At 46.1% G+C, this 72,089-nt stretch overlaps 1 protein-coding gene across 1 annotated transcript; it reads right to left on the bottom strand.

Moving 5' to 3' along the window:
• Positions 1-14,346: 14,346 nt before the first annotated feature.
• LOC138638876 (uncharacterized) lies at positions 14,347-55,843 on the bottom strand. The gene is made up of 7 exons (XM_069728579.1): positions 55,656-55,843; positions 41,875-42,039; positions 32,078-32,227; positions 30,947-31,075; positions 25,907-26,056; positions 16,173-16,310; positions 14,347-14,593 (listed from the first exon to the last, which is right to left on the bottom strand). The coding sequence occupies exons 1-7, from the start codon at positions 55,780-55,782 to the stop codon at positions 14,442-14,444; spliced, it is 1,011 nt and encodes a 336-aa protein (XP_069584680.1). The 5' UTR covers positions 55,783-55,843; the 3' UTR covers positions 14,347-14,441.
• Positions 55,844-72,089: the final 16,246 nt, after the last annotated feature.

Consider the following 72,089-nt stretch of genomic DNA (forward strand, 5'->3'; position numbering starts at 1 on the left):
AGTGTAGGCCGAAGCCTGCAGTGGAGCAAGTTGAAAGGGAACCTTTAACCCCCCCCCCCAGGCATTTGTTGCTGAAAGAGCCATCTTGTACAGCAGTAATACTGCACATGGAAAATGGTGGCTCCGAAAATTATGCTCCTTGCAAACGCTGAAGTACACACTCATATAATGTGTCCCCTCACACCGTCAAACCATCCCGGAAGTGGGACTTTCCTTTGTAATGTGACACAGCACAGCCGTCATTCCAACCCCCTTGGTGCCGGGCACCACCTCCTCAACGTTGTTTGGTTCTGTCACGGAGCCCGCACTGTAATGTTATCCCTTGGCCATGCACAGTTAGCGGTGCCCGTCTTCTGACATCATGTAGGTGTCAGGCTGGCAGTGCCTGTGCGTCCAAGCTGCCCGAGATCCAACCTTGCAGTGTCATCTAATGTAGTCCCACTGCGGGCCAGGGATCCATGGGCATGCGCAGTGCATATCATCGCCTCTCACTCACCTCCTTCCTGCTTCTTCAGACTGTGCGGCGTCACGGCCGTGGCATGCTATTAGGGATCAGCTGACGCCGCCTAGTCTGAAGAAGCGTGAAGAAGGGGAGTGAGAGGCTAGTATATGCACTGCGCATGGCCATGGATACCAGGCCCACTGTGGGATCACATTAGACGACACTGCGAGGTGTGATTTCGGGCAGCGTGGACGCACAGGCGCAGCCAGGACGACAACAAATGATGTCAGAGGACGGGCAGCGCAAACTGTGCATGGCCAAGGGATAACATAACAGCGCAGGGTCCATGACGGAATCAAACAACGCTAAGGAGGCAGCGCACGGTGCCAAGGGGGTAGCAATGACGGCTGTGCTGTGTCACATTACAAAGGAAAGTCCCACCTCCGGGACGGTTGGACGGTGTGAGGGGACACATTACATGAGTGTGTAGTTCAGCGTTTGCAAGGAGCATAATTTCAAGAGCGACCTTTCCCTTGTGCAGTATTAGTGCTGCACATGGTGGCTCTTTCAGTAACAAACGCCTAGGGGGGGGGGGGGACAGGTCCCCTTACATTTTAGTTGTGCCAGCGTGGCGGTCGCATGACACGTTGCCGGATACACAGCTGGGGATCAGCTGACGTTACTGAACCCCAATAACAGAGGAGCGACTGTTGACTGTGCACACAGCACTTCCAGGCACCAACTGGCGGTGTTAGAGCCCAGGGACAGCAGGAGGAGCAGATTGGAGGTATTGCCGCACACACAGCTGGGGATCAGCTGACGTTACTGAACCCCAATAACAGAGGAGCGACTGTTGACTGTGCACACAGCACTTCCAGGCACCAACTGGCGGTGTTAGAGCCCAGGGACAGCAGGAGGAGCAGAGGAACAGAGTGTAGGCCGAAGCCTGATTGGAGCAAGTTGAAAGGAAACCTTTAACCCCCCCCCCCAAGACGTTTGTAGCTGAAAGAGCCATGTTGTGCAGCACTAAGGATGCAAAAGGAAAAGGTTGCTCTTTTAATTATGCTCCTTGCAAACACCGAAGTAAACACTAAAAATGTGTCCCTTTATACCGTTAAACCGTTCCGGAGGTGCGAATTTCCTTCGTAATGGGACACAGCACAGCTGTCATTCCTATCCCCTTGATGCCGTGCGCTGCCTCCTCAGCGTTGTTTTAAGCTGCCACGGAGCCTGCGCTGTTCTGTTAGCCCTTGGCCATGCCCAATTAGCGCTGCCTGTCTTCTGACATAATTTGGTGTCAGGCTGTCAGTGCCTGTGCGTCCACGCTGCTCCAGATCCCACCTCGCAGTCTCATCTAACGTAATCCCACTGCGGGCCTTGGAACCATGGGCATGCACAGTGCATAACCTCGACTCTCACTCCCCTCCTTCCCTCTTCTTCAGACTGTGCGGTGTCACGGCCGTGGCATGCTAGGGATCAGCTGACGGCGCACAGTCTAAAGAAGGCGGAGGGAAATGAGCGAGAGCCCGAGGGGAAGATATGCACTGCGCATGCCCATGGATCCCAGGCCCGCAGTGTGACTCAATCAGAAGACACTGCGAGGCGGGATCTCGGGCACCGCGGCCGCACAGGCGCAGCCAGCCTGACACCAAATTATGTCAGAAGACAGGCAGCGCAAATAGGGCATGCCCAAGGGATAACAGAACAGCGCAGGCTCCGTGACAGCTTAAAACAACGCTGAGGAGGCAGCGCATGGCACCAAGGGGGTAGGAATGACGGCTGTGCTGCGTCACATTACGAAGGAAAGTCCCAGCTCCGGGACGGTATAACGGTATCAGTGAACACATTTTATAAGTGTTAAGTTCTGCGTGTGCAAAGAGCTAAAAAAAAAGAGCTACCTTTTCCTTGTGCAGCATTACTGCTGCACAAGGTGGCTCTTTCAGTAACAAACGACGGGGGGGGGGGGGGGACAGGTTCCCTTACATTTAGGTTGTTGTGCCAGCGTGGCGGTCGCAGGACACATTGCCGGCTACACAGCTGGGGATCAGCTGACGTTACTGAAACCCAATAACACTGGGTCGTATGTTTTTACTGTGCAGCCTGCACTTCTGAGCCGCAACTGGCGGTGTTGGAGCCCAGGAATAGCAGTTCAGGTGGTAGAAAGATGAACACAGCAGGAGACCTGGATGACACCCAATTACTTAATCAGGCAGAGGAGTGGCAAATTCCTGCGAGATCCAGGCCTGGTTCATTTTCAGGAAAGTAAGCCGGTCAACGTTATCGGAGGATAGTCGCATGCGACGGTCTGTTAGTACACCACCTGCGGCACTAAAGACACGTTCCGATAAGACACTAGCCGCAGGGCAAGCCAGCACCTCCAATGCATACTGGCTTAGCTCTGGCCATGTATCCAGCTTAGAGACCCAAAACTTGAACGGGGAAGAGCCGTCTGGGAGTACAGTAAGAGGGCAAGCCATGTAGTCTGTCACCATCTGACGGAACCGTTGCCTCCTGCTGACTGGAGCCGCCGGTGATGGTGTAGACATTTGGGGCGGGCACACAAAAGTGTGCCAGAGTTGTGCCATACTGGGCTTGCCTTGGGCAGAGGCACTGCTTCTGCTCCCTCTTTGGGCAGAGCCTCCCCCACTGCCTCGACGCACTGAGCTGCTTTGTAAAGCACTAGCAGCACTCCTCTCAGTTGGACAGGAGAAGATGATGGAATTCACCAGTGTGTCGTGGTACTCCCGCAATTTACGCTCCCGGGTCAACGCAGGGATGAGGTTTTGGACGTTGTCCCGGTAGCGAGGATCGAGGAGGGTGAACACCCAATAATCAGGCATGTTGAGAATGTGGTCGATGCGGCGGTCGTTTCTCAGGCACTGCAGCATGAAATCCACCATGTGCTGCAGAGTGCCAACCGGCCCAGAAACGCTGTCCCCTGCTTGAGACATGATCTCTGCCCGCTCGTCATCACCCCACCCTCGCTGTACACACTGACCACTGGACAATTGTGTCGCTCCCTCCTCTGGACGGAGCTCTTCCTCCTCCATTGACTCCTCCTCATCCTCCTCACAAATTGGCCCCTGCGTACCCCTTTGTGAGGAACCACGTGGCGCTGACTCTCCAGAAGCTGATGGAAAAGGTGACTCCTCATCCTCCACCTCTTCCACCACATCATCCCTTAACCCTTGCAAAGTTTGCTGAAGCAGGCAGATAAGGGGGACAGTCATGCTGACTAGTGCATCATCTGCACTTGCCATCCGCGTGGAATAATCAAAAGGACGCAAAACCTGGCAGACGTCCTTCATAGTGGCCCACTCTGTGGTTGTGAAGTCTGATCGGCGCTGACTGCGACTTCTTTGCGCCTGATGCAGCTGGTACTCCATAACTGCTTGCTGCTGCTCACACAACCGCTCCAACATATGTAACGTGGAATTCCACCGGGTAGGTAGGTCACATATGATGCGGTGTTCCGGAAGGCGGAATCGGCGCTGCAGAGCAGCAATGCGGGATCTGGCCAAGCTGGAACGCCGCAAGTGAGCACACTCTAGGCGGACCTTGTGCAGCAGGGCATCAAGATCCGGATAGTCCCTCAGAAAACTCTGCACAACCAAATTGAGCACATGTGCCAGACATGGGATGTGAGTGAGGTTGCCAAGGGCCAAAGCTGCCACCAGATTTCGGCCATTGTCACACACTACCATGCCTGGCTGGAGATTCGCTGGCAGTAACCACACATCGCTCTCCTGCTTTATGGCATTCCAGAGCTCCTGCGCTGTGTGGCTTCGATGCCCCAATGAAACTAGTTTCAAGACGGCCTGCTGACGTTTGGCCACGGCTGTGCTCATGTCGGTCATAGGTAAACGTTCACGGGTCCATGTGGGGGTGGACTGTGACGGATCCTGCAGAGAGGAATCAGAGGAACTGGTGTAAGAGGAGGAGTCGATGCGTACAGACTGGATTCCTGCAATCCTTGGAGTGGGCAGGACACGTCCTGCGCCACTCGCACGATCTGTACCTGGCTCAACAACATTAACCCAATGGGCAGTGAGGGAAACATATCGCCCCTGTCCATGCTGACTGGTCCACGCATCGGTGGTGAGGTGGACCTTGCTACTGACGGCGTTCAGTAGCGCATGTTTTATGTTTGCCTCAACATGCCTGTGCAGGGCAGGGACAGCCTGCCTGCTGAAGTAAAAGCGGCTGGGCACCTTGTACTGTGGGACTGCCAATGCCATCAAGTCACGGAAGCTGTCAGTCTCCACCAGCCTGAACGAGAGCATTTCCAGGGACAACAGTTTGGCAATGCCTGCATTCAGAGCCTGTGCTCGGGGGTGGTTGGCCGAGAATGCCCGCCTTTTCTCCCATGCCTGTACTACCGATGGCTGTAGAGTAGACTGGGAGTGTGAGGATGACTGGGAAGGTGGTGCTGTGGGTGGAATTACACAAGGTCTCTGGGAGGAAGCCAAACCAGCTGTGCGTGAGCTGGAGGAAGAGGCAACACGAGCTGAAGAGGTGGTAGCTGCCGCTGTTGGTTGGCCTACATCTTCAGTGTGTTTCTGTAACTCCACCGCGTGCCTGGTCCGCACATGTTTCCACATATTTGTGGTATTGAGGTTGCTGACATTTTTCCCTCTTTTTACTTTATGATGACACAGCTTGCATTTGACAAAACAAATGTCATCTGCAACTGTGTCAAAAAAGGACCAGGCACTGCAAGTCTTGGGAGCGCCCTTTTTGGCTTTGGAAAGAGACAGGCTCCTAACGGGTGCCAAAGTGGAGGCTACAGGCTCCGCAGTCTTCCCCCTCCCTCTCCCTCTTTGGCCCGTAAGAGGAAGCTCTTCCTCTGAGCTGCTCCCACCACCTTCCTGTTCCTCACGCCACGATGGGTCAAGGACCTCATCATCTCCACTACCCTCTGCCACCAACTGCTCCTCCTGGGTAGTCTCAGCAGCACAGTACGCACGAGAAAGCGGCACCTGAGTTTCATCATCAGATGCGTACTGCGCTGTGGTCACCGGAGGCACTGGCCCACCTGCCTCTTCAGAGTCAGAGAGAAAAAGGTGTTGGGCATCACTGCACACTGCCTCTTCTTCCATTTCTCCAATGCTGCTTGGCTGGCCCCCTGTTTCCAAGCCAAGAGATTCAGAGAACAGAAGTAGAGACGGCTCCTGTCCTGGGCTCTCTGACTGCCTGGCCAATTTGGCAGGTGGTGAAGAGACAGATGGCTGCTCTCCAGTGCTCTGTGCCTGAGAGGATGTGGCACTAACTGAAGTCGATGCCGAGGCGTTAGCTGCCATCCACCCGACAACGGCTTCAATTTGGTCTTCACGCAGCAGCGGTGCACGGCGCTCTCCGACAAAGCTGCGCATGAAGGACTGTTCCCTGCTGAAACTGAGTGACGACGAGTCACCGGCGCCCGCAGCAGGCACAGAATCACCACGTCCTCTCCCTGCTCCTCTCCCTGCTCCGCGCCCACGCCCACGTGCCTTACTCCCTGCCCTCTTCATCTTGGTTGACAGATAAAGATAAGCAGAAAAGTACTAAGGCCTTAGTGTGCTTATTCCTGTAATGCTCCTCCTAACAGGTGTAAGAAACACTAATGTTGTAAATTGTGGACTAAACTTTATTATTTTTCAAATGTGGCCTACACAAGTGTAAGTTGTGTTTGGTGAACTTAACCTTTTTTTTGGTGCAGATCGGGCTACAGAGCTAGTTTAAATCACACGGAGACCGTGCAGACAGCCGTAAACGGCGCTGCAAGGCCAAGAAACCCTCCTCTAGGTTATCCTATATAGTGTTTTTCCACTATTTAGCTGGATACAAGTGGAAAGACACTAATAGGAATTTTTTTTTTCAAATTTTAAACTGGCTGCACTATTTGAAAAAAAGGAAATTGTTTTTCAAGGTATGAGGCAGTAACGCACCCTGAGCTGAATCCAACCGGCTATGGCTGCACACAGACTACAGGGCGAGCTGGGCTCACACGGAGACCGTGCAGACAGCCGTAAACGGCGCTGCAAGGCCAAAAAACCCTCCTCTAGGTTATCCTATATAGTGTTTTTCCACTATTTAGCTGGATACGAGTGGAAAGACACTAATAGGAATTTTTTTTTTCAAATTTTAAACAGGCTGCACTATTTGAAAAAAAGGAAAATTTTTCTCAAGGTATGAGCCAGTAACGAACCCTGAGCTGAATCCAACCGGCTATGGCTGCACACAGACTACAGGGCGAGCTGGGCTCACACGGAGACCGTGCAGACAGCCGTAAACGGCGCTGCAAGGCCAAAAAACCCTCCTCTAGGTTATCCTATATAGTGTTTTTCCACTATTTAGCTGGATACGAGTGGAAAGACACTAATAGGAATTTTTTTTTTCAAATTTTAAACAGGCTGCACTATTTGAAAAAAAGGAAAATTTTTCTCAAGGTATGAGCCAGTAACGAACCCTGAGCTGAATCCAACCGGCTATGGCTGCACACAGACTACAGGGCGAGCTGGGCTCACACGGAGACCGTGCAGACAGCCGTAAACGGCGCTGCAAGGCCAAAAAACCCTCCTCTAGGTTATCCTATATAGTGTTTTTCCACTATTTAGCTGGATACGAGTGGAAAGACACTAATAGGAATTTTTTTTTTCAAATTTTAAACAGGCTGCACTATTTGAAAAAAAGGAAAATTTTTCTCAAGGTATGAGCCAGTAACGAACCCTGAGCTGAATCCAACCGGCTATGGCTGCACACAGACTACAGGGCGAGCTGGGCTCACACGGAGACCGTGCAGACAGCCGTAAACGGCGCTGCAAGGCCAAAAAACCCTCCTCTAGGTTATCCTATATAGTGTTTTTCCACTATTTAGCTGGATACGAGTGGAAAGACACTAATAGGAATTTTTTTTTTCAAATTTTAAACAGGCTGCACTATTTGAAAAAAAGGAAAATTTTTCTCAAGGTATGAGCCAGTAACGAACCCTGAGCTGAATCCAACCGGCTATGGCTGCACACAGACTACAGGGCGAGCTGGGCTCACACGGAGACCGTGCAGACAGCCGTAAACGGCGCTGCAAGGCCCAAAAACCCCCCTCTAGGTTATCCTATGTAGTGTTTTTCCACAATAGAGCTGGAGACTGGTGGAAAAACACTAATAGGAAATTTGAGAAAAAATGTGCAGCAGGCTGCACTAAGAGCAAAAAAGAACAACTGTGTGAGGCAGTGTGAACCCCCCCTGAGCTGAATACAACCGGGTATATGGCTGCACACAGACTACAGAGTGAGCTGCACACACACACACACAGAGACCTTGCAGAACGCTGTTAAAACAGCGCTGCAAGGCAAGAGCAAGGTGAACAGTGAAGAACACACAGCGTTTTGCTAAATTAGCCTTTGGAAAGGAAAATAAAGCAATTAGCTAGCTCAACTGGCCCTCAGTTAGAACACAGCGTCCTGTCCCTAACTGAAATCACAGCAGAGTGAGCGCAAAATGGCGGCAGCGCTTTTTTATAGTGCAGAGTGACATCATTTCAGCAGCCAATCCAAGCCTTGCCAGTACTTACATGCCCACCATGCTAAACAGGATGTGCCCACACTTTCATTCATTCCTCATTGGCTGCTGCGTTCAATTTGAATTCTGGGAACTTCCGATTCCGGTATCCGATACGCGGGAAGTATCGGAATTCAGTATCGGAATTCCGATACCGCAAATATCGGCCGATACCCGATACTTGCGGTATCGGAATGCTCAACACTAATAATGACTCATAGAGCTTATCCGCATTATAGAACTAGTCCTAGATGTAACAAACAAGCGGAGGACAATACGACTTATCGTCAATGTTGTAAGCAACACACCCCAAAAGAACGCTACTCAAGTCAAAGTTAGTAGACAAAAATACAAAACCATTTTATTGATATAAAATACATAGACACTGTGAAATAGGAGTCAAGCAACATACCTAAAAAATGCTATGTGTGAAAACGCAGGGGGCACAAACCCTGGACAAATCCCATCCCATATAGAAAGACCATATGGCTACCATACTAAGTTAGAGGCATAATGCCACTGCACAGACCCATTATAGAGCCAATGCTCCAAAGAATACCTCCCACATACACACAAAGTGTTAGCATAATAATTACCAATGGCTGGTGCAGTAAGGATGTCCAAGGGATGTGCGCCCGCCCCAACGCACGTTTCGGTGAACCACCTTCGTCAGGGGCCCCCTGACGAAGGTGGTTCACCGAAACGTGCGTTGGGGCGGGCGCACATCCCTTGGACATCCTTACTGCACCAGCCATTGGTAATTATTATGCTAACACTTTGTGTGATAGATAGATAATAGATAGATAATAGATAGATAGATAGACAGATGATAGATAACAGATAGATAGATAGATAGATAATAGGTAGATAGATAGATAGATAGATAGATAGATAACAGATAGATAATAGATAGATAGATAGATAGATAGATAATAGATAGATAACAGATAGATAATAGATAGATAGATAACAGATAGATAATAGATAGATAGATAGATAATAGATAGATAATACATAGATAGATAGATGATAGATAGATAAATAGATAATAGATAGATAATAGATAGATAGATAGATAGATAGATAATAGATAGATAATACATAGATAGATAGATAATAGATAGATAATAGATAGATAGATCTTATTTATCTATTAATCTATTATCTATCTATTATCTATCTATGTATCGATATATCTATTCAGTGCTGGGTGTTAAGATCCGAGGCTCGTCCGAGTTTCTCGCATGTGTGATCCCGGCCTTAAATAAAGACACACACATGAAATCTGCGTTGGCCGGACTCTCGCACCCCAATACCCGGCACTGGGTCCGGAGCGCGCGGCTGCAGGTATTTCTGTGTAGCTGATCGCTCCGGTCCGAGTGCCGGGTATTGAGCTGCGAGACTCGGGCGAGTTTCTCACAAGTGTGACCCCAGCCTTAAATGCAATATGGAATGGAATATATTCAATGTGTGACTTTACAGGTGTTTATTGTTAATTATTCTAATTTACTGAGATAATGACTTTTGGGTTTTCATTGGCTGTAAGCCATAATCATCAACATTAACAGAAATAAACATGTGACACAGATCACTCTGTGTGTAATGACTCTATAGAATACGAGTTTTTGTGTTGAAGAACTGAAATAATTTAACTTTTTAATGATGTTCTAAGTTTGTGAGAAGCCTCTGTGTGTGTGTGTATATATATATATATATATATATATATATATATCCATTGTAGCAGAGTGAGGTAGGGTCTGCAGGGTTTGATTAGAGGCACCTGCATAGTTTTTATTTAGAACCAGGAGCTGGATTCTCGGGGTGTTCAGTGTGGGGAGCGGAGCAGTGTGAGGATTCGGCTAGGAGCTGCAGAGTCCTGGGTGGCTACATGGGTGGCAGACCGCCGTCTGTGACTGGTAGGAGAGCTCGTGGTGCTAGGCTTTCTGCCAGGACTCGAGAGACAGCCAGACATTTTTATGAATGGGTGACCGTCGTGTGAATGCTTCCTAGTGGCTACCAGAGAGAGTGAATCCCTACAATTGGTGGATGAAATGCGGGTGTGAAATCCCAGAGAGCAAAGGCGATTGCAGTGTGAAGATTGAATGTCCTGAGTAAGGACACCTACAGCGTTGTGAACACAGTCTGAAGTATGGAGGAACTTGCTTAGCACGTAGTTCAGGTACAGCAGCAGCAGCAAATGTCTTTCTTGGCAGAAACTGTCCGCGGCAGAGTGACTGCGCTTTCCTCCAGCCAAAGAGACATTATCTGTGTGATGTGCACAGTACAGGAGACCTTGCAGGAAATGACTCCGGAGGACAACATCGAGGCTTCCCGGACTGTCTTCGTGAGAATGGCAATGGGCAGAGGTTCTGTCTCCACACCTTACTAAGCAACGGCAGGAAGAGTACTTTGACCTGACACTGCATGATGCCAAAGAATATGGCAAGCTGAAGGTGAAGATTTTGTCATGTGTAGGCTTAACCCAGTCCCTCAGGTTGCAACGGGTGCACCTACCACAAGGACACGATGCCCCAATCCCGGATGATTGACCCTTTTACACGTGATCCAGAAATGTCTGCAGCCTGAGACCATTTCTACAGCTCAAATGGTGGAAAGAGTGGCAGTGGACAGATTTGTACCTTCACTTCCTTAAACCATACAAAAATTGGGTTGGCTAATGAGTCCCAGAATGCAGATGACCTTGTGAGCTCGGTGGAAAGATGCTTGGCTGCAGAGGTGGTTGTCAGAAGCTCCTGACTTTGGGCAGAGGGGGGACGATATGTTGCACAGCCAGGTAGGACAGGGTTAAATTCCAGCTCTGCAGGATTTGATTAGAGGCACCTGCATAACTTTTCACTAGAACCAGAAAATTGGCTTTTTGGGTGTTCAGTGTGTCGAGGAACAGAGTAGTGTGAGGATTCTGCTAGGAGTTGCGGAGTACGGTACTGGATTAATAGGCAGGTGAGAGACCGCCATCTGTGTCTGGTGTTGTGAATTCTGTGGCAGAGTTCACTCCTGTGGTCACAAGTGGTACTTCGGCTGATTCTCTCTGGGAGCTTCCGTTTGTGGAGGAAAGTTGTACTGCGGCTTCTGAGTTTCCTCCCTCAGGTGATCTTGTGAGCTCGTTAGGTGCTTCTCTACTTAACTCCACCTAATGCTTTTTGATTCATGCTTCCTGTCAATGTTCCAGTGTTGGACTTGTTTTTCCCTGGATCATTCCTGTGGCCTGCTGCTCTGCATAGCTAAGTTCTTCTTTGCTATTTGTTTGCTATTTTTTCTGTCCAGCTTGCCTATTTGTTTTGCTGGAAGCTCTGGGACGCAAGGGGTGTACCTCCGTGCCGTTAGTTCGGTACGGAGGGTCTTTTTGCCCCCTTTGCGTGGTTTTCTTTAGGGTTTTGTGTAGACCGCAAAGTTATCTTTCCTATCCTCGCTCTGTTAAGAAAGTCGGGCCTCACTTTGCTGAATCTATATCATCCCTACGTTTGTCTTTTCATCTTAACTCACAGTCATTATATGTGGGGGGCTGCCTTTTCCTTTGGGGTATTTCTCTGAGGCAAGGTAGGTTTTTTTTTCTATCTTCAGGCTAGTTAGTTTCTCAGGCTGTGCCGAGTTGCATAGGCAGAGTTAGGCGCAATCCACGGCTGCCTCTAGTGTTGTTTGGAGAGGATTAGGGATTGCGGTCTGCAGAGTTCCCACGTCTCAGAGCTCGATCTATTATTTTGGGTTATTGTCAGATCACTGTATGTGCTCTGACCGCTATGGCCATTGTGATACTGAATTGCCTATCATAACAGTCTGGTAGGAGAGCTGGAGACACCTCTTGGTGCTAGGCTCTCTGCCAGGACTTCAGAGACAGCTAGACGCTTTTCTAAACTGCGTGAGTGGCATGTGCCAGTGTAAATGCTACCTAATGCCCACCTGAGACAGTGAATGGCCTCTTATGGATATATAGATGTATATGTGCAGTGCCTTGTGAAAGTATTCGGCCCCCTGGAACTTTTCAACCTTTTCCCACATATCAAGCTTCAAACATAAAGATACCAAATGTAAATTTTTGGTGAAGAATCAGCAACAAGTGAAACACAATTGTGAAGTTGAATGAAATTTATTGGTTATTTTAAATTTTTTGTGGAAATTCAAAAACTGAAAAGTGGAGCGTGCAATATTATTCGGCCCCTTTACTTTCAGTGCAGAAGTTCATTGTGGATCTCTGAATGATCCAATGTCGTCCTAAATGCCTAATGATGATAAATATAATCCACCTGTGTGTCATCAAGTCTCCGTATAAATGCACCTGCTCTGTGATAGTCTCAGGGTTCTGTGTGAAGCACAGAGAGCATCATGAAGACCAAGGAACACAACAGGCAGGTCCGTGATACTGTTGTGGAGAAGTTTAAAGCCGGATTTGGATACAAAATGATTTCCAAAACTTTAAACATCCCAAGGAGCACTGTGCAAGCGATCATATTGAAATGGAAGGAGTATCATACCACTGCAAATCTACCAAGACCCGGCCATCCCTCTAAACTTTCATCCCAAACAAGGAGAAGACTGATCAGAGATGCAGCCAAGAGGCCCATGATCACTCTGGATGAACTGCAGAGATCTACAGCTGAGGTGGGACAGTCTGTCCATAGGACAACAATCAGTCGTACACTGCACAAATCTGGCCTTTATGGAAGAGTGGCAAGAAGAAAGCCATTTCTCAAAGATATCCATAAAAAGTGTTGTGTAAAGTTTGCAACAAGCCACCTGGGAGACACCAAACATGTGGAAGAAGGTGCTCTGGTCAGATGAAACCAAAATTGAACTTTTTGGCAACAATGCCAAACGATATGTATAAAGGCAACAAAGCTCATCACCCTGAACACACCATCCCCACTGTCAAACATGGTGGTGGCAGCATCATGGTTTGGGCCTGCTTTTCTTCAGCAGGGACAGGGAAGATGGTTAAAATTGATGGGAAGATGGATGGAGCCAAATACAGGACCATTCTTCGAGAAAACCTGTTGGAGTCTGCAAAAGACCTGAGACTGGGACGGAGATTTGTCTTCCAACAAGACAATGATCCCAAACATAAAGCAAAATCTACAATGGAATGGTTCACAAATAAACGTATCCAGGTGTTAGAATGGCCAAGTCACAGTCCAGACCTCAATCCAATGGAGAATCTGTGGAAAGAGCTGAAAATTGCTGTTCACAAACGATCTCCATCAAACCTCACTGAGCTCCAGCTGTTTGCCAAGGAAGAACGGGCAAGAATTTCAGTCTATCCATGTACAAAACTGATAGAGACAAACCCCAAGCGACTTGTAATCGCAGCAAAAGGCGGCGCAACAAAGTATTAAGTTACAGGGGCCGAATAATATTTACACGCCTCACGTTTCAGTTTTTGAATTTCCACAAAAATGTAAAATAACCAATAAATGTTGTTCTACTTCACAATTGTGTTCCACTTGTTGTTGATTCTTCACCCCCCCCCCCTCCCCGGAGACTATGTGTGCTGGTGGGTGGGGTCTGGTGTCCGTTGTGTAAAGTGTCAGATAAGGAAGAGAGAGCAGAGAAGAGACAAGCTTCGAGAAGAATCAACTATGTGAGAGACTTGTTTTTGTTGCTAACGTTTTCCTGGAAACAGTTAGTCTGTTATTTTGGAAGACTGAGACTTTACTGAAAGCCCAGTACGTACTTGAGAGTCTGTGGAGTCCATGTGCATTGAGTTGAGAAACAAGTTTGGACAGACTGCTGATATATAAAGACGGACGGATTGTTGTAAGAACATTTCTAGGAACTACAGGAGAAGAGACAACTTCTTTAGTCCACTAAACTAAGTCCCCGGCGTTTGGGCTCGGCATCGGCCGACAAGACTGAGAAGCGTGCTGTAATTTATTGGCGCCGAAGACTTGGACTGGCTGCAGCCTGTGTGGAATCCTGCCTGAGAGAGGCCTCATCTTAGGTTACGGTACCATAGTCATAGATACCCGGGTATCCCTTTGCAGAGTGTTTAATCGTTACTTTAGAGGTGTATCACATATTAGATGTGTGTAAGTTATACTCAGTGTGTCATTCCAGGGGCTCCTCTTGATAACACTACATTCAATTTACACTTGTTCTTGTATTGAGTTGTTCTGTGAGGTAAATTGATTACTAGCCTGTTGGAGTATACAGTTCTCAGGAGACCTTGGAGTGGCACAGTGATTTCAGCTGCTGCTGAATTAGTGTATTTTTGGGGTGCATCTGCCTGAGTATTCCTCATATTACCTTACTTATTTTGCCTTTGAGTAAACTACTGTTGGAGATTTCTGCCTTGGTCTTGGTTTGTGACTCACTGGATCTTATTCGGACCTCTGGTCATTACAACATGATACAGATTTATTGCGTCACCCGGCTCTGCAGGGACGTTTTGATCTTTATTTGTGAGGAAAATGCATTTACACATCATCTATTCCCAGTTCTCCAGGGGACTTTACACGTCCGTACAAGCCATTCTGCAGCCGACATCGCAGCACTTCTGTCCGGGCAGGCATTTTTTGTCCTCATCATCACATTCAGCTGGAGGGTAAGGTGGTTGACATTTGATAAGGGTGGCCACCACTGGGCATTGCTTCTCCGGGACTTCTGCAATGAAAGGAAGAAAGGTGAGAGCAGAAGTCCATGTACAGAATGTGGACTCTACTATTCATCATGCAGTTTTCCAGAAATCTGATGGAAAAACTGTTTAAAATACGGCAAACATTTTGCAAGTTTTGCGAATTTTGGAAACGTGCGGGACGACATCTTCAGAGTTTACTACTCAAGCGTGGCAGATTACCCCAGAGATGTCCGCCGAGATGAGCACCAGCCCCTGCCAGCAGTAGATTTCAGGCGGTTGAGAGACACTAAAAACTGGAAAAATTATCTCCTACTCACAGGACAGATAATAACTGTGAGACCTCTGGTAATAGGGCGCTTTTATCCCCATCACAATGGAGCAGGAGTGCGCACGCTCGTCTACTGCTCCATTCATTCTCTATGGGCTTGTTGAGCTCCACTGTATTTCTCTGGTAGCCCCATAAGTAATGAATGGAGTTGGGGATAAGCATGACCACTGATGTGCCACTCTAATGGTGGTGATAATAATACTGCCCCTTTCTGGTGATCGGTGGAGGTCCCAGAGGTCAGACTCCATTAATCTATAAGTTATCACATATCCTGTGGGAAGGTGTTGTTGTTGCGGGTGCTGTGTTGTTCAACGTCTTTATCAATGATTTACATGTAGGAATTGAGAGTAAACTGATTAAATGTTCTGATGACACAAAGCTAAAGGTACCTTCACACATAACGATATCGTTAACGATATCGTTGCTTTTTGTGACGTATCAACGATATCGTTAAGGAAATCGTTCTGTGTGACAGCGACCAACGATCAGGCCCCTGCTGGGAGATCGTTGGTCGCTGAGGAAAGTCCAGAACTTTATTTCGTCGCTGGACTCCCTGCAGACATCGCTGGATTGGCATGTGTGACAACGATCCAGCGATGTCTTCACTGGTAACCAGGGTAAACATCGGGTTACTAAGCGCAGGGCCGCGCTTAGTAACCCAATGTTTACCCTGGTTACCAGCGTAAAAGTAAAAAAAACAAACACTAGATACTTACCTACCGCTGTCTGTCCCCGGCGCTCTGCTTCTCTGCACTCCTCCTGCTCGAGTAACGGTTAAAGGATCTGGGAATGTTTAGCTTGAAAAAAGAAGACTGAGAGGAGACTTAATAGCTGTCTACAAATATCTGAAGGGCTGTCACAGGGTAGAGGGATCATCTTTATTCTCATTTGCACAAGGAAAGACTAGAAGCAATGGGATGAAGCTGAATGGGAGGAGACACAGATTAGATATTAGTAAAAACTTTTTGACAGTGAGGGTGATCAATGACTGGAAGAGGCGGCCACGAGAGGTGGTGAGTTCTCCTTCAATGGAAGTGTTCAAACAGAGGCTGGACAGACGTGTCTGAGATGGTTTAGTGACTCCTGCACTGAGCAGGGGGTTGGACAAGATGACCCTGGAGGTCCCTTCCAACTCTACGATTCTATGATTCTACGGTGATAAAGGAGCTGCCTAGATGGAACAAGTCATCTCTTACACATCTCTTGAGATTCACAAATCAGAACATTGTTACAGACTTTTTGCAGATTTACACACATAATAACTCATTTCCACTTACTAGGGTCCGTGCATTGCTGACGGCACCATGGGGTGCAGCACTTCTGCTGTCCAAGGCAGTCTCTGTCAGAGTTACATAGAGGTTCTTCAACAGGGGCCATGCACCGAGTGAGCGGAATGGGGCAGGATCCAGGTTTTTCTGTAATAGTATAAAATTAACGTAAGTCACATTTGATATTTCGCAGTCTCATTCTCAGGTAACGTTACTGTATGTCGAAGAATGAAGGATGTTCTCCTTCAGCTGATCACTACAAACTAACGTCTGGCCAGCGTTTCTCCCAGTCAAAAGCAGAAGGAAAGAAGGGGGGCTGTAATGGGCGCAGCTGGATGAAAGCCCCCACATGACTGCGTTGCCAAGAAGGGAGTTTTAGAGTTTTGAATAAAAAAAAGGGATCTTATAGGTGATTGGTGGAAATTTTTGAATAAGGGGTGGACCTAGTGGGGAAAGGAGGCAGGGGCTGGAGAAGTGCGGGAAGGATCACTTGTGAGGTGAATCATCAGGAGAGAAGAAGTGTGCAGCTACTCACCATGGCCTCCATAGACAGCCTCGTGGAGCAGCTGCGCAGGGAATCCAGGTCCAGGAGCGATGGATGGCTGGAAGAGCAGCTCACCAGGCTGCTGGGCGACTGCGGGAGCCGGGGCAGCAGGACCAGGAGAACCCGGCCCCCAGAAAGATTGTCCCCCGACATGTCACCGCGCGGCAGGCGCAGGCCGCGGAGCCCCTCCGGGGACCCTGCGGGGGCTGCGGGACGCGGCGCGACCATCCTGCCCGTCCCCCCCTCCGGCAGGAATCCACCCGGCGGCTCTGCCGGCGCGAGGCGGCGACGTGGAGCGGCGACCAGCCAGGCACGGCCCGATGCCAGGGCCGCAGCGGAAGCCAGGGCCGCAACGGAAGTGCGGCCTAGTCCGGGAGCGAGCAGCGGTGCGGCGCCCTCTAGCGGTGCCAGAAGCAGCCGGAGCACAGCGCGGGCAGCGGCGGCAGAGTCAGGAGGAGAAGGGAGCACAGCGACGTCAGCGGTGAGGGCCGCACAGGTAGTGCGGCCTAGTCCGGGATCGAGGGGAAGTGCGGCGCCCCCCAGCGGCGCCAGGAACAGCAGACTTACAGCACAGTCAGCGGCGGCGACAACAGGAGGAGCCAGGAGTCCAGCGACGGCAGCAGTGAGGGGGAGCTATGGAGCAGCGGTGACAGCGGCGGGCTCACCTCCCCTAGGTGGGCCTGGCAGCGGCACGAGACGACAGAGTAGGGCGACGGGCAGGCTGGCATCGGTGGTTCAGCTGGGCCCGGGACGCGTTGGTCGTGGGGCAGGTGCCGGTCGGGCAAGTAGGCCAGGAGGCCGAGGTGGATTGCAAACAGCCGTCAGGTCAAGATCCGCCAGGAGGTCCAGCGACAGGAGTGTATCGCCAGTCTCGGTCCCCCCTGGTGACGTGGAGGCCAGGGGCGCGGGCCTGGGGCAATTCAGCGGCAGCGACGACCCCGGATCTGAGAGCGAACATCCAGAAGATGGCGAACAGCGGGATTCCGGAGACACGGCTGGTGGGGACACAGCACCTGCGCAGCCTCGTGAGTACATGTCTATTCCTATTTCGGTGCCGGGTACGGTGGGGTTAGTGGAGGGGGTAGGGGATGCTGGTTCTGGGCTTCCTGGCGTTAGAGAGCTTTTGGCAGGTATGTCGCATATTTTGAGGCGATTGGACGCGGGGCCAGCAAGTAATATGGGAGGGTCACCTGCTGGGGCTTGGTTGGTGGATCCTGTTAGTACAGCCGGGGGAGGGGGCTCCGGTGAATTAGTGAGGTCTGGGGCGGCCGCGTCGGCCCAGGCAGCTGGGGTGTCAGTGTCGGTTCAAACGGAGACGGGTAAGAAGGATGAGATAAAGTTGGATGATCGGGCAAAAGGGGAGGTCTTTGTGTGCTTTGAGGGTCCCCTCGGTGCCCATTTAAAGAAGGAGGTGAAGGAGAAGATCTGGAAGGATGAATTTGTTGAGATTTTCTCCCTCCTCCCTTTGGAAAAATTTAATCTGGACAAAGGGAAAAAAGATGATAGCAAAAAGGAAGAGGAGGAAAAAAGGCGTTGGCGCCTGATTCCGCAAACGTTTGTTAATTGGCAACAGGCTTTTGCTATCTTGGCCAGTGTGATAGGAGAAAAATTCCCGGAAAATTGCTCGGGTCTTTTCTGTTACTTTGATTCTATTGGTGAGGCACATCGTACGTATGGGGGCCAGGCTTGGCAGCGTTACGATGAACAATTCAGGCAGCGGAAGGCGGTTAGGCCTGAGATAAAATGGGAGCATAAGGACATTGGATTGTGGCTGAAGGTGATGGCCCCTGTGAGGTACGGGCAGTCCTTTCAAGGGGGCGCGGGGAGTAGTAGTCAGCAATCAGGACAAGGGGGAGGAGGAGGACAGGGGTATCAAGGGGCGAAGGAAAAAACGGGAACGTGCTGGCAGTTCAATGACGGCCAGTGCAAGTATGGCAATACCTGCAGGTTTAAGCACGTGTGTTCCCATTGTAGCGGAGCTTCACACGGGGCTTCAAAATGTTTCAGAAAAGCAAGGGGCAAGCCAGCAGGGGGTAGCGGTCATGGGGGTGACGCCGGTGAGGCTTCAAAAGATGGCCCCTTATCTAAGTAGATATCCGGACCGGTTGAAGGCGGTGGTGATTAGGGACGGTTTTGCTGAAGGTTTTAGGATTCCTCACCCGAATCATACGGTCCCCTTTTCTACAAAAAATCTGAGGTCAGCAAGTTTACATGCGGATGTTGTTTCGAGTAAGTTAGCAAAAGAGGTGGAGTTAGGAAGAATGGCGGGCCCGTTTAGTTCGCTGCCTATGGAAGGGGTGATCGTTTCTCCATTGGGGGTGGTGCCCAAGAAGGAGCCAAATAAGTTTCGTTTAATCCAGCACCTATCGTACCCAAAAGGTTGTTCTGTTAACGATGGCATTGCGGAGGAATTATGCTCGGTTGTATACACGTCGTTCGATGCGGCAGTGCAATGGGTTCGTATGTACGGAGCGGGGGCCTTGATGGCGAAGACAGACATCGAGTCTGCCTTTCGGCTTCTGCCGGTACATCCGGAGAGCATTCCGTTACTAGGTTGTTTTTGGAATGGAGAATTTTATTTAGACAGGTGTTTGCCGATGGGCTGTTCCATTTCTTGCTCGTTGTTTGAAACTTTCAGTACTTTTTTGGAATGGGTTGTTAGAGACGTTTCTGATGTTGCTTCGGTCATTCATTATTTGGATGACTTCATGTTTGTGGGCCCCCCGGACTCTGCGGTTTGCGGTAATTTATTGGCCACCATGGAATGGGTGTCCGGGCATTTCGGGGTCCCTTTGGCGCAGGAGAAAACAGAGGGTCCCTGTACGGTCTTAAGTTTTCTCGGGATTCTTATCGATTCTAGAAAGATGGAATGCAGGTTGCCCGACGACAAATTGTTGTTGCTGAAGCAGGAGGTGTCCAGAATCGGAAAATTGAGGAAAGTGACGTTGAAGGAGTTACAGTCGTTGCTAGGGCGCTTAAATTTTGCGTGCCGGATCATGCCTATGGGCCGGATTTTTTGCCGAAGGTTGTCCAGAGCTACGGCGGGAGTCCGTGCAGCTCATCATTTCATACGTTTGAGCCGGGAGCACAAGGACGATCTGTTGGTTTGGCAGCGTTTCTTGGAAAATTATAATGGCAGATCATTGATTCAGCAGGAGGATTTGAACGCCTTTGATTGTGAAATTTATACGGACGCAGCAGGGGGAGCCGGTTATGGCGCCTACTGTGCAGGAAAATGGAGTGTCGGAGTGTGGCCGGAAGAATGGCGGCAAAACGGGCTAACCAAAAATTTGGCATTGTTGGAGTTGTTCCCAATTGTAGTGGCAGCGTTTATTTGGGGCGAGAATTTTAAGGATCGTCGGGTACGATTCCATTGTGATAACTTGAGTGTCGTGTCAGTTATCAACAGTTTATCTTCCTCTTCTCCCCCCGTGATTAGGTTGGTTAGGGAATTGGTGTTGAGGTGTTTGGAATTGAATTCGTGGATTTCGGCGGTGCATGTACCAGGTGTCCAAAACAATATAGCTGATGCTTTATCTCGTTTTCAGTGGGACCGATTCCGGGAACTGGCGCCAGATTCGGAACCTACAGGAGCGGGATGTCCTTCGCATCTGTGGCAGATTGTTGCGGAAGGGGAGGTCGCTTGATACAGGCCTCACTGTCGAGCAGGACATGGTCGGATTATGCAGCGGCGTGGGAGATGTGGGAAGGTTGGTTGGTCCAATGCGGCCCAGTGGAATCCGACGGCGATAAGATTATGGCTCTGCTGGCTTTGATGGGTAAGGCGGCCGAATGGGGATGGTCCGTTTCGAGGTTAAACAAAGTTGTTGCGGGTCTGGCCTTTGGTTTTCGGTTGCAAGGTTCAGCTGATCTGACAAAAGATTTTTTGATAAGGCAGGCTTTGAAGGGTTTTCGGAAGGGCAATGTGTCTTTTGATAAGCGTAGGCCGATTTCTTTTGGTATGCTGGAACGGCTTGGGGAGGCTTTGGGCGGTATTTGTAGTTCGCAGTTTGAGGTTGTATTGTTTAGGTTAGCCTTCTCTTTAGCGTTCTTTGGCGCTTTGCGCCTGGGGGAGCTGGTGTCCCCAAATAAAAATAAGGTGGGTGGTCTGTTAGCGGAAGATGTTGACTTTTGGGCAGGAGGTATTGTATTTTGGATCAGGCGTTCTAAGACTGATCAGCTTGGTAGGGGTAGGCGAGTGGTGCTGGGGAGAGTTGACGGTAGCGGGATGTGCCCGCAGCACTGTTTGGAATCTTATTGGCGTCTGTCGGCACTGAGGGCAGGCCCTTTGTTACGACATCAGAACGGGGAATTTTTGTCGCGCTACCAATTTACGGCGCTGTTGAAGAGGGGTTTGGGATCGTTGGGTGTTGACCCGAAGAATTTCGGGTCGCATTCATTTCGAATTGGTGCTGCGTCCGAGGCGGATGGTCTGGGCCTAGGCGTTGATGTTATCAAAAGAATAGGCAGATGGAGTTCGGATCGATATCTGTCTTATATTAGGAATTAGGTCTGTGGGGGAGAGAGCCTTGTTATGGTGTTAATCATTGTTGTGTTTTTTCAGGTCGAACCTCCCTCCTGGCATGGATTATCGGACATTCATTTGTTCATTGGGGTGCGCTTCGTGCGGATGTCAGGCGAAATGGTAGGCAATTAGGCTTTGTAAGGGATTCGGTGGTTATTAGATGGTTGGGATTCCGGGGTATGTTATGGCGGAGTTTGTTGCCGGCAGTTGCCAACGCCGTTAGATTGGATCGACCCCCGGACATTTTGGTGGTTCACCTTGGAGGAAATGATTTGGGAGTTAGGCCAGTGAGGGAGTTGATCAGAGACATTCGTTTTGATTTTTTACGGTTGTGGGTATCTTTCCCGGGTGTTGTGACGGTGTGGTCGGACATTGTACCAAGGCGGAAGTGGCGTGATGTACGGTCCCATAGAGGGATCAATAGAGCCCGGGTGAAGCTGAATAGGGCGGTGGCAGGATTTGTGTCTCGGAACGGGGGTATTGCCGTTAGACATTTGGAGCTGGAGGATGGGATTGGCAATTATTGGAGGGATGATGGAGTGCATCTTAATGATGTTGGTATGGATTTATGGGCACTCGGGCTACAGGAAGGAGTCGAGAGAGCTTTGGTGGCGGTGGGGCACTCACGAGCCTGAGGTGGTCAGGGCTGTTCGTGTGTGGCGGGGGGTGGGGTTCTTGGAGGTGGTGATGACGTTTTTACGGGGTTGATCTGGCTTTTGTTTACGGGCTCTGGACGGGGAATTTACCTCGGGAGCTTTGGGGTTTTGGTTTGCCCGAAATGGGTTACATGGTGCCCTTGAGCTGGTGGTCACGGCTGAGGGTAAAGAAGTGTTTGGTTTTAAAGTTGGTGGTGGCTTTATGCCTATTTTTGAGCCAGATTTCTTACCCCCAAGAACCCTCCCCTCCAGGTTTTTACATATGGTATATATGTTGTTATTTATGTTATTGTTTGTTTAATAAAATGGCCGCTGTGGCCAAAATTATCCAAAGAAATTTACGTGTTGGTGTTTAATTTAAATTTACAGGAGAAGGGGAGAATGGCCCCCTGGGGATGGGGTGGGGGTCAGGAAGATTGAGTACGGGAAAGACCCTGTTTTGGCGATACGCGGTCAAGAAGGGGGGCTGTAATGGGCGCAGCTGGATGAAAGCCCCCACATGACTGCGTTGCCAAGAAGGGAGTTTTAGAGTTTTGAATAAAAAAAAGGGATCTTATAGGTGATTGGTGGAAATTTTTGAATAAGGGGTGGACCTAGTGGGGAAAGGAGGCAGGGGCTGGAGAAGTGCGGGAAGGATCACTTGTGAGGTGAATCATCAGGAGAGAAGCCCACCCTCCCTCCCTTTATTGTGGATTAGTTTAAGTGAACAGTTTGATGGAGGGGTAGCCGGGGAGTTGGGTTTTTTCTCATCTCGGTTTTTTAATCAGTTATTGCCAGAGGGGAGTTTTCGTTATCATTGTCACAGTGGCAGTTTTGGCGGGGGGTGGGGTTCTTGGAGGTGGTGATGACGTTTTTACGGGGTTGATCTGGCTTTTGTTTACGGGCTCTGGACGGGGAATTTACCTCGGGAGCTTTGGGGTTTTGGTTTGCCCGAAATGGGTTACATGGTGCCCTTGAGCTGGTGGTCACGGCTGAGGGTAAAGAAGTGTTTGGTTTTAAAGTTGGTGGTGGCTTTATGCCTATTTTTGAGCCAGATTTCTTACCCCCAAGAACCCTCCCCTCCAGGTTTTTACATATGGTATATATGTTGTTATTTATGTTATTGTTTGTTTAATAAAATGGCCGCTGTGGCCAAAATTATCCAAAGAAATTTACGTGTTGGTGTTTAATTTAAATTTACAGGAGAAGGGGAGAATGGCCCCCTGGGGATGGGGTGGGGGTCAGGAAGATTGAGTACGGGAAAGACCCTGTTTTGGCGATACGCGGTCATGGGGCTAGCAACACTTCCATCAATTTCCTGCTCCTTTTAGCTTTTCTCCATATCTACCAGGCCTCACAGAAGACCAAACCTACAGAATGGCCCATAGTGCACCCTGGAACTGCTTCCCCTATATGTTTGTCCTGGTGATGGGACTTCAGCAGTGATGGGTGACAATGCATTGTGGATGTTTTTTCCTAGACATTAGAACAGATGGGGTGGTCACTGGTGTCCAGAGGGGGTATCCTCAGATCCATAAACCAAAGGTGAAATGTGTATAGATAAGGGCACAGTAGAGACTAACAAATGCATTCACGTCAAATTCAATACGAGTGGAATTTGACAAATATCCGTATTCGCCAACATTCATCATTTTTGTGCTGCGATCCCTCTGGCCTCCATTTTCTGAACCAAAAAAGACTATTAAAGTATTAAAAAAGAAAGAAACCTAAACTCGCCGCTCACCTATCCAACTCCTCTGCTCCTCGTAGCCACCCATCCGATCCTCGTCACATCTTCAGATTGCCATCTGTCATGGTGAAACCCCATTGCCTCTCCCACTAGACTGGAACCTCCGAGTATGATAGCCTGGAAGGGTTCTGTGCAGGTGTGGAAGATCACAGCGTCAAGATGTCATGGCATTACTATGCCACGACATGTGCTGTGACTTTTCTAGGCACACGCGGAGAAACCTACTGGGCCCATCCAACCGAGAAGCTGCAGCTGAGCATGAGAGACCTGGAGAATTCAGCATACCTGACAGCAATCTGGAGATGTGACGAGGATCGGAAGGGTGACAGTAAGGAGCAGAAGATCCAGAGAAATGAGTGGTGAGGTGGGCATAAGGAGAGACTCCAGATCACAATAAGGGACATTAAATTTGTGGACAATAACGTGACTGGGAATCGATTTTTCCAGGAATATCTGCACAAACGCGTGAATTTGATTTTTTCCTGATCTGCTCATCTATGGGTGACAGGAATCAGTCTCCCATTTATTTTTGCGTAGCACAGAGGGTTTTGGTATTTTATAGGCCATCATGAACCCTACAAGACATTTGTGCGTAAAATTTCCATTTAATCAGACAAAAGAATACAAGTATGTAAAATATATAGTGATAACGTGGACCGGACCGGGTTTTGCCCCTGGTCGTTTCATGTAATCTATAAATTATAATTTTAGAGTAGTAAATCGAGATTAATCAAATTCACCTCAAATTTTGGAAATGTCCACATTTGTGATTTTCTTCCTAAAAATGCAGCAGAACAGCCACCTCTTCCAGATTGTCCAGGGCAGACAACAGGAGTGAAGATAGCAGTATTCTCGCTTCACCGCTCACCAGTACCGCCACCACATATCCCCTTCTAATCTTTCACTATCTCCCTCTTAGGCCAGTCCCACACGTCCAGATAATTCCGGTACCGGAAAAATTGGTACCGGAATTATCCGTGTGTCCGTGTGCTCCCGTGGTACATCAGTGTGGCACACGTGCGCCATCCGTGTGCTGCCCGTGTGCCGACTGGGTACCACACGCACCGTGCAGGAGACAGTGCTACAGTTAAGCGCTGTCTCCTGCATATGGTGCTGAAGCCGCCATTCATTTCTTCTCTCCAGCATCGTTCGCTGGAGAGAAGATATGAAAAATCTTTTTTTTGGGGGAGTGTTTAAAATAAATATCCCTGTCCCCAACCCCCTCCCACCCCCTGTACGCCCCCCTCCCCCCCCGCTGTTAATAAAATACTTACCCGGCTCCCTCGCTGGCGCTGCTTCCTGTCCTCGCCGCAGCTTCTCCTGTATGAGCGGTCACGTGGTGCCGCCTATTACAGTGATGAATATGGGGCTCCAGCTCCCATACGTGACCGATCATACAGTAGAAGGTGCAGCCAGAACAGGAAGCAGCGCCAGCCAGCGAGGGAGCCAGGTAAGTATTTTATTAACAGCGGGGGGGCGCACAGGGGGTGGGAGGGGGTTGGGGACAGGGATCTTTATTTTAAATGACCCCCCCCCCCCCAAAAAAAAAAAAAGATTTTTCATATCTTCTCTCCAGCGAACGATGCTGGAGAGAAGAAATTAATAGCGGCTTCAGCACCACGCTGGGGGGACAGCGCTTACTGTAGCGCTGTCTCCTGCACGGCACACGGACTGCACACGAACAACATTGACTTTAATGGGTCCGTGTAATACGTGCGCTCCAACGAACACTGACATGTCTCCGTGTTTTCCAAACGGACACACGGTACGTGAAAACACGCTGACATGTGCAGAGACACATTGATTTTAATGTGTCTACGTGAGTCAGTGTCTCCGGTACGTGAGGAAATTGTCACCTCACGTACAGGAGCCACTGATGTGTGAAACCGGCCTTACACTGGTCTCTTCTGTTCCTCCTGACAGGCCATGTCTTCTTCTACACCTTAGTCCACTCTTCACCAGCCGGACTCAGCAGGCTTCAGAAGACTTATGTCATAATATCTTGACTGTCCCTCACTCAGCACAAAGTGAAGGAAAACATGGAAGAGGACATTGTTTGCTATGAAGACTGGAAGGATTCAGAGTATGAGGAGTCAACGGAAGACCAGGGTGAACCTACAATGGTGGGAAAGGTGACTGACACGAGGGTATTTCCTTTTTTTAACTCACTCTTTTTATTATGCTCCGAGGTCTGGAGAGACCCCACAACATAATCAGGCACATTCATGTCACATTATATGATTTCCCTACCATTAACGTAAGTGTGAAGCTGGAGAAGGTCATATTTACCGTTCTTCACCGCCGTGCACTGCAGGATGTTGCCATGGGACAGACAGCACTTCTGCTCCGGCAGGCAGTCAGAGTCTCGGCTGCACAGGGTCTTGTTGAGGTAGGAACAGGACAAGTCCTGCAGACCGGTGGGGCACACGCCCGGGTGTTCTGCAGATATAAAAAGTACAAGACGTGTCACCCCTGGCTCCATGATGTACAAGGACGGGCCTTTTGTGGAATGAGTTGACGTTTTCATTGGTATCATGTTGGGAACCACTTCACCCATGACAGATGGGGAGATGGGTTGAAAGAAGGAGCCACATCTCTCTATCTAAACCGTTAAATGGACATATAAGGGGTTAAATTCCATAGATGGCCAACCACACAAATCCCTTCCGTAGGAACCATCTGTGTGCACCAGCCGACCCCAGCCTCTGATTGTGGTGAATGGAGGTGGTCAACATGACACATATACATCATGGAGCACCAAATAGCAAACCTTCAAGACAGATGTATACACCATGGAGACATACAGGGTCAACCGCTTCCTGACCTTGTTAATTGTATGCACTAGGTAGGGTCAAGTCAACAAGATCAGATTGCTGCTGTTTAACCATTTAAGCCCTGTGGCAAATCACTGATGGTGGCACCTTCCCACCCTCTTGTTTTCCTTCAAACTTCACCCTCCTCTTTATTAACAGCTCTGACTTCCTGAAAAGGCTGAAATTGGTTGGAAAGGAAGCAGGTGGGAAGGTGTACTTAAATGTTTGACCGCCATGATACACTGGAGCGCCTGTACTTGGTTTGAACAGTCATTCTGTGCTGACAGTCCCTTTAAATGCCGCCATTGCTACCGTGATGTGATTGCAGGTTGACAGTGGGTTGTTGTCAGCGATTCGGCTGAAGCAGAACATTATTGTCTCTATATACCGCAATGCTGTATTATTACAGTGCGTACAACAAGCAATCAGACAATGGCAGATTAAAGTCCCATGAAAGACTTAAATATAAAAGGAAACTATTGAAAAACAAAAAACTAATGTAGATACCTCTCCCGACTGCACATTAAAAACAAACAGTATATTTCACCTATTTCATTCTGATCTGTCAAAACACAAAGTGAAGCTAACCCGTCATGTAAATGCCATAAAGAGAAAACAAAGTTGTGCAGTAAAAGTAACGAAAGTATCGCCCTGCAAATGTATCAGAAAAATGTTGTTGCTCCTGCTGAAATCTTCGAACCTCCTACACTAGGTCGTGGCTTCCAGGTTTGATAGACCATGAGGATTCTGTGCGACCTCAGAAGGTAACGGCATCATGAAGTCACAGCGTCACGCATATGTGCAGAACCCTCTGGACGGGTGACGGGGAGTAGTGGAGGGGTCGGAGATGTGACAAGGACCAGAAGGGTGACAAGGAGTAGTGAAGGGGCCGGAGATGTGACGAGAATCAGACGGGTAACAGGGAGTAGTGGAGGGGCCGGAGATGTGATGAGGACCAGACGGGTGATGGGGAGTAGTGGAGGGGCCAGAGCTGTGACGAGGACCAGACGGGTGATGGGGAGTAGTGGAGGGGCCGGAGATGTGACAAGGATCGGACGGGTAACAGGGAGTAGTGGAGGGGCCGGAGATGTGATGAGGACCAGACGGGTGATGGGGAGTAGTGGAGGGGCCGGAGATGTGACGAGGACCAGACGGGTGATGGGGAGTAGTGGAGGGGCCGGAGATGTGACAAGGATCGGACGGGTAACAGGGAGTAGTGGAGGGGCCGGAGAAGTGATGAGGACCAGACGGGTGATGGGGAGTAGTGGAGGGGCCGAGATGTGACGAGGACCAGACGGGTGATGGGGAGTAGTGGAGGGGCCGGAGATGTGACGAGGACCAGACGGGTGATGGGGAGTAGTGGAGGGGCCGGAGATGTGACGAGGACCAGACGGGTGATGGGGAGTAGTGGAGGGGCCGGAGATGTGACAAGGATTGGACAGGTGACAGGGAGTTGTGGAGGGGCCGGAGATGTGATGAGGACCAGACGGGTGATGGGGAGTAGTGGAGGGGCCGGAGATGTGACGAGGACCAGACGGGTGATGGGGAGTAGTGGAGGGGCCGAAGATGTGATGAGGACCAGACGGGTGATGGGGAGTAGTGGAGGGGCCGGAGCGATGACGAGGACTGGATGGGTAATGGGGAGTTGTGAAGGGGCTGGGGATGTGACAAGGACTGGAAGGGTGACAAAGAGTAGTGAAGGGGCCGGAGATGTGACAAGGACCGGAAGGGTGACAGGGAGTAGTGGAGGGTCCGGAGATGTGATGAGGACCAGACGGGTGATGGGGAGTAGTGGAGGGGCCGGAGATGTGACGAGGACCAGACGGGTGATGGGGAGTAGTGGAGGGGCCGGAGATGTGACGAGGACCAGACGGGTGATGGGGAGTAGTGAAGGGGCCGGAGATGTGACGAGGACCAGACGGGTGATGGGGAGTAGTGGAGGGGCCGGAGATATGATGAGGACTGGATGGGTGATGGGGGCTAGTAGAGGAGTCAGAGATATGACAAGGACTGGATGGGTGATGGGGACTAGTGGAGGGGCTGGAGATGTGACGAGGACCAGTTTGGTGACCGAGATTAGTGGAGGGGCCGGAGATATAACGAAGATCGGACAGGTGACAGGGAGTTGTGGAGGGGCCGGAGATGTGACGAGGACTGGACTGGTGATGGGGAGTAGTGGAGGGGCCGGAGGTATAATGAGGATCGGACGGGTGACAGGGAGTAGTGGAGGGGCCGGAGATATGACGAGGACCGGATTAGTGACAGGGAGTAGTGGAGGGGCCGGAGATATGACGAGGATCGGATGGGTGACAGGGAGTAGTGGAGTGTTATGACCTGGTGGTAAGGACAATTATGGACCTGGTGTTAAGAGCACACGGAATGACCTAATAGTTACTAATAATATAGGACGAGCTCTGAGATGTGGGAACTCTGCTGACCGCAATCCCTAATCCTATCACACACACTAGAAATAGCCGTGGATTGCTCCTAACGCTCCCTATGCAACTCGACACAGCCTAAGGAAGTAGCTAGCCCTAGAGATAGAAAAATAAAGCCTACCTTGCCTCAGAGAAATTCCCCAAAGGAAAAGGCAGCCCCCCACATATAATGACTGTGAGTAAAGATGAAAATTACAAACACAGAGATGAAATAGATTTAGCAAAGTGAGGCCCGACTTACTGAACAGACAGAGGATAGGAAAGGTAACTTTGCGGTCAGCACAAAAAACTACAAAAAGACCACGCAGAGGGCGCAAAAAGACCCTCCGCACCGACTCACGGTGCGGAGGCGCTACCTCTGCGTCCCAGAGCTTCCAGCAAGCAAGACAAAAATCAAAATAGCAAGCTGGACAGAAAAATAGCAAACCAGAGAAAAACAAGCAGGAACTTAGCTTCTGCTGGGAAGACAGGTCACAGGAACGATTCAGGAGAGAACTAGACCAATACTGGAACATTGACAGGTGGCATGGAGCAATGATCTAAGTGGAGTTAAATAGAGCAGCCAGCTAACGAATTAACCTCGTCACCTGTGGAAGGAAACTCAGAAGCCGCAGCTCCACTCACAACCACCAGAGGAAGCCCATGGACAGAACCAGCCGAAGTACCATTCATGACCACAGGAGGGAGCTTGACAACAGAATTCACAACAGTGGAGGGGCTGAAGGTATAATGAGGATCGGACAGGTGACAAGGAGTAGTGAAGGGGCCAGAGATATGACAAGGACTGGACGGGTGACAGGGAGTAGTGGAGGGGCCGGAGATATGACAAGGACTGGACGGGTGACGGGGAGTAGTGGAGGGGCTGGAGATATGACAAGGACTGGACGGGTGACAGGGAGTAGTGGAGGGGCCGGAGATATGACAAGGACTGGACGGGTGACGGGGAGTAGTGGAGGGGCTCGAGATGTGAGATGTGATGAGGACTGGACCTGTGATGAGGAGTAGTGGAGGTGCTGGAGATGTGAGTGTTGAGGTGAGTATAAAGAATTTTTTCTTTTCTTACATCCTCTGTTTATTATACTGTGGGGTCTGGAGAGCCCCCAGATAATAACTTCTTAACTTCTTTGGGGATTCATTACAATGGCTGACCCACTCATCTCTAGTTGCATATCCCCCCCAAAAAAAATCCCCACTGAACTGAAAAATAATGGTAACAGGACATTTCTACTGCACACAAATGAAATGCACTTGTCACTACTATTTTTTTTTAGCATATTATGTGACAGTATGAGAAATGTTGTTCAAAGTTACTCATCCAATAAAAAAAATAATTGAGCTGTCACCCACGACGGTACTTAGATAAAAAAAATAAATAAATAAAATAAAGTGAAATTGTTGGCGACAGAAGGGGGTTAGTGGCCCTTGAGGGCCGAGTGTGAGTTATGTAGGAATATCCACTTAATATGTGTAAGACGTGTACTCTAAGTGGACGCCTGTTAGTGGAGTGGAGTTGTGGCTTCCGTAGAGTTATCGAGGACCTCGGTGAGCGGCTGATCCCATTTTCTTAGGTGTTAAGTTCTGTTCATAGCTCTGTAACATTAGACAGCACCATCACTTTGTGCACATTGAACCCATGAAGACTGCGCCTCATCGTGGTGTCCCAACCCTCAAGGATGGAAGGTGGAGCTGAATATGTTCTACGATTGTCGTTTTAAGGTGAACTACATAAAGACCCCAAATTTAACTGCTACCCTTGGGGTCTTGCTAAGTGGTTGTGTTGTGTGGCCATGAAGATGAGTAGAGATGCAGAGAAAACCCGACCCAAGACGGGAGAGCAAAGAGCAAAATAAGAAAAAGATCCACTAGGACAATGGCAGGAAGACATGGAAGGGCGCACGGAGTGGCTACTGGAGGGTGGCTGCAGATCGGGGCACTTTACAGCGGGGCGTTGGGGTGGTTGGCCTAATGATCTCCCCGAGGACATATTCTGCCCCAGGCAATAAAGCTACAAACAGCAGCCCCATGGTGACAAAGCGTCATTCCTGGTAACATCCGGTCACTCGTGTATCTGGCATTACCTTTTTCTGGCTTCACACATTTCAGTCCTTTCTGTTCGCAGCATTTCTTATCCCCGGTGCAGTCGCTGTCCTGTGCACACGCCGTCGCAATGATTTTCTTCTTTGGTGCTGGACACTGTCCGGGCTTCACTACAAGAGACAGAGCAGCCTCCGGTCAGACCGAGCTCCTAGAATGCAGTGATGGTGAGGAGCACATGCCTTGTATTCCACTCTGCAGAATCTATCATGGGTGGTCTCCTCTCTACAACCTATATCATTCTCTTCCACCTTCTACAGTCTCTGCGCTTTCCTCCCTATCTACAGGTATATGATCTGCCCTCCATGAGCATGTAGATGCTTTCCTCTCTCCTCATACTGCCATTTGGGAGCAATGACAGAAGTAGCTAGACTCATGACCACTGTACTGCTCATGTATGGCTGCTTATATATCTCTAGATTGTATGGAAAACCTGAGAAAAGTTTTTTTAATCACATTTACTGCTATATTTGTATTTTTTCTGACCACCACTTTAAAATGAGCAGCACAATAATTAGAAACCACAAGAAATCGGGAAATCGATCTGCAGAGCCCTGGTTGTGTGACAAAGTCAGCAGTCTGCAGAGGTGAAGCTCTGGGAATCTGTCTGCGGGGAGCCATGTTGTCTCTTTGATTTGTAGGTGCGACGTCTTCATTGAGGTTTAATGAACACATGACGCCATTCTGAACCTACTAATCAGAAGACATGCAGACAGGGCGCAGGTAGGGTGCAGGTCGGCCCCGCTTCTTTCTGGCGGCCTGTCGATCAGAGTCCTATGAATAGATTTGCTCATCTGAAGAAGTCATGTTACATTTCGGAAGGCGAAACAATGGTGTGATGAGACCTGATGTAGTGCGACACGCCATGACACCCCCCAGGATAGATTTCTCTGCCTACTTATAGGGGAGTAGAGCGGACCCCGCAGTCCCACCCAGCTCTCTGCAGGTACTCTCAGCACCATAGGAGGATCAGCATTTCACTCCCGCCTCACTTTCGCCTCCTTTTTTTTCCTTTTGCATCTCCATAAAGCTGAGAGTTATTGTCCCATCACCAACATATGTTATCAGTCCAAAGGACTGACCGAGAAGTGAGACCACGGCCGCCATGTCCTCACCTGTCACTGTCGAGGTGCACTGATAGCGGCATTTACTAAAGCAGCAGCGGTCGGTTCCTTGGCACTGACTATCGCTGTGGCACTCATAAGGCGCGGGCTTCACATAGATACACATCGAATCGTCGAAACACGGGCAGGGGTTCAGCTTAGCTGCAGAGAGAAAACACAAGACGATAATCCCTTCTTATCACTACATAATAATGGAAATAATACTGCCCCCTGTGGTCACCAATGGTAACGATAATACTGCCCCCTGTGGTCACCAATGGTAACTATAAGGCCGGGGACACACACAACGTATAAAAAAACGGTCCGTTTTTGACGGAGGAGAATCGCAAAAATTTTTAGAAAACAGTGATCCGAGTGCAGTGCGAGGATGCGATTTTCTCGCATCAAATGATCCGTGTGACATCCGTATGGCATCCGTACTGCGTGTTTTTATCGCAGGCTTGCAAAACCAACATACGCCAATACAAGGGATCCATGTGTCAAAAACAAACAAACATATATACTGTCTATATATATATATATATATGTCAGTAGACACATATATGTATATATATTATTATTTATTCCAGTGCTATACAGCTTGAAAGCCGGTAATTCAATTATCGGCTTTTGCTTTCTCCTTCCTAAACCCGACATGATATGAGACCTGGTTACATACAGTAAACCATGTCTTCTCCCCATTTTTTTTGCATATTCCACACTACTAATGTCAGTAGTGTGTATCTGCAAAATTTGGCCGTTCTAGCTATTAAATTATGGGGTTAAATGGCGGAAAAAATTGGCGTGGGCTCCTGCGCAATTTTCTCCGCCAGAGTAGTAAAGCCAGTGACTGAGGGCAGATATTAATAGCCTGGAGAGGGTCCACGGTTATTGCCCCCCCCCCCTGGCTAAAAACATCTGCCCCCAGCCACCCCAGAAAAGGCACATCTGGAAGATGCGCCTATTCTGGCACTTGGCCACTCTCTTCCCATTCCCGTGTAGCGGTGGGATATGGGGTAATGAAGGGTTAATGCCACCTTGCTTTTGTAAGGTGACATTAAGCCTAATTAATAATGGAGAGTCGTCAATTATGACACCTATCCATTATTAATCCAATTGAATGAAAGGGTTAAATAAAAGACAAACACATTATTTAAAATTATTTTAATGAAATAAAAACAATGGTTGTTGGAGTATTTTATTCTACGCCCAATCCAGTCACTGAAGACCCTCGTTCTGTAAGTAAAAAAACATAATAAACCACCAATATACTTACCCTCCGCAGATCTGTAACGTCCAACGATGTAAATCCATCTGAAGGGGTTAAAATATTTTGCAGCCAGGAGCTTTGCTAATGCAATGCTGCTCCTTGCTGCAAAACCCCGGGGAATGAGGCTAAATATAGATCAATGATCTATATTTAGCTTCATTTGCGGTGAGGCGCCCTCTGCTGGCTGTTCATAGATCGTGGGAACTTACCTAGAAAGCTCCCAGGCTCGAGATCATAAGAGGACAACCAGCAGAGGGCGCCTCACCGCAAATGAAGCTAAATATAGATCATTGACCTATATTTAGCTTCATTCCCCGGGGTTTTGCAGCAAGGAGCAGCATTGCATTAGCAAAGCTCCTGGCTGCAAAATATTTTAACCCCTTCAGATGGATTTACATCGTTGGACGTTACAGATCTGCGGAGGGTAAGTATATTGGTGGTTTATTATGTTTTTTTACTTACAGAACGAGGGTCTTCAGTGACTGGATTGGGCGTAGAATTAAATACTCCAACAATCATTGTTTTTATTTCATTAAAATAATTTTAAATAATGTGTTTGTCTTTTATTTAACCCTTTCATTCAATTGGATTAATAATGGATAGGTGTCATAATTGACGCCTCTCCATTATTAATTTGGCTTAATGTCACCTTACAATAGCAAGGTGGCATTAACCCTTCATTACCCCATATCCCACCGCTACACGGGAATGGGGAGAGAGTGGCCAAGTGCCAGAATAGGCGCATCTTCCAGATGTGCCTTTTCTGGGGTGGCTGGGGGCAGGTGTTTTTAGCCAGGGGGGGGGGCCAATAACCATGGACCCTCTCCAGGCTATTAATATCTGCCCTCAGTCACTGGCTTTACTACTCTGGCGGAGAAAATTGTGCGGGAGCCCACGCCAATTTTTTCCGCCATTTAACCCCTTAATTTACTAGGTAGAACGGCCAAATTTTGCATAGCCACACTACTAACATTAGTAGTGTGGAATATGCAAAAAAATGGGGATATGAGATGGTTTACTGTATGTAACCAGGTCTCATATCATGTCGGGTTTAGGAAGGAGAAAGCAAAAGCCGGCAATTGAATTACCGGCTTTCTGCTATATCGCGCTGGAATAAATATTAATACAGTGGGGCAAAAAAGTATTTAGTCAGTCAGCAATAGTGCAAGTTCCACCACTTAAAAAGATGAGAGGCGTCTGTAATTTACATCATAGGTAGACCTCAACTATGGGAGACAAACTGAGAAAAAAAATTCCAGAAAATCACATTGTCTGTTTTTTTAACATTTTATTTGCATATTATGGTGGAAAATAAGTATTTGGTCAGAAACAAAATTTCATCTCAATACTTTGTAATATATCCTTTGTTGGCAATGACAGAGGTCAAACGTTTTCTGTAAGTCTTCACAAGGTTGCCACACACTGTTGTTGGTATGTTGGCCCATTCCTCCATGCAGATCTCCTCTAGAGCAGTGATGTTTTTGGCTTTTCGCTTGGCAACACGGACTTTCAACTCCCTCCAAAGGTTTTCTATAGGGTTGAGATCTGGAGACTGGCTAGGCCACTCCAGGACCTTGAAATGTTTCTTACGAAGCCACTCCTTCGTTGCCCTGGCGGTGTGCTTTGGATCATTGTCATGTTGAAAGACCCAGCCACGTTTCATCTTCAATGCCCTTGCTGATGGAAGGAGGTTTGCACTCAAAATCTCACGATACATGGCCCCATTCATTCTTTCGTGTACCCGGATCAGTCGTCCTGGCCCCTTTGCAGAGAAACAGCCCCAAAGCATGATGTTTCCACCACCATGCTTTACAGTAGGTATGGTGTTTGATGGATGCAACTCAGTATTCTTTTTCCTCCAAACACGACAAGTTGTGTTTCTACCAAACAGTTCCAGTTTGGTTTCATCAGACCATAGGACATTCTCCCAAAACTCCTCTGGATCATCCAAATGCTCTCTAGCAAACTTCAGACGGGCCTGGACATGTACTGGCTTAAGCAGTGGGACACGTCTGGCACTGCAGGATCTGAGTCCATGGTGGCGTAGTGTGTTACTTATGGTAGGCCTTGTTACATCGGTCCCAGCTCTCTGCAGTTCATTCACTAGGTCCCCCCGCGTGTTTCTGGGATTTTTGCTCACCGTTCTTGTGATCATTCTGACCCCACGGGGTGGGATTTTGCGTGGAGCCCCAGATCGAGGGAGATTATCAGTGGTCTTGTATGTCTTCCATTTTCTAATTATTGCTCCCACTATTGATTTCTTCACTCCAAGCTGGTTGGCTATTGCAGATTCAGTCTTCCCAGCCTGGTGCAGGGCTACAATTTTGTTTCTGGTGTCCTTTGACAGCTCTTTGGTCTTCACCATAGTGGAGTTTGGAGTCAGACTGTTTGAGGGTGTGCACAGGTGTCTTTTTATACTGATAACAAGTTTAAACAGGTGCCATTACTACAGGTAATGAGTGGAGGAAAGAGGAGACTCTTAAAGAAGAAGGTACAGGTCTGTGAGAGCCAGAAATCTTGATTGTTTGTTTCTGACCAAATACTTATTTTCCACCATAATATGCAAATAAAATGTTAAAAAAACAGACAATGTGATTTTCTGGATTTTTTTTTCTCAGTTTGTCTCCCATAGTTGAGGTCTACCTATGATGTAAATTACAGACGCCTCTCATCTTTTTAAGTGGTGGAACTTGCACTATTGCTGACTGACTAAATACTTTTTTGCCCCACTGTATATATACATATATGTGTCTCACTGACATATATATATATATATACCTATTCTATGTGTACACATTTATTATACCTATTCTACTGTAACCTGTCAGTGTGATTTTACTGTACACCGCAATGAATTACCGGCTTTTCTCTCTAACACCGCTGCGTATTTCTCGCAAGTCACACTGCTGGTCCGTGTGTGATCCGTATTTTTGGGGCTTCCATAGACTTTCATTGGCGATTCTCGGCCGCGAAACGCTGACAATCGCAGCATGCTGCGATTTCACTCGGATCCTGAATTCGGCCGAGAAAATATCGGATGATGGGAGCTGCCCCATAGATTACCATTGGGATGAGTGCTATGCGATTTTTTATCGCATTGCACTCGTCCGTATTACGGTCTAGTGTGACCCCGGCCTTATACTGCCCCCTGTGGTCACCAATGGTAACTATAATACTGCCCCCCTGTGGTCACCAATGATAACTATAATACTGCCCCCCTGTGGTCACCAATGGTAACTATAATACTGCCCCCTGTGGTCACCAATGGTAACTATAATACTGCCCCTGTGGTCACCAATGGGAACTATAATACTGCCCCCTGTGGTCACAAATGGTAACTATAAAACTACCCCCTGTGGTCACCAATGGTAACTATAATACTGCCCCCCACGGTCACCAATGGTAACTATAATACTGCCCCCCATGGTCACCAATGGTAACTATAATACTGCCCCCCATGGTCAGCAATGGTAACTCTAATACTGCCCCCCATGGTCACCAATGGTAACTATAATACTGCCCCCTGTGGTCACCAATGGTAACTATAATACTGCTCCCTGTGGTCACCAATGGTAACTATAATTCTGCCCCCCATGGTCACCAATGGTAACTATAATACTGCCCCCCATGGTCACCAATGGTAACTATAATACTGCCCCCTGTGGTCACCAATGGTAACTCTAATACTGCCCCCCATGGTCACCAATGGTAACTATAATACTGCCCCCTGTGGTCACCAATGGTAACTATAATACTGCTCCCTGTGGTCACCAATGGTAACTATAATTCTGCCCCCCATGGTCACCAATGGTAACTATAATACTGCCCCCCGTGGTCACCAATGGTAACTATAATACTGCCTTCAGTGGTCACCAATGGTAACTATAATACTGCCCCCATGGTCACCAATGGTAACTATAATACTGCCCCCTGTGGTCACCAATGGTAAGTATAAAACTGCCCCCTGTGGTCACCAATGGCAACTATAATACTGCCCCCCTGTGGTCACCAATGATAACTATAATACTGCCCCCCTGTGGTCACCAATGGTAACTATAATACTGCCCCCAGTGGTCACCAATGGTAACTATATTACTGCCCCCTGTGGTCACCAATGGTAACTATAATACTACCCCTGTAGTCGCCAATGGAAACTATAATACTGCCCCCCGTGGTGACTAATGGTAACTATAATACTGCCCCCTGTGATCACCAGTAGTAACTATATACTGCCCCCTGTGGTCACCAGTAGTAACTATAATACTGCCCCCTGTGGTCACTACTAGTATCTATAATACTGCCCCCTGTGATCACCAGTAGTAACTATAATACTGCCCCCTGTGGTCACTAGTAGTATCTATAATACTGCCCCCTGTGATCACTAGTAGTATCTATAATACTGCCCCCTGTGGTCACCAGTAGTATCTATAATACTGCCCCCTGTGGTCACTAGTAGTAACTATAATACTGCCCCCTGTGATCACCAGTAGTAATTATAATACTGCCCCCTCTGGTCACCAGTAGTATCTATAATACTGTCCCCCTGTGGTCACCAGTAGTATCTATAATACTGCCCCCTGTGGTCACTAGTAGTATCTATAATACTGCCCCCTCTGGTCACCAGTAGTATCTATAATACTGCCCCCTGTGATCACTAGTAGTATCTATAATACTGCCCCCTGTGGTCACTAGTAGTATCTATAATACTGCCCCCTGTGGTCACAAGTAGTAATTATAATACTGTCCCCTGTGATCACTAGTAGTATCTATAATACTGCCCCCTCTGGTCACCAGTAGTATCTATAATACTGCCCCCTGTGATCACTAGTAGTATCTATAATACTGCCCCCTGTGGTCACTAGTAGTATCTATAATACTGCCCCCTGTGATCACTAGTAGTATCTATAATACTGCCCCCTCTGGTCACTAGTAGTATCTATAATACTGCCCCCTGTGGTCACTAGTAGTATCTATAATACTGCCCCCTGTGGTCACTAGTAGTATCTATAATACTGCCCCCTCTGGTCACTAGTAGTATCTATAATACTGCCCCCTGTGGTCACTAATAGTGTCTATAATACTGCCCCCTGTGGTCACTAGTAGTATCTATAATACTGCGCCCTGTGGTCACTAGTAGTATCTATAATACTGCCCCCTGTGGTCACTAATAGTATCTATAATACTGCCCCCTGTGGTCACCAGTAGTAATTATAATACTGCCCCCTCTGGTCACCAGTAGTATCTATAATACTGCCCCCTGTGGTCACTAGTAGTATCTATAATACAGCCCCCTGTGGTCCCTAATAGTATCTATAATACTGCCCCCTGTGGTCATCAGTAGTATCTATAATACTGCCCCCTGTGGTCACTAGTAGTATCTATAATACTGCTGCCTGTGGTCACCAGTAGTAATTATAATACTGCCCCCTCTGGTCACTAGTAGTATCTATAATACTGCCCCCTGTGGTCACCAGTAGTAATTATAATACTGCCCCCTCTGGTCACTAGTAGTATCTATAATACTGCCCCCTGTGGTCACTAGTAGTATCTATAATACTGCCCCCTGTGGTCACCAGTAGTAATTATAATACTGCCCCCTCTGGTCACCAGTAGTATCTATAATACTGCCCCCTGTGATCACTAGTAGTATCTATAATACTGTCTCCTGTGGTCACTAGTAGTATCTATAATACTGCCCCCTGTGGTCACTAGTAGTATCTATAATACTGCCCCCTCTGGTCACCAGTAGTATCTATAATACTGCCCCCTGTGGTCACTAGTAGTATCTATAATACTGCCCCATGTGGTCACCAGTAGTAATTATAATACTGCCCCCTCTGGTCACCAGTAGTATCTATAATACTGCCCCCTGTGGTCACCAGTAGTAATTATAATACTGCCCCCTCTGGTCACCAGTAGTATCTATAATACTGCCCCCTGTGGTCACTAGTAGTATCTATAATACTGCCCCCTGTGGTCACTAATAGTATCTATAATACTGCCCCCTGTGGACACCAGTAGTAATTATAATACTGCCCCCTGTGGTCACTAATAGTATCTATAATACTGCCCCCTGTGGTCACCAGTAATAATTATAATACGGCCCCCTCTGGTCACTAATAGTATCTATAATACTGCCCCCTGTGGTCACTAGTAGTATCTATAATACTGCCCCCTGTGGACACCAGTAGTAATTATAATACTGCCCCCTGTGGTCACTAATAGTATCTATAATACTGCCCCCTGTGGTCACTAATAGTATCTATAATACTGCCCCCTGTGGTCAGTAATAGTATCTATAATACTGCCCCCTGTGGTCATTAATAGTATCTATAATACTGCCCCCTGTGGTCACCAGTAGTAATTATAATACTGCCCCCTGTGGTCACTAGTAGTATCTATAATACTGCCCCCTGTGGTCACCAGTAGTATCTATAATACTGCCCCCTGTGGTCACCAGTAGTATCTATAATACTGCCCCCTGTGGTCACTAGTAGTAACTATAATACTGCCCCCTGTGATCACCAGTAGTAATTATAATACTGCCCCCTGTGGTCACTAGTAGTATCTGTAATACTGCCCCCTCTGGTCACCAGTAGTATCTATAATACTGCCCCCCTGTGGTCACCAGTAGTATCTATAATACTGCCCCCTGTGGTCACTAGTAGTATCTATAATACTGCCCCCTCTGGTCACCAGTAGTATCTATAATACTGCCCCCTGTGATCACTAGTAGTATCTATAATACTGCCCCCTGTGGTCACTAGTAGTATCTATAATACTGCCCCCTGTGGTCACCAGTAGTAATTATAATACTGTCCCCTGTGATCACTAGTAGTATCTATAATACTGCCCCCTGTGGTCACCAGTAGTATCTATAATACTGCCCCCTGTGGTCACCTGTAGTATCTATAATACTGCCCCCTGTGGTCACCAGTAGTAATTATAATACTGCCCCCTCTGGTCACCAGTAGTATCTATAATACTGCCCCCTGTGATCACTAGTAGTATCTATAATACTGTCCCCTGTGGTCACTAGTAGTATCTATAATACTGCCCCCTGTGGTCACCAGTAGTATCTATAATACTGCCCCCTCTGGCCACCAGTAGTATCTATAATACTGCCCCCCTGTGGTCACCAGTAGTAATTATAATACTGCCCACTCTGGTCACCAGTAGTATCTATAATACTGCCCCCTGTGGTCACTAGTAATATCTATAATACTGCCCCCTGTGGTCACTAATAGTATCTATAATACTGCCCCCTGTGGACACCAGTAGTAATTATAATACTGCCCCCTGTGGTCACTAGTAGTATCTATAATACTGCCCCCTGTGGTCACTAATAGTATCTATAATACTGCCCCCTGTGGTCACCAGTAGTAATTATAATACTGCCCCCTCAGGTCACTAATAGTATCTATAATACTGCCCCCTGTGGTCACTAGTAGTATCTATAATACTGCCCCCTGTGGACACCAGTAGTAATTATAATACTGCCCCCTGTGGTCACTAATAGTATCTATAATACTGCCCCCTGTGGTCACTAATAGTATCTATAATACTGCCCCCTGTGGTCACTAATAGTATCTATAATACTGCCCCCTGTGGTCATTAATAGTATCTATAATACTGCCCCCTGTGGTCACTAGTAGTATCTATAATACTGCCCCCTGTGGTCACTAATAGTATCTATAATACTGCCCCCTGTGGTCATTAATAGTATCTATAATACTGCCCCCTGTGGTCACTAATAGTATCTATAATACTGCCCCCTGTGGTCACCAGTAGTATCTATAATACTGCCCCCTGTGGTCACTAATAGTATCTATAATACTGGCCCCTGTGGTCATTAATAGTATCTATAATACTGCTCTCTGTGGTCACTAATAGTATCTATAATACTGCCCCCTGTGGTCACTAATAGTATCTATAATACTGCCCCCTGTGGTCACTAATAGTATCTATAATACTGCCCCCTGTGGTCACCAGTAGTAATTATAATACTGCCCCCTGTGGTCACTAGTAGTATCTATAATACTGCCCCCTGTGGTCACTAATAGTATCTATAATACTGCCCCCTGTGGTCACTAATAGTATCTATAATACTGCCCCCTGTGGTCATTAATAGTATCTATAATACTGCCCCCTGTGGTCACTAATAGTATCTATAATACTGTCCCCTGTGGTCATTAATAGTATCTATAATACTGCCCCCTGTGGTCACTAATAGTATCTATAATACTGCCCCCTGTGGTCACTAATAGTATCTATAATACTGCCCCCTGTGGTCATTAATAGTATCTATAATACTGCCCCCTGTGGTCACTAATAGTATCTATAATAGTGCCCCCTGTGGTCACTAGTAGTATCTATAATACTGCCTCCTGTGGTCACCAGTAGTAACTATAATACTGCTCCCTGTGGTTATCCCCAATGTTCTGACCTCTGTGTTTCCGATTAGTGAGGGTCTCTGGATATAGAAGCCCCCGCCCAGTGAGGGGTCACCTACTTTATGGCTTCCACGTCTTGTACTTACGTTGTAGAGGCAGCAGGCAGCGCTGTGTGCACCCCGAGGTGCAGCATTTCCTCTTCCCTTTGCAGTCTTTGTCTTGTGAACATTCAGGCTTGACCTTTATTAGGGGATTACATTTTGGGTAGTCCACGTCGGCGGGGCAAGACCCCAGCTTCTCTAAAATAAACCCTAAACAAGATGCAAGAAGCAGTGAGAGTCGGACATTTGTTATTCAACAGCAAACAAACAAAACCCTTTAGGGCTGATTTAAGATGTGATCTTAGCTTCTCGCCATGTTTCGCCATGGCAGGCTTCATCTGAGGCTTCTAGTCTCAGTCCCCTGATAAAGCCTGTCATGGCGAAACATTATAATTATTAGGGCTGGTTTAAGATCTGATCTTAGCTTCTCGCCATGTTTCGCCATGGCAGGTTTCATCTGAGGCTTCTAGTCTCAGTCCCCTGATAAAGCCTGTCATGGCGAAGCATTATAATTATTAGGGCTGGTTTAAGATCTGATCTTAGCTTCTCGCCATGTTTCGCCATGGCAGGCTTCATCTGAGGCTTCTAGTCTCAGTCCCCTGATAAAGCCTGTCATGGCGAAACATTATCATTATTAGGGCTGATTTAAGATCTGATCTTAGCTTCTCGCCATGTTTCGCCATGGCAGGCTTCATCTGAGGCTTCTAGTCTCAGTCCCCTGATAAAGCCTGTCACGGTGAAACATTATCATTATTTTTTTGGAGGTAGGGGGTGTTCTGACTTTGTTTTAGTTGTGTTGCCCCCACTTCCATTGTGAGACTCTTCTCATGTCTTATTTTTTATGGGCAGTTAATAATATTTGATGGAATGTAACATTTTTTTAATCACTTCATTCTATTTTTTGGATTATGAATGCGAAACAGCATATTTTGAATTGTTCTTTAATTTTTACTTAGAGAATTCCATGAAAGAGATAAGAAGTTAGATGATTATAGACAAAGCCGCCATCATTGTGGAGCTTCGCTCTTATGCCGGACTAAACATTCGGAGTTATAGAATTTTTTACTTTGTTTTCTCTATAAATTTTGACAGTTTTGTAAAAGTTTCAGTCCCACAATAAATAACATATTACATATTACACTGTAATATTCCTGCACAATAAATGACAAAAAGAGAATTGAAGCAAAACGGCAGCAGCGAGGAAATCATAAAATAAACAAGTGGGCGGACGAGGAACTAAGACAAAAGGGAGGTGACCAAGAAATAATACAAGAGGGAGGTGAAAAAGAAATAATACAAGAGGGAGGTGACCAAGAAATAATATAAGAGGGAGGTGACAAAGAAATAGCACAAGAGAGAGGAGACGTGGAAATAATATAAAAGGGAGGAGATGGGGAAATAATACAAGAGGGAGGAGAGAAGGAAATAATACAAGAGGGAGGAGACGTGGAAATAATACAAGAGGGTGGTGACAAAGAAATAACACAAGAGGGAGGTGACAAAGAAATAATACAAGAGGGAGGTGACAAAGAAATAGCACAAGAGAGAGGAGACGTGGAAATAATATATAAGGGAGGAGAGAAGGAAATAATATTAGAGGGAGGAGATGGGGAAATAGTACAAGAGGGAGGAAAGGAGGAAATAATACAAGAGGGAGGAGAGAAGGAAATAATATTAGAGGGAGGAGATGGGGAAATAGTACAAGAGGGATGAAAGGAGGAAATAATACAAGAGGGAGGAGAGGAGGAAACAATACAAGAGGGAGGAGAGGAGGAAATAATACAAGAGGGAGGAGAGGAGGAAATAAACAAGAGGGAGGAGATGGGGAAATAATATAAGAGGGAGGAGACATGGAAATAATATAAGAGGGAGGTGACAAAGAAATAAAATAAGTGGGAGGAGATGGGGAAATAGTACAAGAGGGAGGAGAGGAGGAAATAATACAAGAGGGGGGAGATGGGGAAATAATACAAGAGGGAGGAGATGAGGAAATAATATAAGAGGGAGGAGATGGGGAAATAATACAAGAGGGAGGAGATGGGGAAATAATACAAGAGGGAGGAGAGAAGGAAATAATACAAGAGGGAGGAGAAGAGGAAATAATACAAGAGGGGGGAGATGGGGAAATAATACAAGAGGGAGGAGATGAGGAAATAATATAAGAGGGAGGAGATGGGGAAATAACACAAGAGGGAGGAGATGGGGAAATAATACAAGAGGGAGGAGAGAAGGAAATAATACAAGAGGGAGGAGATGGGGAAATAAGACAAGAGGGAGGAGATGGGGAAATAATACAAGACGGAGGAGAGAAGGAAATAATACAAGAGGGAGTAGAGGAGGAAATAATACAAGAGGGAGGAGATGGGGAAATAATACAAGAGGGAGGAGAGAAGGAAATAATACAAGAGGGAGGAGAGGAGGAAATAATACAAGAGGGGGGAGATGAGGAAATAATACAAGAGGGAGGAGATGGGGAAATAATAGAAGACGGAGGAGAGAAGGAAATAATACAAGAGGGAGGAGAGGAGGAAATAATACAAGAGGGGGGAGATGGGGAAATAATACAAGAGGGAGGAGATGAGGAAATAATATAAGAGGGAGGAGATGGGGAATTAGTACAAGAGGGAGGATATGAGGAAATAATACAAGAGGGAGGAGAGGAGGAAATAATACAAGAGGGAGGAGACGTGGAAATAATACAAGAGGGTGATGACAAAGAAATAATACAAGAGGGAGGTGACAAAGAAATAATACAAGAGGGAGGTGACAAAGAAATAATTCAAGAGGGAGGTGACAAAGAAATAGCACAAGAGAGAGGAGACGTGGAAATAATATAAAAGGGAGGAGATGGGGAAATAATACAAGAGGGAGGAGAGAAGGAAATAATACAAGAGGGAGGAGACGTGGAAATAATACAAGAGGGTGATGACAAAGAAATAATACAAGAGGGAGGTGACAAAGAAATAATACAAGAGGGAGGAGACAAAGAAATAGCACAAGAGAGAGGAGACGTGGAAATAATATAAAAGGGAGGAGATGGGGAAATAATACAAGAGGGAGGAGAGAAGGAAATAATATTAGAGGGAGGAGATGGGGAAATAGTACAAGAGGGAGGAAAGGAGGAAATAATACAAGAGGGAGGAGAGGAGGAATTACTACAAGAGGGAGGAGAGGAGGAAATAAACAAGAGGGGGGAGATGGGGAAATAATATAAGAGGGAGGAGACATGGAAATAATATAAGAGGGAGGTGACAAAGAAATAAAATAAGTGAGAGGAGATGGGGAAATAGTACAAGAGGGAGGAGAGGAGGAAATAATACAAGAGGGAGGAGAGAAGGAAATAATACAAGAGGGAGGAGAGGAGGAAATAATACAAGAGGGGGGAGATGGGGAAATAATACAAGAGGGAGGAGATGAGGAAATAATATAAGAGGGAGGAGATGGGGAAATAATACAAGAGGGAGGAGATGGGGAAATAATACAAGAGGGAGGAGAGAAGGAAATAATACAAGAGGGAGGAGAAGAGGAAATAATACAAGAGGGAGGAGATGGGGAAATAAGACAAGAGGGAGGAGAGAAGAAAATAATACAAGAGGGAGGAGAGGAGGAAATAATACAAAAGGGGGGAGATGAGGAAATAATACAAGAGGGAGGAGATGGGGAAATAATACAAGACGGAGGAGAGAAGGAAATAACACAAGAGGGAGGAGAGGAGGAAATAATACAAGAGGGGGGAGATGGGGAAATAATACAAGAGGGAGGAGATGAGGAAATAATACAAGAGGGAGGAGAGGAGGAAATAATACAAGAGGGAGGAGACGTGGAAATAATACAAGAGGGTGGTGACAAAGAAATTATACAAGAGGGAGGTGACAAAGAAATAATACAAGAGGGAGGTGACAAAGAAATAGCACAAGAGAGAGGAGACGTGGAAATAATATAAAAGGGAGGAGATGGGGAAATAATACAAGAGGGAGGAGAGAAGGAAATAATATTAGAGGGAGGAGATGGGGAAATAGTACAAGAGGGAGGAAAGGAGGAAATAATACAAGAGGGAGGAGAGGAGGAAACAATACAAGAGGGAGGAGAGGAGGAAATAATACAAGAGGGAGGAGAGGAGGAAATAATACAAGAGGGAGGAGAGGAGGAAATAAACAAGAGGGGGGAGATGGGGAAATAATATAAGAGGGAGGAGACATGGAAATAATATAAGAGGGAGGTGACAAAGAAATAAAATAAGTGGGAGGAGATGGGGAAATAGTACAAGAGGGAGGAGAGGAGGAAATAATACAAGAGGGAGGAGATGGGGAAATAATACAAGAGGGAGGAGAGAGGTAAATAATACAAGAGGGAGGAGAGGAGGAAATAATACAAGAGGGGGGAGATGGGGAAATAATACAAGAGGGAGGAGATGAGGAAATAATATAAGAGGGAGGAGATGGGGAAATAATACAAGAGGGAGGAGATGGGGAAATAATACAAGAGGGAGGAGAGAAGGAAATAATACAAGAGGGAGGGGAGGAGGAAATAATACAAGAGGGAGGAGATGGGGAAATAATACAAGAGGGAGGAGAGAAGGAAATAATACAAGAGGGAGGAGAGGAGGAAATAATACAAGAGGGGGGAGATGGGGAAATAATACAAGAGGGAGGAGATGGGGAAATAATACAAGACGGAGGAGAGAAGGAAATAATACAAGAGGGAGGAGAGGAGGAAATAATACAAGAGGGGGGAGATGGGGAAATAATACAAGAGGGAGGAGATGAGGAAATAATATAAGAGGGAGGAGATGGGGAATTAGTACAAGAGGGAGGATATGAGGAAATAATACAAGAGGGAGGAGAGGAGGAAATAATACAAGAGGGAGGAGAGGAGGAAATAAACAAGAGGGGGGAGATGGGGAAATAATACAAGAGGGAGGAGATGGGGAAATAATATAAGAGGGAGGAGACATGGAAATAATATAAGAGGGAGGTGACAAAGAAATAAAATAAGTGGGAGGAGATGGGGAAATAGTACAAGAGGGAGGAGAGGAGGAAATAATACAAGAGGGAGGAGACATGGAAATAATACAAGAGGAAGGATATGAGGAAATAAGACAAGAGGGAGGAGATGGGGAAATAATATAAGAGGGAGGAGAGGAGGAAATAATACAAGAGGGAGGAGATGAGGAAATAATACAAGAGGGAGGAGATGAGGTAATAATACAAGAGGGAGGAGATGAGGTAATAACACTAGAGGGAGGAGATGAGGAAATAAAACAGGAGGGAGGAAAGGAGGAAATAATACAAGAGGGAGGAGATGGGGAAATAATACAAGAGGGAGGAGATGGGGAAATAATACAGGAGGGAGGAAAGGAGGAAATAATACAAGAGGGAGGAGATGAGGAAATAATACAAGAGGGAGGAGATGAGGAAATAATACAAGAGGGAGGAGATGAAGTAATAACACTAGAGGGAGGAGATGAGGAAATAATACAGGAGGGAGGAAAGGAGGAAATAATACAAGAGGGAGGAGATGGGGAAATAATACAAGAGGGAGGAGATGGGGAAATAAGACAAGAGGGAGGAAAGGAGGAAATAATACAAGAGGGAGGAGAGGAGGAAATAATACAAGAGGGGGGAGATGAGGAAATAATACAAGAGGGAGGAGATGGGGAAATAATACAAGACGGAGGAGAGAAGGAAATAATACAAGAGGGAGGAGATGGGGAATTAGTACAAGAGGGAGGATATGAGGAAATAATACAAGAGGGAGGAGAGGAGGAAATAATACAAGAGGGAGGAGAGGAGGAAATAAACAAGAGGGGAGAGATGGGGAAATAATACAAGAGGGAGGAGATGGGGAAATAATATAAGAGGGAGGAGACATGGAAGTAATATAAGAGGGAGGTGACAAAGAAATAAAATAAGTGGGAGGAGATGGGGAAATAGTACAAGAGGGAGGAGAGGAGGAAATAATACAAGAGGAAGGATATGAGGAAATAATACAAGAGGGAGGAGATGGGGAAATAATATAAGAGGGAGGAGAGGAGGAAATAATACAAGAGGGAGGAGAGGAGGAAATAATTCAAGAGGGAGGAGATGAGGAAATAATACAAGAGGGAGGAGATGAGGAAATAATACAAGAGGGAGGAGATGAGGTAATAACACTAGAGGGAGGAGATGAGGAAATAATACAGGAGGGAGGAAAGGAGGAAATAATACAAGAGTGAGTAGATGGGGAAATAATACAAGAGGGAGGAGATGGGGAAATAATACAGGAGGGAGGAAAGGAGGAAATAATACAAGAGGGAGGAGATGATGAAATAATCAAGAGGGAGGAGATGGGGAAATAATACAAGAGGGAGGAGAGGAGGAAATAGTGTGAATTGGTAGAAGAGGATGGGAGAAAGGTTGATCTGCTATACGTCTTCTTTTATATGCAGAACTTGCAGAAGAAAATCCCATGACAGACAACTGATCTGGGAAACCAGAAATGTTCCATAAAATGTCACCGGTGTAACCTGCAGGACATATGGTGTCACCTCAAAATCACTAAAGTAGACAAATTATCGAGCCCGAGTACTGCAGGAACAGGACCAGCATCAGCCCCCGTCACACCTGGGCATGTGCCAGGGCCCTGGACAAAGGAGAAGGGGGCCACTGGCCATCGGGGCCCAGACCGCTCCCCAAGCAGCTGTGCAGGGCCGTCGGTGCTGCCATCACTTAAACAGATATGGCGACACACAAGAAAAATGAAAGGCGCAGTGCTGGGCTGGCGCGGCCTCGTCATTACTAGCAGCTCGCTCTTCACAGCCACAAGTCAGAGGAGCTGGACCCGAGACAAGCCGGGGCAGGTGAGCAGGCCTGGCTGCCAGCTTCCCCAAACTAAACATTATTTCTAATGTGTCTATATGTTTGTGTGTATGCAAGTATGATGTGTATATCTATGTATGTCAGTGTGTATAGCTGTGTATATATTTGTCTGTTTATATGTGGTTTGGGGAATTTGTCTTCAAATATGTATATGTACGCATGCCTGTATGTGTACGCATCTATGCATATGTTTGTGTATGTACGTGTCTGCATATTGTATGTGTGCATATCTGCATACCATGTCAATGGGTGTATGTCTGCGTACCGTGTATACATGTCTGCGTACCGTGTATACATGTCTGCGTACCGTGTATACATGTCTGCGTACCGTGTTTACATGTCTGTGTACCGTGTATACATGTCTGCGTACTGTGTATACATGTCTGCGTACCGTGTATACATGTCTGCGTACCGTGTATACATTTCTGCGTATTGTGTGTGTGCATGTTTGCATACTGCGTGTGTGCGCGCATGTCTGTGTGCTGTGTGTGCACATGTCTGTGTACTGTGTGCACATGTCTGCATGTGTGTGTTCACATGTCTGCGCACTCTGTGTGCACATGTGTGTGCTGTGTGTGTATGTCTATGTACTGTGTGTGTGTGTGCATATCTGCATACTGTGTGTCTGCGCATGTCTGTATGCTGTGTGTGTATGTCTGTGTGCTGTGTGCGCACGTCTGCATAATGTGTGTGCATGTCTGCATAAAGTGTCTGCGCATGTCTGCGTACTGTGTGCGAATGTCTGTATAATGTGTGTGTGTGCGCATGTCTGTATAATGTGTGTGTGTGCATGTCTGCATAAAGTGTCTGCGCATGTCTGCGTACTGTGTGTGCATGCCTGTATAATGTGTGTGCCTGCATACTGTGTGTCTGCACATGTGTGTGTGCTGTGTGCGCATGTCTGTATAATGTGTGTGTGTGTGTGCGTGTGTGCGCATGTCTGTATAATGTGTGTGTGTGCGCATGTCTGTATAGTGTGTGTGTGTGCGCATGTCTGTATAATGTGTGTGTGTGTGTGCATGTCTGTATAATGTGTGTGTGTGTGCGCATGTCTGTATAATGTGTGTGTGTGTGCGCATGTCTGTATAATGTGTGTGTGTGCGCATGTCTGTATAATGTGTGTGTGCGCATGTCTGTATAATATGTGTGTGTGTGCGCATGTCTGTATAATGTGTGTGTGTGTGTGCGCATGTCTGTATAATGTGTGTGTGTGTGCGCGCATGTCTGTATAATGTGTGTGTGTGCGTGTGTGCGCATGTCTGTATAATGTGTGTGTGTGCGCGTGTTTGCGCATGTCTGTATAATGTGTGTGTGTGTGCGTGTGTGCGCATGTCTGTATAATGTGTGTGTGTGTGTGCATGTCTGTATAATGTGTGTGTGCGCGCATGTCTGTATAATGTGTGTGTGTGCGTGTGTGCGCATGTCTGTATAATGTGTGTGTGTGCGCGTGTTTGCGCATGTCTGTATAATGTGTGTGTGTGTGCGTGTGTGCGCATGTCTGTATAATGTGTGTGTGTGCGTGTGTGCGCATGTCTGTATAATGTGTGTGTGTGTGTGCGCATGTCTATAATATGTGTGTGTGTGTGTTCGCATGTCTGTGTAATGTGTGTGTGCGTGTGTGTGTGCGCATGTCTGTATAATATGTGTGTGTGTGTGCGCATGTCTGTATAATGTGTGTGTGTGCGCATGTCTGTATAATGTGTGTGTGTGTGTGTGCGTGTGTGCGCATGTCTGTATAATGTGTGTGCGCGTGTCTGTATAATGTGTGTGTGTGTGTGTGCGCATGTCTGTATAATATGTGTGTGTGTGTGTGCGCAAGTCTGTATAATGTGTGTGTGTGCGCATGTCTGTATAATGTGTGTGTGTGTGTGTGCGTGTGTGCGCATGTCTGTATAATGTGTGTGCGCGTGTCTGTATAATGTGTGTGTGTGTGTGTGCGCATGTCTGTATAATATGTGTGTGTGTGTGTGTTCGCATGTCTGTATAATGTGTGTGTATGTCTGTATAATGTGTGTGTGTGTGTGCGCATGTCTGTATAATGTGTGTGTGTGCGCATGTCTGTATAATGTGTGTGTGTGTGCGCATGTCTGTAGAATGTGTGTGTGTGTGCGCATGTATGTATAATGTGTGTGTGTGCGCATGTCTGTATAATGTGTGTGTGCGTGTGTGTGTGCACATGTCTGTATAATGTGTGTGTGTGCGCATGTCTGTATAATGTGTGTGTGTGTGCGCATGTCTGTATAATGTGTGTGTGTGCGTGTGTGCGCATGTCTGTATAATGTGTGTGTGTGTGTGCATGTCTATAATATGTGTGTGTGTGTTCGCATGTCTGTATAATGTGTGTGTGTGTGTGTGTGCGCATGTCTGTATAATATGTGTGTGTGTGTGTGTGCGCATGTCTGTATAATGTGTGTGTGTGTGTGTGTGCATGTCTGTATAATGTGTGTGTGTATGTGTGTGCGCATGTCTGTATAATGTGTGTGTGTGCGCATGTCTGTATAATGTGTGTGTGTGTGCGTGTGTGCGCATGTCTGTATAATGTGTGTGCGCGTGTCTGTATAATGTGTGTGTGTGTGCGCATGTCTGTATAATATGTGTGTGTGTGTGTGTTCGCATGTCTGTATAATGTGTGTGTGTGCATGTCTGTATAACGTGTGTGTGCGTGTGTGCGCATGTCTGTATAATGTGTGTGTGTGTGTGCGCATGTCTATAATATGTGTGTGTGTGTTCGCATGTCTGTATAATGTGTGTGTGTGTGTGTGCGCATGTCTGTATAATATGTGTGTGTGTGTGTGTGCGCATGTCTGTATAATGTGTGTGCGCGTGTCTGTATAATGTGTGTGTGTGTGTGTGTGCGCATGTCTGTATAATGTGTGTGTGTGCGTGTGTGCGCATGTCTGTATAATGTGTGTGTGTGTGCGCATGTCTATAATATGTGTGTGTGTGTGTTCGCATGTCTGTATAATGTGTGTGTGTGTGTGTGTTCGCATGTCTGTATAATGTGTGTGTGTGTGTGTGTGCGCATGTCTGTATAATATGTGTGTGTGTGTGTGTGCGCATGTCTGTATAATGTGTGTGCGCGTGTCTGTATAATGTGTGTGTGTGTGCGCATGTCTGTATAATATGTGTGTGTGTGTGTGTTCGCATGTCTGTATAATGTGTGTGTGTTTGTGTGTGCATGTCTGTATAATGTGTGTGTGTGTGTGCGCATGTCTGTATAATGTGTGTGTGTGCGCATGTCTGTATAATGTGTGTGTGTGTGTGCGTATGTGCGCATGTCTGTATAATGTGTGTGCGCGTGTCTGTATAATGTGTGTGTGTGTGCGCATGTCTGTATAATATGTGTGTGTGTGTGTGTTCGCATGTCTGTATAATGTGTGTGTGTGTGCGCATGTCTGTATAATGTGTGTGTGTGTGCGCATGTCTGTATAATGTGTGTGTGTGTGCGCATGTATGTATAATGTGTGTGTGTGCGCATGTCTGTATAATGTGTGTGTGTGTGCACATGTCTGTATAATGTGTGTGTGTGTGTGCGCATGTCTATAATATGTGTGTGTGTGTGTTCGCATGTCTGTATAATGTGTGTGTGTGTGTGCGCATGTCTGTATAATATGTGTGTGTGTGTGTGCGCATGTCTGTATAATGTGTGTGCGCGTGTCTGTATAATGTGTGTGTGTGTGTGCGCATGTCTGTATAATGTGTGTGTGTGCGTGTGTGCGCATGTCTGTATAATGTGTGTGTGTGTGTGCGCATGTCTATAATATGTGTGTGTGTGTGTTCGCATGTCTGTATAATGTGTGTGTGTGTGTGTGCGCATGTCTGTATAATATGTGTGTGTGTGTGTGTGTGTGCGCGCATGTCTGTATAATATGTGTGTGTGTGTGTTCGCATGTCTGTATAATGTGTGTGTGTGTGTGTGTGTGCATGTCTGTATAATGTGTGTGTGTGTGTGTGTGCGCATGTCTGTATAATGTGTGTGTGTGCGCATGTCTGTATAATGTGTGTGTGTGTGTGTGCGTGTGTGCGCATGTCTGTATAATGTGTGTGCGCGTGTCTGTATAATGTGTGTGTGTGTGTGTGCGCATGTCTGTATAATATGTGTGTGTGTGTGTTCGCATGTCTGTATAATGTGTGTGTGTGTGTGTGCGCATGTCTGTATAATGTGTGTGTGTGCGCATGTCTGTATAATGTGTGTGTGTGTGCGCATGTCTGTATAATGTGTGTGTGTGCGCATGTATGTATAATGTGTGTGTGCGCATGTCTGTATAATGTGTGTGTGTGTGTGCACATGTCTGTATAATGTGTGTGTGTGCGCATGTCTGTATAATGTGTGTGCGCATGTCTGTATAATGTGTGTGTGCGCATGTCTGTATAATGTGTGTGTGTGCGCATGTCTGTATAATGTGTGTGTGTGTGTGTGTGTGCACATGTCTGTATAATGTGTGTGTGTGTGCGCATGTATGTATAATGTGTGTGTGTGCGCATGTCTGTATAATGTGTGTGTGCGCATGTCTGTATAATGTGTGTGTGTGTGTGTGTGTGTGCACATGTCTGTATAATGTGTGTGTGTGTGCGCATGTATGTATAATGTGTGTGTGTGCGCATGTCTGTATAATGTGTGTGTGCGCATGTCTGTATAATGTGTGTGTGTGCGCATGTCTGTATAATGTGTGTGTGTGCGCATGTCTGTATAATGTGTGTGTGCGCATGTCTGTATAATGTGTGTGTGTGCGCATGTCTGTATAATGTGTGTGTGTGTGCGCATGTATGTATAATGTGTGTGTGTGCGCATGTCTGTATAATGTGTGTGCGCATGTCTGTATAATGTGTGTGTGTGTGCGCATGTATGTATAATGTGTGTGTGTGCGCATGTCTGTATAATGTGTGTGCGCATGTCTGTATAATGTGTGTGTGCGCATGTCTGTATAATGTGTGTGCGCATGTCTGTATAATGTGTGTGTGTGTGTGCGCATGTATGTATAATGTGTGTGTGTGCGCATGTCTGTATAATGTGTGTGTGCGCATGTCTGTATAATGTGTGTGTGTGCGCATGTCTGTATAATGTGTGTGCGCATGTCTGTATAATGTGTGTGCGCATGTCTGTATAATGTGTGTGTGTGTGCGCATGTATGTATAATGTGTGTGTGTGCGCATGTCTGTATAATGTGTGTGCGCATGTCTGTATAATGTGTGTGTGCGCATGTCTGTATAATGTGTGTGTGCGCATGTCTGTATAATGTGTGTGTGCGCATGTCTGTATAATGTGTGTGTGCGCATGTCTGTATAATGTGTGTGTGCGCATGTCTGTATAATGTGTGTGTGTGCGCATGTCTGTATAATGTGTGTGTGTGCGCATGTCTGTATAATGTGTGTGTGCGCATGTCTGCATATGTAAAGGATGAGGGGCAGGTTGGGCCCTGTGTTGCGCACCTATATTTCTCCTCCGTATCTGTGCATCACAAACTGTGTTATTTCGCCCGGGGCCCATGAAAACCTGGAGCCGGCCCTGACCGTCATAGACAGACCGTTATTTCTAATATTCACAGATTCCGTAACAACAAGGTCTGTACCACAGGACGGGCGCAGAGCAAATATGGGGCCAATATTCAAGAAGGAGACAACATCTGAGCCTGGAAATCCTACGCTGGTAAGTGGAACCTCGGCTGTGGGTAAAAGCCTTGAAGGTTTCCTAAGAGACTCCGTCCTGGAGGATCTCCATAATAATAAACTCATGACCCACCATCTATGCGGGTTCATGAGGGATCGGTCCTGACAGACTCCTCTGATCAGTCTCTATGAGGAGGAAAGTTCCAGACAAATCCTGCGAATCACTATGCTATGGGGTAGCAGCATTTTGCACAGAAGAAAGGAGCTGAAGTTCCCCTATAGGGTCTCGGGATCCTCCGCTCTGGGCCATAGTATGGGTCGGTTACAAGGAACATCTTTTCCTCTAGAGGAACTGGTGATATGAATGGGCCATTGTGTAATACTTCATTTCCCCTGTGGTGGCGCTGCAGGCAAGTTGAACAATTTCTGCACATTTCCCCCCAGATTGCAGCTCTTCATCATTAGTCCCAGATGGACTCTTAGGCTGGTTTCACATTTGCATTTAAAAACGCAGCGTTTTAAACGCAAACGCATGTGGTGAAAAAAACGCATGTAAACGCGTTAAAACGCCGCGTTTTTTAGACGCATGCGTTTTTGCATGTTTTAATACAAACGCGGCATTTTGACGCATTTACATGCGTTTTTTCCTGCGTTTGCGTTTTTAAAACGCATGATGAGAAGTATCTGACAGCTGCCAATCATCAAAATCAACAAGAAAACCCACTTTAAACAGAAACAGCTAGGGTTAGGGTTAGGATCCCTATTAACCCTAGGGATCCTAACCCTAACCTTAACCCTATCCCTAACCCTAACCCTAAGAGATCCTAACCCTAACCCTAACCCTAAGGGATCCTAACCCTAACCCTAAGGGTTAGGGTTAGGATCCCTTAGGGTTAGGGTTGGGATCCCTTAGGGTTAGGGTTTGGGGTTGGCTTATTAGTGTGTATTCTTGTGTTTTTCTATTAAAACGCATGCAAATGCATGTGCTTAAAAACGCATGCGTTTACATTGACAGCAATAGGTTTTTTTGCGGCAAAAAAACGCCGCTAGAAATTACTACATGTTGCATTTCTGCAACACAACGCATGCATAGAAAAGACGCATGCGGCGGCAAAACGCATGCAAAAAAAGCATGCGTTTTTAATGTTAAGTATAGGGAAAAAAACATGCTTTTTTTGCGCTAAAACGCAGCGGCAAAAAACGCAAATGTGAAACCAGCCTTACATGTATTTAAGGAGGAGAAGCGTATTAAGCAAAATGGAGACATTGAACAAAACAGAACCACAGTTTCAATATCATCACCTCCATAGAGAAGTCTGGTGCGAATAGATCAGGTTCTCTATGTGCACTTTGGTTACTCACCAGGTTTAGCCAATTCTTCATCTGTACCATAGCTCGCTATTGAGGTGTCCGAGTCGAGCTTCGGTGTTACTAACGAGCTCACGTAGCTGGAGGCGAGCAGCAGGACGAGGCCGGCCACTGGAGACATAGTGGAGAGCTGGAGACATCTTGATGGTCATGACATGTCTGTTATATATACCAATCACACAAGGAAGGAGGAAGGGAGGAAGATGGCAGAACCTGTTCCGCCACAATGCAGCATTTCACAAGAGTCTGCCCATGTTCTCACAGTGTTCTTCAGACGTCACCGAGTAATGACTTTACAATGTACCCGGAGGGTCAGAAGACATAAATAGGTAGACATTATTCCATCTCCTCACTGGGCTCTCAATAAAGCCCTCATGATTCACTTAGCCCTGTGAAATGTCAGGTCATGGGATGGGGTGGTGGCTGATCCCTGCTACTTGTCCTCTCAGGATTGATGGGTGACAAGTTGTTGTGATGGGAAGGTTGTACCAGGAAGGGTTTTTTTTTGGAGAACACCTTGCAATCTTAGATCATGTAAGATACTGTCAGGGCTTGGGACTTGGGACAGGGAGAAGATCATTCTATTCTAGTCTAGCATGTCGGATCAAAACATTGAAATCGCAAATCCACCACTGATGATAAGTAAATGCCGGACTCTCGCTAATATCTCCATCCTCAGTCTTGTCCGGGATGGAAGGGGGTTTAGATACCAATTGAGGAGCATTTCTTGTCTAGTCTTGGGAGTTAGATACCACCTGAGTAGCATTTCTTGTCTTGGGAGTTGGATACCACCTGAGTAGCATTTCTTGTCTTGGGTGTTAGATACCACCTGAGTAGCATTTTTTTTCTTGTTCGGGGGGTTAGATACCACCTGAGTAGCATTTCTTGTCTTGGGTGTTAGATACCACCTGAGTAGCATTTTTTTTCTTGTTCGGGGGGTTAGATACCACCTGAGTAGCATTTCTTGTCTTGGGAGTTAGATACCACCTGAGTAGCATTTCTTGTCTTATCTGGGGAATTAGATACCACCTGAGTAGCATTTCTTGTCTGGGGAGTTAGATACCACCTGAGTAGCATTTCTTGTCTGGGGAGTTAGATACCACCTGAGTAGCATTTCTTGTCTTATCTGGGGAGTTAGATACCACCTGAGTAGCATTTCTTGTCTGGGGAGTTAGATACCACCTTAGTAGCATTTCTTGTCTGGGAAGTTAGATAACACCTGAGTAGCATTTTTTTTCTTGTTCGGGTGGTTAGATACCACCTGAGTAGCATTTTTGTTCTTGTTCGGGGGGTTAGATACCACCTGACTAGCATTTCTTGTCTTGGGAGTTAGATACCACCTGAGTAGCATTTCTTGTCTTGGGAGTTAGATACCACCTGAGTAGCATTTTTGTTCTTGTTCGGGGGGTTAGATACCACCTGAGTATCATTTTTTATGACGTTCCCTACAATTTGATACAGTAGAAGGAACCATGAGACAATTCTGCCTCACCTTGTTCTGCAAAGCTGAAAGATGATCAAAAATGAATATTTTAAACGTGTTCATTTCATGATGATATTACCGTATAAACAGTGTGCCGATCACTCGATCAATAAGCAAAATGCTCATTCATCCGGTGAAGTGATCTTATTCACAGTACAACAGTTCTTGGTGTTGCTTCGTCGAGGACAGACAAGCACAACCTCTACATACTGAGTGATCTACTACAGATCTAATACAGATCCCTCAGTGCGCAGCGTTTACCGTGGTCTGCCTGCGTAAACCACAGGACCACCTGTAAGTACATGTAAATATCAACCGATCAGCGGTCATTTAGTGCAGTCTGTCAGTCCATGTAATCAGATCCTAAGAGTTATTTTGGGATCTTCTCATTGGAGATGTCTGAAGACCAAGGACAACAGAAATGATATTGTGGTCTTCTTCGAATTGAGAAGTAGAGGGCCATTTGTCTGGTGGGCTCAGTGTGTGGAGATGTCTGTAGGCCGTAGATAACAGGCGTAAAGAGAATCGTTCTTATCCATTTACAACAATTGTTGATGCTCGTGAATCCAAGCCTTGTGGATTGCATTGTGTGGTCAAGGATCTCCGGTAAGGGGTGGAGGCGATACAGTGCTAAGAAGGGAATTCAGAATACTCTTTATGGATGGATGTTCTGATATTAAGAATCTAATTTAGGGAGGTGAATTTAATATATAAACTGTTCGTACACACAAACATAAGAAGTCTGGGATTACATGTCTTCCTCTTAGAACCAAATTGCCCCTGGTATACAGTCGTGACTAAAAGTGTTGGCACCCTTGAAATTGTTCTAGAATATGAACACCCTTAGCCTAATACTTGGTTTGTGAGGGGTTGAGTTACTCAGCTGCTTTCAGAAGTAGACACCAGAAGGCTTCTTGGGTTAGTTACCTGCTGGTTTATTATGGGAAAGCATAAACCGCAGCAGGGTTCAGCAAAATAAACGTGGCCTTTCTGGCGTAACGGCAAAACAAAAGATAAATCACAACAATTCCTTATATCTGAGGGGTTCTCCTGCTCAGACCATCAAATGTCTTCTTCTCCTCCTGTAGCCACCTCTGGAGTCTCTCCTCTCCAAACACAACACGAAAATAAACAGTGTCTCCACATTTATCTTTCTAGCCACACCTTTGAGGAGGAGATATGGTGAGTAGGCGTCCTGCCCATCTTTTATCTACCCCTTATCATGGGTGGTTACCCCCTTCAGCACAGTTTTTGAACTTTACCATTGCTTTCAACCAAGACAAATGCGTTCACTGGGAGATGTCACTGTACCCCAATACCCCTTGGAAGAGACGTAGAGGTGAGAGGGCCTCTTGAAAACAATGTTCTCATTATTAGGAAGTTCGTCTCCCATAGTGTTTTCCTATGCAGTGAATGCAAGGGCTGCCAAAACTTTGGAGGCACCCCAATGCCCCCTGCAAGAGATGTGGAGGAGGGCCTCATAAAAAAAATGTTCCCATTAGAAAGGAGCGTGTCGCCTACATGTGTAATGGCCATGAACTAAGTGTCTGGGCTGACAAACATTTACCCCTGGGGGGTATACATGAACATAATGTAGAACCAAATTTTTTTACGGGCATCATAAACACCCTTTAAAAAAAATTATGTGGGTGATATGAAAAACACAAAAAGTGCCCCACAGCATGAACGCGGAGGACCGCGAGAATCAAAAGAACCGACAAACAGAAAGATCCTCCAATAAATCCATATAAAAATATACATTTTATTGAGCCATGTCTAAAAAATATGTTTAGAAAGGGAGGACATCATACAGAAAAAATGAAAAAGCAGACATTGGGCAGAAGGATAAATTATGCCCAGTGATAACACATGTATAAAGACCGATAATGAGGTCCTTAAACGGATAGATGAAAGCACAGTGCTTAAAGTAAGCCAGGGGAAGCCCGAGGGTGGAAGCCTCCGTCCATCCTCCACTCGTCCCACAGACCAAAACACACAATTATAGCATAAAAACTGTGCTGAAATCAACTTAGCCTTTATCAAATGTAGTCAATATATAGAAAAATAAGAAAATAAATGATAAATACAGGTCCATAAGATGGTTCACGTGGGCCCACATGCATCACCCGAGGAACTGCACATATTACTAAATATACACCCAATCAATACTCCAGGAGCACATCATTAATTGGATTCAACCATAGAAATTGACCGGGCCAATTTTTACAATTCTGACCACTGTCCCTTTATGAGGTTATAACTCTGGAACGCTTCAACGGATCCCTGTGATTCTGACATTTTTTTCTCGTGACATATTGTACTTCATGATAGTGGTAAAATTTCTTTGATATTACCTGCATTTATGTGTGAAAAAAACAGAAATTTGGCGAAAATTTTGAAAATTTCGCAATATTCCAATTTTGAATTTTTATGCAATTAAATCACAGAGATATGTCACACAAAATACTTAATAAGTAACATTTCCCACATGTCTACTTTACATCAGCACAATTTTGGAACCAAAATTTTTTTTTCTTTGGGAGTTATAAGGGTTAAAATTTGCCAAGCAATTTCTCATTTTTACAACACCATTTTTTTTTTAGGGACCACATCTCATTTGAAGTCATTTTGAGGGGTCTATATGCTAGAAAATACCCAAGTGTGACACCATTCTAAAAACTGCACCCCTCAAGGTTCTCAAAACCACATTCAAGAAGTTTATCAACCCTTCAGGTGTTTCACAGGAACTTGTGGAATGTTTAAATAAAAATGAACATTTAACTTTTTTCACAAAAAATTTACTTCAGCTCCAATTTGTTTTATTTTACCAAGGGTAAGAGGAGAAAATGGACCCAAAACTTTGTTGTACAATTTGTCCTGAGTACGCTGATACCACATATGTGGGGGTAAACCACTGTTTGGGCGCATGGCAGAGCTTGGAAGCGAAAGAGCGCCACTTGACTTTTCAATGCAAAATTGACTGGAATTGAGATGGGACGCCATGTTGCGTTTGGAGAGCCCTTGATGTGCCTAAACATTGAAACCCCCCACAAGTGACACCATTTTGGAAACTAGACCCCCTAAGGAACTTATCTAGAGGTGTGGTGAGCACTTTGACCCACCAAGTGCTTCACAGAAGTTTATAATGCAGAACCGTAAAAATAAAAAATCATATTATTTCACAAAAATTTTCTTTTTGCCCTCAATTTTTTATTTTCCCAAGGGTAAGAGAAGAAATTGGACCCCAACAGTTGTTGTACAATTTGTCCTGAGTACGCTGATACCCCATATGTTGGGGTAAACCACTTTTTGGGCGCATGGGAGAGCTCGGAAGGGAAGGAGCGGCGTTTGACTTTTCAATGCAAAATTGACAGGAGTTGAGATGAGACGCTATGTTGCATTTGCAGAGCCCCTAATGTACCTAAACAGTAGAAACCCCCCATAAGTGACACCATTTTGGAAAGTAGACCCCCTAAGGAACTTATCTAGAGGTTTGGTGAGCACTTTGACCCACCAAGGGCTTCACAGAAGTTTATAATGCAGAACTGTAAAAATAAAACAAAAAAATTTTCCCACAAAAATTATTTTTTAGTCCCCAGTTTTGTATTTTCCCGAGGGTAACAGGAGAAATTGGACCACAAAAGTTGTTGTCCAATTTGTCCTGAGTACGCTGATACCCCATATGTGGCGGTAAACCACTGTTTGGGCGCATGGGAGGGCTCGGAAGGGAAGGAGCGCCATTTGGAATGCAGACTTAGATGGATTGGTCTGCAGGCGTCACATTGCATTTGCAGAGCCCCTAATGTACCTAAACAGTAGAAAACCCCCCACAAGTGACCCCCATATTGGAAATTGGCCCCCGCAAGGAACTTATGTAGATGTGTTGTGAGAACTTTGAACCCCCAAGTGTTTCACTACAGTTTATAACGCAGAGCCAAGAAAATAAAAAATCTTTTTTTTCCCACAAAAATTATTTTTTAGCCCCCAGTTTTGTATTTTTCCAAGGGTAACAGGAGAAATTGGACCCCAAAAGTTGTTGTCCTATTTGTCCTGAGTACGCTGATACCCCATAAGTTGGGGTAAACCCCTGTTTGGTCACACGGGAGAGCTCGGAAGGGAAGGAGCACTGTTTTACTTTTTCAACGCAGAATTGGCTGGAATTGAGATCGGACGCCATGTCGCGTTTGGAGAGCCCCTGATGTGCCTAAACAATGGAAACCCCCCAGTTATAACTGAAACCCTAATCCAAACACACCCCTAACCCTAATCCCAACAGTTACCCTAACCACACCTCTAACCCAGACACACCCCTAACCCTAATCCCAACCCTATTCCCAACTGTAAATGTAATCTAAACCCTAACCCTAACTTTAGCCACAACCCTAACTGTAGCCTTAACCCTAGCCCCAACCCTAGCCCTAACCCTAACCCTAGCCCCAACCCTAGCCCTAGCCCCAACCCTAGCCCTAGCCCTAAACCTAGCCCTAGCCCTAACCCCAGCCCCAACCCTAGTCCTAGCCCTAGCCCTAACCCTAGCCCTAACCCTAGCCCTAACCCTAGCCCTATCCCTAGCCCTAACCCTAGCCCTAACCCTGGCCCTAATGGGAAAATGGAAATAAATACATTTTTTGAATATTTTTAATTTTTCCCTAACTAAGGGGGTGATGAAGGGGGGTTTGATTGACTTTTGTAGCGGGTTTTTTAGCTGATTTTTATGATTGGCAGCTGTCACACACTGAAAGACGCTTTTTATTGCAAAAAATATTTTTTGGGGTTACCACATTTTGAGAACTATAGTTTTTCCATATTTTGGTTCACAGAGTCATGTGAGGTCTTGTTTTTTGCGGGACGAGTTGACGTTTTTATTGGTAACATTTTCGGGCACGTGACATTTTTTGATCGCTTTTTATTCCAATTTTTGTGAGGCAGAATGACCAAAAAGCAGCTATTCATGAATTTCTTTTGGGGAAGGCGTTTATACCGTTCCGCATTTGGTAAAATTGATAAAGCAGTTTTATTCTTCGGGTCAGTACGATTACAGCGACACCTCATTTATATCATTTTTTATGTTTTGGCGCTTTTATACGATAAAAACTATTTTATAGAAAAAATAATTATTTTTGCATCGCTTTATTCTGAGGACTATAACTTTTTTATTTTTTCACTGATGATGCTGTATGGCGGCTCGTTTTTTGCGGGACAAGATGATATTTTCAGCGGTACCATAGTTATTTATATCTGTTTTTTTGACCGCATGTTATTCCACTTTTTGTTTGGTGGTATATATAGAATAATGCATTGTTTTTGCCTCATTTTTTTTTTTAACGGTGTTCACTGATGGGGTTAACTAGTGATATAGTTTTATAGGTCTGGTCGTTACAGACGCGGCGATACTAAATATGTGTACTTTTGTTGTTTTATTTTTAATTTAGATAAAGAAATGTATTTATAGGAACAATATATATTTTTTGGGGGGGGAATTTTGTTTTAGTTTTTTTACTCATTGTATAATTTTTTTTACACTATAACATTGCCCCGGGGGGAGGGGCATCATGTTATAGTGTAAGATCGCTGATCTGACACTTTGCTGTGCACTGTGTCAGATCAGCGATCTGATGTGCAATTTTCTTATGCTTCCCGGGGCCTGCTCTGAGCAGGTGCAGTGAAGCCACCTCCCTGCAGGACCCGGATGCCGCGGCCATCTTGGATCCAGGCCTGCAAGGAGGAGGAGGAGGTAAGAGACCCTTGCAGCAACGCGATCACATCGCGTTGCTACGGGGGTCTCAGGGAAGCCCGCAGGGAGCCCTCTCCCTGCGCGATGCTTCCCTGTACCGCCAGCACACCGCGATCATGTTTGATCGCGGTGTGCCGGGGGTTAATGTGCCGGGGGCGGTCCGTGACCGCTCCTGGCACGTAGTTCTGCGATAGGCAGCTGACACCCGGCCGCGATCGGCCGCGCTCCCCCCGTGAGCGCAGCCGATTGCGCTGGACGTACTATTCCGTCCTTGGGAATTAGGGCCCACCCCACATGGATGGAATAGTACGTCTGTTACAGAACCCCCCCAGCACCAAGAATGTTATGCAGTATATGTATGTATAATAGTTTCCATGTGAAATGCATCAGTCCACAGGCTGCGCCCCTGGTCTCTTTCAGACCTCCCCCCACCTTTGTAATTCCCTCAGTAAATAGCGGCAGGCTCCGGCCCCCTGCGGCTATTGTAATGTATGTCTGGCCAGCTGTTTTCCTATTGGCCTGCCCTGTGTATCTTTGTTATATATTCTGTGTGCTGAAAATAAAGTGTGTTCTTTTAGACTGGAAATACGTGGGGTAGCAGTCAGCTTTTATATGCTCTCACGTAACCAAGGAATTCCAGCCAGCATCCTTCATTCAGAATCCAGCAAAAGCAGCGTGGACCTCCTGAAACACGGGGTGGTACTGAAAGAGGTACCCCAGCTTGTTAGACCCCGTTACAACGTCCAATGTCAGAAAGGGGTTTAAAAAGTGTGAAAAAAAAAATGAAAATAAAAGTAAAAAATTAAAAAAATAAAGAGTCAAAATAAATAATAAAAAATATAATAAAATTAATAATAATAAAAATCAGGAAAAAATAAACAAAAAAGAAAAATAATATGAAAAAAATGGAAAAAAAATCTGTGGAGAAATAATAAAACTGTAAAAGTGAACGAGAAGAAAAGTAATCATGAGGAGAACTATATATACTGTGATATATTGGCGTAAGTAGACCACAAAAGTGTATGGTGATTAGAGAGCACAAACTGCCCTCTACGAAGGGCCAAGAGTGACCAAAAGAACATAGTAACATAGTAACATAGTTAGTAAGGCCGAAAAAAGACATTTGTCCATCCAGTTCAGCCTATATTCCATTATAATAAATACCCAGATCTACGTCCTTCTACAGAACCTAATAATTGTATGATACAATATTGTTCTGCTCCAGGAAGACATCCAGGCCTCTCTTGAACCCCTCGACTGAGTTCGCCATCACCACCTCCTCAGGCAAGCAATTCCAGATTCTCACTGCCCTAACAGTAAAGAATCCTCTTCTATGTTGGTGGAAAAACCTTCTCTCCTCCAGACGCAAAGAATGCCCCCTTGTGCCCGTCACCTTCCTTGGTATAAACAGATCCTCAGCGAGATATTTATATTGTCCCCTTATATACTTATACATGGTTATTAGATCGCCCCTCAGTCGTCTTTTTTCTAGACTAAATAATCCTAATTTCGCTAATCTATCTGGGTATTGTAGTTCTCCCATCCCCTTTATTAATTTTGTTGCCCTCCTTTGTACTCTCTCTAGTTCCATTATATCCTTCCTGAGCACCGGTGCCCAAAACTGGACACAGTACTCCATGTGCGGTCTAACTAGGGATTTGTACAGAGGCAGTATAATGCTCTCATCATGTGTATCCAGACCTCTTTTAATGCACCCCATGATCCTGTTTGCCTTGGCAGCTGCTGCCTGGCACTGGCTGCTCCAGGTAAGTTTATCATTAACTAGGATCCCCAAGTCCTTCTCCCTGTCAGATTTACCCAGTGGTTTCCCGTTCAGTGTGTAATGGTGATATTGATTCCCTCTTCCCATGTGTATAACCTTACATTTATCATTGTTAAACCTCATCTGCCACCTTTCAGCCCAAGTTTCCAACTTATCCAGATCCATCTGTAGCAGAATACTATCTTCTCTTGTATTAACTGCTTTACATAGTTTTGTATCATCTGCAAATATCGATATTTTACTGTGTAAACCTTCTACCAGATCATTAATGAATATGTTGAAGAGAACAGGTCCCAATACTGACCCCTGCGGTACCCCACTGGTCACAGCGACCCAGTTAGAGACTATACCATTTATAACCACCCTCTGCTTTCTATCACTAAGCCAGTTACTAACCCATTTACACACATTTTCCCCCAGACCAAGCATTCTCATTTTGTGTACCAACCTCTTGTGCGGCACGGTATCAAACGCTTTGGAAAAATCGAGATATACCACGTCCAATGACTCACCGTGGTCCAGCCTATAGCTTACCTCTTCATAAAAACTGATTAGATTGGTTTGACAGGAGCGATTTCTCATAAACCCATGCTGATATGGAGTTAAACAGTTATTCTCATTGAGATAATCCAGAATAACATCCCTCAGAAACCCTTCAAATATTTTACCAACAATAGAGGTTAGACTTACTGGCCTATAATTTCCAGGTTCACTTTTAGAGCCCTTTTTGAATATTGGCACCACATTTGCTATGCGCCAGTCCTGCGGAACAGACCCTGTCGCTATAGAGTCACTAAAAATAAGAAATAATGGTTTATCTATTACATTACTTAGTTCTCTTAGTACTCGTGGGTGTATGCCATCCGGACCCGGAGATTTATCTATTTTAATCTTATTTAGCCGGTTTCGCACCTCTTCTTGGGTTAGATTGGTGACCCTTAATATAGGGTTTTCATTGTTTCTTGGGATTTCACCTAGCATTTCATTTTCCACCGTGAATACCGTGGAGAAGAAGGTGTTTAATATGTTAGCTTTTTCCTCGTCATCTACAACCATTCTTTCCTCACTATTTTTTAAGGGGCCTACATTTTCAGTTTTTATTCTTTTACTATTGATATAGTTGAAGAACAGTTTGGGATTAGTTTTACTCTCCTTAGCAATGTGCTTCTCTGTTTCCTTTTTGGCAGCTTTAATTAGTTTTTTAGATAAAGTATTTTTCTCCCTATAGTTTTTTAGAGCTTCAATGGTGCCATCCTGCTTTAGTAGTGCAAATGCTTTCTTTTTACTGTTAATTGCCTGTCTTACTTCTTTGTTTAGCCACATTGGGTTTTTCCTATTTCTAGTCCTTTTATTCCCACAAGGTATAAACCGCTTACACTGCCTATTTAGGATGTTCTTAAACATTTCCCATTTATTATCTGTATTCTCATTTCTGAGGATATTGTCCCAGTCTACCAGATTAAGGGCATCTCTAAGCTGTTCAAACTTTGCCTTCCTAAAGTTCAATGTTTTTGTGACTCCCTGACAAGTCCCCCTAGTGAAAGACAGGTGAAACTGCACAATATTGTGGTCGCTATTTCCTAAATGCCCAACCACCTGCAGATTTGTTATTCTGTCAGGTCTATTAGATAGTATTAGGTCTAAAAGTGCTGCTCCTCTGGTTGGATTCTGCACCAATTGTGAAAGATAATTTTTCTTGGTTATTAGCAGAAACCTGTTGCCTTTATGGGTTTCACAGGTTTCTGTTTCCCAGTTAATATCCGGGTAGTTAAAGTCCCCCATAACCAGGACCTCATTATGGGTTGCAGCTTCATCTATCTGCTTTAGAAGTAGACTTTCCATGCTTTCTGTTATATTTGGGGGTTTGTAACAGACCCCAATGAGAATTTTGTTACCATTTTTCCCTCCATGAATTTCAACCCATATGGACTCGACATCCTCATTCCCTTCGCTAATATCCTCCCTTAAAGTGGACTTTAGACAAGACTTTACATAGAGACAAACCCCTCCTCCTCTCCGATTTTTACGATCCTTTCTAAACAGACTGTAACCCTGTAAGTTAACTGCCCAGTCATAGCTTTCATCTAACCATGTCTCGGTTATTCCCACTATGTCAAAGTTACCTGTAGATATTTCTGCTTCTAGTTCTTCCATCTTGTTTGTCAGGCTTCTGGCGTTTGCGAGCATGCAGTTTAGAGGATTTTGTTTTGTTCCAATCTCCTCACTGTGGATTGTTTTAGAAATGTTCTTACCTCCCTTCTGAGTATGTTTTCCTGGGTCGTCTTTGTTCGAGTCTAATGTTTTTCTTCCCGTCCCCTCTTCTTCTAGTTTAACGCCCTCCTGATGAGTGTAGCGAGTCTTCTGGCGAATGTGTGTTTCCCAGGTTTGTTGAGGTGTAGTCCGTCTCTGGCGAGGAGTCCATCATACCAGTAATTCACACCGTGGTCCAGGAATCCAAATCCTTGTTGTCTGCACCATCGTCTTAGCCAGTTGTTTGCATCAAGGATCCTGTTCCATCTCCTGGTGCCATGCCCGTCTACTGGAAGGATAGAAGAAAAAACTACCTGTGCATCCAGTTCCTTTACTTTCTTCCCCAACTCTTCAAAGTCCTTGCAGATTGTCGGTAGGTCCTTCCTTGCCGTGTCATTGGTGCCAACATGTATCAGAAGAAATGGGTGGACGTCCTTGGAGCTGAAGAGCTTTGGTATCCTATCGGTCACATCCTTGATCATCGCACCTGGAAGGCAGCATACTTCTCTTGCAGTTATGTCCGGTCTGCAGATGGCTGCTTCGGTGCCTCTCAGTAGTGAGTCTCCCACCACCACCACTCTTCGTTGCTTCTTGGCTGTACTTTTTGCTGTCACTTGTTGCTGTGTGCCCTTTTCTTTTTTGCTTGCTGGTATTGCTTCATTCTTAGGTGTGCCATCTTCATCCTCTACAAAGATTTGATATCGGTTCTTCAGTTGTGTGGTTGGTGATTTCTCCATGGTCTTCTTGCTTCTTTTGGTCACATGCTTCCACTCATCTGCTTTTGGAGGTTCTCTGACACTTTTTGCACCTTCTGTGACCAGTAGAGATGCTTCTGTTCTGTCTAGAAAGTCTTCATTCTCTTTGATGAGTTTCAAAGTTGCTATTCTTTCTTCCAGACCCCGCACCTTTTCTTCTAAAAGGGCCACTAGTCTACACTTCTGACAGGTGAAATTGGATTCTTCTTCTGGTCGATCTGTGAACATGTAGCACATGCTGCAGCTCACCATGTAGGTTGTCACATCTGCCATGTTGCTCCTAGATCCTGCTGACTTGCTGTGTGTTTTCCTTCTTGTGTAATCTACTCAGCCAAGCTCTCTTGCAATAATGTCCTACAGGCAACAATTCTTACGCCTTACGGCGCGCGGTTTGGTGATGTTTTCGAAGCAGCTGGTCCCGGCTGTACCCAACGATCTTCTAGCTTAGGGAGACTTCGCTTCTCCCAGAAGGCACCTGGAATATGCAAATTAGCCTCCTGAAGCTTGATTCCCTGGTTTGGTGATGCTTTCGAAGCAGCTGGTCCCGGCTGTACCCAACGATCTTCTAGCTTAGGGAGACTTCGCTTCTCCCAGAAGGCACCTGGAATATGCAAATTAGCCTCCTGAAGCTTGAATCCCTGGTTTGGTGATGCTTTCGAAGCAGCTGGTCCCGGCTGTACCCAACGATCTTCTAGCTTAGGGAGACTTCGCTTCTCCCAGAAGGCACCTGGAATATGCAAATTAGCCTCCTGAAGCTTGAATCCCTGGTTTGGTGATGCTTTCGAAGCAGCTGGTCCCGGCTGTACCCAACGATCTTCTAGCTTAGGGAGACTTCGCTTCTCCCAGAAGGCACCTGGAATATGCAAATTAGCCTCCTGAAGCTTGAATCCCTGGTTTGGTGATGCTTTCGAAGCAGCTGGTCCCGGCTGTACCCAACGATCTTCTAGCTTAGGGAGACTTCGCTTCTCCCAGAAGGCACCTGGAATATGCAAATTAGCCTCCTGAAGCTTGAATCCCTGGTTTGGTGATGCTTTCGAAGCAGCTGGTCCCGGCTGTACCCAACGATCTTCTAGCTTAGGGAGACTTCGCTTCTCCTAGAAGGCACCTGGAATATGCAAATTAGCCTCCTGAAGCTTGAATCCCTGGTTTGGTGATGCTTTCGAAGCAGCTGGTCCCGGCTGTACCCAACGATCTTCTAGCTTAGGGAGACTTCGCTTCTCCCAGAAGGCACCTGGAATATGCAAATTAGCCTCCTGAAGCTTGAATCCCTGGTTTGGTGATGCTTTCGAAGCAGCTGGTCCCGGCTGTACCCAACGATCTTCTAGCTTAGGGAGACTTCGCTTCTCCCAGAAGGCACCTGGAATATGCAAATTAGCCTCCTGAAGCTTGAATCCCTGGTTTGGTGATGCTTTCGAAGCAGCTGGTCCCGGCTGTACCCAACGATCTTCTAGCTTAGGGAGACTTCGCTTCTCCCAGAAGGCACCTGGAATATGCAAATTAGCCTCCTGAAGCTTGAATCCCTGGTTTGGTGATGCTTTTGAAGCAGCTGGTCCCGGCTGTACCCAACAATCTTCTAGCTTAGGGAGACTTCGCTTCTCCCAGAAGGCACCTGGAATATGCAAATTAGCCTCCTGAAGCTTGAATCCCTGGTTTGGTGATGCTTTCGAAGCAGCTGGTCCCGGCTGTACCCAACGATCTTCTAGCTTAGGGAGACTTCGCTTCTCCCAGAAGGCACCTGGAATATGCAAATTAGCCTCCTGAAGCTTGAATCCCTGGTTTGGTGATGCTTTCGAAGCAGCTGGTCCCGGCTGTACCCAACGATCTTCTAGCTTAGGGAGACTTCGCTTCTCCCAGAAGGCACCTGGAATATGCAAATTAGCCTCCTGAAGCTTGAATCCCTGGTTTGGTGATGCTTTCGAAGCAGCTGGTCCCGGCTGTACCCAACGATCTTCTAGCTTAGGGAGACTTCGCTTCTCCCAGAAGGCACCTGGAATATGCAAATTAGCCTCCTGAAGCTTGAATCCCTGGTTTGAATGAGTGAGAAGATACATAAGTGAGACCAACAACATTTTTATTGTTATATAGTCACGTGCACAAGATGAATAAAGTGCAGATATAGTGCATAAAAGTATGAATTCTCCTGGTCAGTAAAGGTGAACATATATAAAAAAGAGAATAAGGTGAAAAAGGAGTTTATTAAAGTAAGTGTATATATAAGGCAAACAAAAATGATACTAATAGAAACAAATATAAACATATAAATGCATGTGCATATAAATACATAAAAGATATATAATATATGTGGAAAAAGAAGTGTTAATCATTCTAAAAAACGCGCCTCATATAAAGGCTTAAAAAGACTCAGCTGTAGATGTGCAAACAAATGAAGAATCACCTGGAGATTTTTTGAGTCAAACAACAAACAAACAGTGAGGTTGTCCAGGAATATCAAAATATTCAATATCGGCATTTTTATCTAGACTGTAGTAGATCTTCAGGCTGCATTCCAAAGAGAAGCTATATAGAAAGAAATTTCCTCTCTCGGCAGTCCCCATAAAGAGCAATAACTCCAATCCAAGAATCTGGAAATGATCATGGTGTCCCATTTCTAAGTTCCAAAAATGTCCATAGATTGCAGTATAGAGGGAAGTCCGCATAAAGAGAGGAACTATCCCACATCAGGGAAAGGGGCTGCTCCGATCAAACGCTCCAATTTTCAGATACACGTGAATGAGGTCATCAATCAGCTCTTCTCAAATAAAAAACGGCTTCAAGAGTTTGGACAATAGATGATCCATTGGTTGATCCACTTTAAAAAAACAATAAAAACATTAAAAACAATGCAAATGTCAAAAAAAGTGCATAACTCAGGATTTCATTGAGACCCTTAGGACGTACCATCTGTAGTCTCCATATATCCACTTGGATTCCAGTTTTGACAGCATCTTCTTAACTTCTCCTCCTCGATGGTTGGCCATAACACAATCAATTCCAATCACCTTCAAATGTTTGGGATTACATCCATGAGTGGTTTTAAAGTGCCTTGGAATGGATTTCAAGGACAACACATCCTCAATCTTCTCAGCATTGACAATGTCCAGGACATGTTCGCGAATTCTCAAGAGTAATTTCCTGGTGGTTAAACCCACATAAATGAGATTGTAGGGACACGTTGCATACTAAATTGTGCACTCTGCAGTACATGTAATGTGATGGCTTATTTGAAACTTTTTGTCATCACTAGAATAGAACTCAGAGTCCCTCCTCATATTCGGACATGCAATACAAGCTCCGCAAGGAAAAAAGCCCCATTTGGATCTACTTGATCCAAATACATTTTGGGCTGTAGTTCCCACATAATTACTTTTTACCAAATGGTCTTTCAAATTCCTCGCTCTTCGATAGATGATTGAAGGCTTTTCAGCTATTTGTCCATTGAGCACTGTGTCTGTGGTTAATAGTGACCAATATTTTGACAAAGCTTGTCTCATATTACATCAGTGCTCATTATATTTAGAGATGAACCTCAGAGCCCTGCCACAGGAAAAGGATGTCATCAATAAAGCTTGACCAAGTCACATTTTTTTCTGAATGTTTAATAGAGTGGGTCACAAAGCATTCCCACTCCCACAGCCCCAGGAAAAGGTTAGCATAGGACGGCGCGAACACAGCTCCCAAGGCCATTCCCTGGAGCTGCAGGTAGGGGACGCCCTTGAAAAGAAAAAAAATTATGATTAAGACAAAAGTCCAAGGACTCAATAAGAAATTTTTTAAGCCTATCCTCTAGAGTTGTTGTGGAAAGAAAAAAAGATACTGCCTCAACACCATCCTTGTGCCTAATAGAGGTGTATAGAGCCTCCACGTCCAAGGAGACAAACCATATATCTGATTCTAAGTGCATTCCTTCAAATCTCCTTATGCAATCAGTGGAGTCATTCAAGTATGAGGGTAAGTCCTCAATCAGAGGTTTCAAATGCCAGTCAAGGAACTTACACAGAGGTTCGCTAAGACCACCATTGTCAGAAACTATTGGGCGTCCAGGTGGATTCAATTCGTCTTTGTGGATTTTGGGTAATAGGACCAAACAAGGGTGATATGCGGGTGCAGGGGTGGATTAAGGGTAGCCAGGGCCCCGGGCTGTTCACACACTGTGGGCCCCCCCCGGTCATGTGACGGGGGTCATGTGACGGGGGTCATGTGACGGGGGTCATGTGACGGGGGTCATGATATACCCGAACCAGATTATACCAGAAAAATGGCCGGGCCCTACTCTACTGTAACCTATTAAATATTTGTTAAAATCTGCAATACAATTTAGGTATAGCTTGACCAATAATATCACATACAAGGAACAAATACAACCGCACCGTGACCAGACCACAAATTACAACCACAGTGATCGAATAATATCACATACAAGGAA

This window comes from Ranitomeya imitator, chromosome 5, assembly GCF_032444005.1.
Source record: "Ranitomeya imitator isolate aRanImi1 chromosome 5, aRanImi1.pri, whole genome shotgun sequence".
Lineage (NCBI taxonomy): Eukaryota > Metazoa > Chordata > Amphibia > Anura > Dendrobatidae > Ranitomeya > Ranitomeya imitator.

Bases quoted from the DNA above. Each gene is read 5' to 3' on its own strand.
- LOC138638876 (XM_069728579.1), bottom strand. From the start codon at position 55,782: ATGTCTCCAGTGGCCGGCCTCGTCCTGCTGCTCGCCTCCAGCTACGTG. The intron at 42,040-55,655 runs GTGAGTAACCAA...CATCTTGTTTAG, and splicing joins TGAAGAATTGGCTAAACCTG to GGTTTATTTTAGAGAAGCTG. The intron at 31,076-32,077 runs GTGAGGACATGG...TGTCTCTTGTAG, and splicing joins GTGCACCTCGACAGTGACAG to TGAAGCCCGGACAGTGTCCA.